General features: G+C 38.8%; 2 protein-coding genes across 2 annotated transcripts; both read right to left on the bottom strand.

Annotated features, from left to right (window-relative positions):
- Positions 1-10,956: 10,956 nt before the first annotated feature.
- On the bottom strand, positions 10,957-29,742 carry LOC139999109 (uncharacterized). The gene is made up of 15 exons (XM_072025890.1): positions 28,501-29,742; positions 26,811-26,892; positions 26,614-26,729; positions 26,029-26,098; positions 25,090-25,162; positions 22,503-23,999; positions 21,962-22,186; positions 20,808-21,239; positions 19,232-19,348; positions 18,382-18,552; positions 18,142-18,276; positions 16,916-17,298; positions 15,728-15,770; positions 12,577-15,180; positions 10,957-11,105 (listed from the first exon to the last, which is right to left on the bottom strand). The coding sequence occupies exons 1-15, from the start codon at positions 28,590-28,592 to the stop codon at positions 10,957-10,959; spliced, it is 6,189 nt and encodes a 2,062-aa protein (XP_071881991.1). The 5' UTR covers positions 28,593-29,742.
- Positions 29,743-42,187: 12,445 nt separating this feature from the next.
- Positions 42,188-60,971, bottom strand: LOC139999108 (uncharacterized). Its single transcript, XM_072025889.1, has 15 exons — positions 59,733-60,971; positions 58,043-58,124; positions 57,846-57,961; positions 57,261-57,330; positions 56,322-56,394; positions 53,735-55,231; positions 53,194-53,418; positions 52,040-52,471; positions 50,463-50,579; positions 49,613-49,783; positions 49,373-49,507; positions 48,147-48,529; positions 46,959-47,001; positions 43,808-46,411; positions 42,188-42,336 (listed from the first exon to the last, which is right to left on the bottom strand). The coding sequence occupies exons 1-15, from the start codon at positions 59,822-59,824 to the stop codon at positions 42,188-42,190; spliced, it is 6,189 nt and encodes a 2,062-aa protein (XP_071881990.1). The 5' UTR covers positions 59,825-60,971.
- Positions 60,972-65,314: the final 4,343 nt, after the last annotated feature.

Below are 65,314 nucleotides of genomic sequence, written 5' to 3'. Positions count from 1 at the left end.
ACAAATGAAAGCCAACCTGACCTTTACCTACTGCCAGAGTTAAACAGAGTTGAGGTATTTAAAATAAGCACGAAAGAAACAAAGTACGCCTAAAAGTTCTGAATAATTAGACAGAGAGAACAAGTTACTCTTACGGACAAAATCAAAAATACTTCAAAAACTTGGCATTGCTCGTCGGTCGAGGGAAATGATTGCCCTGTTCTGCTCTGCCCTGGAGTGGCCTCACCTCGAGCACTGTGCGCGGTTCTGGGCACCACAGCACAAAAAGGACATTAAACTGTTGGGAGAGTGTCCAGAGAATGTGTGACTCCAACCATGTCTTCTACCAGCTGATGTTTCAATTTCGGATTTTTCTGGATTAAATTAACTCTTGTCACATCTTTTACTACCTCCTTGTTTTCTACTGGAGTCTCCGGCAATTTCTGCAAGGCATTTTCATCTGTAGTAGGTTCCAATTTTTGCTGTGGGGCCCTTGTGAGCTGCTTGATGCCTGACAGGAAATCAGTAGGCTCTACAGGCTCTGGCTTCTGCTTGGCGGTCTTCATGAGCTGCTTGATGCCCGACAGGACCTCTACAGGTTCTGGCTTCTTCTTTGGGGTTTTTCATAGCTGTTTGATGCCTGATGCAACGTTGACTGACTCCAACTTCTGATCTGGAGTTTTGTGACTCCAGTGGAGTGACATGCTATCCACATCAAGATCTTCTTCCAGCATAGCTATTCGTCCTTCTGGAATTCTGGAGGACATTATTTCAAATATAGACTTTGGAGATTCCTTCTCTCTCATCAAATCTGAGATGTCTTGACAATCCAGTATCTCTCCTGAAGAATCTGGAGTATTTAATGGTGACACCATCATCTCTCCTGAAATAAACAGTAGGTTTATCTAATTTGGCAAACAAACTAAGCAGAAAATCCAAACATTCCAATCGCTGTATAACTAAGTAAAAAATGGATTCAATCAGCCAAAGCTTTCTACAAGCTAAATCCAAAACTGTGTTTCAGCAATTGGTTTGGTAATTAGCAAGAAGGCAATTAGCTCCTACAAGGCACAGCATACGTTAAAAAAATTAAGCCTAAAAAACCTTGATGATTTTTTATTTAATCTGATAAAAATCATTAGTATTACTACTCTGAATATTGGATAATTCATTCTTGATTTTTGTTGGTGATTCACTAGATGCTCACTTTTGCTAAATTCTTAGTAAAACAGAATTTAAAGAATTCTGAGTTATTCAGGAACACGACTGATATGCAAAGTCATATGCAAAAGACAGAAAAAAAAAGCTAAGGATCATCTTAACACAAATCTTCCTAATCTGACATTTTTCTTAAGTAGAATCTTTGCAAAATTCTACAGCATAACCACTCCCTGCCGTAAGATTTTGTCATTGAATCTAGATGTATCCCCTGACAATTGATTAAAGGATTGCCATGCTTCAACACAAGGTTTGCCTGAAACAATACTTCAGCATTTAGAAGTTCGATATAAAACTGAATGAATAAAAAAATAACACCTACCAAAAAAAATAACTGGAACTACTGGAAAATGTCCTCCAATACATGATAAAAAAAAAAAATCAATGGTTGCAAGATGCTTTATCTTTACACTAAGTCTGCCTAGCATTAGGCTATGCACTATCAGTGAGTTGCAGACACAGCTACCCCAAAGTATACTTTAATAATTTCTTTCCAATTAACAACCATACCAGATTCTTCAGGAGTACGCAGTTCAGAAGTGTCCATTGTCGTGCACGGTGGTGTAAGATCACTGTCACGAACAGTGCTTGAAGGTGATGTGTTTCCACTCGTATTTTCTGGAGTTTTAAACATCTCAGCCAGCCCTATAAATTATATTCAGAAAAATGAGCACTTGTTTCGGAAAAAAAAAAAAAAAGTGCACAGTTGGCAGAACCAGTAACAGGTTTTAAAAATCTCACAACGTACCTGTGAAGCTTTCATCCATATTCAAGTTTTGTTTTGAGATTGGATTTTTCACCACTTTAGGGACCTGTCCAGCTATTCTACCAGTGGTAGAGTGCGCTCTGCCTACAACTACTGTAGCAGGAGATTCTGCATGACCTGTGCTAAAATGACCTTTTATTTTTCTTTCTGGAGGAAAAAAAGGAAAAAAATAAATAAAAATTAGGACACAAAGATCCCTTTTATTTAAAACCTAGCCAGAATCACTCAAGAGATTCCACAAATTTATTGGTCGTGTTTAGCTATTGAATTTGAATGTTCAACAATTAAAATATTTGTGTCTCAATGGTTATCATCCATGATGTCTGCCATACACCCAACACTTACAGGCAGTCCAGTCTACAACTGACAGTGTGTGAACTGGCTAGGGAAAAAGGCATAAAGAAACTAAGCTGAATACAGGTAAAATGCATGTTTTCACCAACAAAAATTATTGAACTGAAATTGTATCAGTTATATACTACTCCAAATTGAGGGACTTGGAGGATCAATACCGCAATTAACCTAACAAACAGAACCTTACTTAATGACTTTAATTCACGTGAAAGGTTCACCCCACTGCCATTCCTCCCTCATTCTGTCCTCCTGGTGAGGCCAGGAGTGTCCCGAGAGCACATAGAAGTGTGCCCAAAGGGAATTGCTGATTTTGGAGGCACAAGGTGCCTATGGGGCCAGGTCGGGAGCTGGGCTGGGATGAGCTCCATCAGGCAGCCGGACCAGGCCCGTTTCCAGCGTGGCGGACGAGCAGCCTTTGCCCTGAAACTCAAAAGTCAAACTCTGTCGCTGACTTCCCTTATTAAAATGGGAGCGTGGTTGAGAGGGGCCATCTCTTGCCTGGGGATGCCAGTCTTTCCCTGTAGTTAATGGAAAGAAGGAGGCTTCTCTAGAGGGCGAAGGCGAGCTGAAACCTCAGCTGGAGTGCCCTGGAGGTACTGCTGTGTCTCCACTGCCTACACAGGGATCTTGGGAGGCAGGTCTCCGGGTGATCAAATTAGTCTTTGTGTCTGCCTCATTCCCTAATTGTCAGTAGATATCCCAACTAGTGAACAATGTACAGCATAACAAAGGAGGCACACATATAAAAAGGAGCAGAATTAGCCTGCGCTAATTGGTGGGCCTGACTTTGCTGACAGGAACCAGGCAGTTAAGAGGAGGGCTAGGAAGTAATTCACTAACTAAAATACACCTCAGAACACAGTAGTAAAATGATTTTATCTTGGTAATTTGACAGACTGGAACAGCAACAGATGAAAGTTTTTCATTTGTTTGTTTGTTTTAACCTGGCCCAGCTACCAGGTCAGACTGCTAGAAGTCTCGGCTGTTGATGTAAATGAGTTGAAGGCTTTGACTTGAAACTTGTTCTCGGTGGGTCCGATTAAAGTGAATTTGGCCCTCGTTTTACATGTGATTTCTGACAAAATGATCTGTCTGACCCTCCTACAGGGTGTTATCATTGTCCTTTATTTAAAAATAGATCATTTGGAGCTTTATGTACGTACGCAAAATATTAATTACAAAATTCACACAACTTCCACAGTTGGCTGGCTTGCAGAATATTTCTCTCAAACAAAACCAAGGATTTAACACTTTGCCTTACTTTGCCTTAGTAAATGTGCTTTTAGCTTGTTAAGAAAAGCCCAATCTTTAAATATAATTTAAAGCTCTAATTAGTTGATTTTAGGCAATTTTTTTTTTTGACATTTTAATGGCAAGGATACCTGGATTTTTTCTGGTATTCATGAAGATATTTGATAAAAAGGTAGATGCAACTCTCTCTGAAAATAGCAAAAAACCAAGTTCATGGGATCTTTTCTAAGCCATACAGTAGCCATTTAGATTTTCTTATATGCTTTCAAAGCTATCCAGGAGCCTGGTAAAGGCTCTTAATTGCAGAACTTCCCAATTTCTACTCCACTAGCACTTCTTTAACTAGGTCTTTTCCTCCAAAATACGATCCTGTCACTGAAGGAAATAATACTGAGGAAATGAAATATGGAAGTTAAATATTAACTTTTTTTTCCCTTTTTAGAGAAAAAATATATATATATATATATACTTTTCAGATGGCTGCAAGTCTGAGCAGTCCTTTCATCTCCCACTCTCAATGGCAAAAGATGCATTTCTAGAAATGGCACGCAAGTTTTATGGTTAATAAAATAGTTTATTGCGCCATTATTGTTAAGAAGTTTTTCTTGCAATGGAAAAGCATTCAGGTACACACTAAAACAACACCAATCCCACAGAATATTGTGTTTGTTCAAGCATTCAAACTTGATTAAACTTCTCTTTCAAAGTACTGCTGCATCACAGTTCAGTGAGCCCAAATCTCTCCTAATGCTTGGACACTTCTGATAAAGGATTTGTGTCAGGAACGTGTTTTAAAGTGCTGTTCTGAAGTCGGAATAGTTCTAGACAGAGATATTCAACTTCCTGCTAGGGAGAGGTGCTCAAATTAAGCATAAGAAGGTACTTGTATCTACCCTGAGTACCATAAAAAGCTATCAGATGACCCAATATAACTGACAGTTAAAATTCTACTTCTACATCACCTTCTTCCAGTGTATTGCCTCCCCAAATTTGAGCCTTTCAAGTGCACATACAAGCGCAAGTCACAAGCCTCAGAATATTCACTAACTGAGTTTTGGAGATGCAAGTAACCCCAAAGGCTTTTTTTTTTTTTTTTTTTTTTTTTTAAAGAAGGGTGCAAGTTCCACCTGTTTCAGTTTTATTTTGTTTGTTTGTTTTCTTTTGTTTTTTCTTCCTCCCCTGAGGACAAACCATAAATTCTATCCTAAAGAAGCAAGAAAGGAAGCTGAAATAAGAATCTATGGAGATGACATCCTCAAAGATCATCAATTACCTGATATCTTTTAATCTTTGAGAATTGGCTCCATCAGATCTCAGCCTTTGGGAAATTATCGAACCTGACAGTGTTTACAACTCAGCATCAAGGTTAACAACTACAATCACACTGTTCTCTCAAAATAGCATTGCACCTTAGTGTCAAGTCAGGAGAGGAATGCCATGGAAAGATACAAATTAAAAGATGGAAAATTCAAACCAATACAGGTTTTCTTGTAATTAAGCAGCTGATCTTGTTATCAAGAAACTTTTTTGAGCTATGAACTCACAGTAGTCAGAAAGGATATTGGATATGAAAGAGAAAGTCAAGAGTAAATGACATATCTCTATATAAACTATACCATTGATTACAGTACAGGTTTGAAATATTAAAATCTAATGTCAGGATTATTATTATTTTTTTTTTTTTTTGGAAGATTGCTTAGAAAATATGAATACCGAGTTAACTAAACGCTCAGCCTTACAGCGAATATTTTAGTTACCCATTTTAATAAAATGTGACAAGGCTCTTAAACAAAAATAGAATAATAAAAAATAATAATAAAATGGACTGCATATTTACTATCTTACTGTATCCATGTAAAATGTTATTTAAAATTTTATTTAAAAGCCTTTCTGGAGAGTATATATTATACCATTACTGAAAATTATATTATCTTTACATACTTGCAGGTATTTATGGAATGTTCTTGTTTCTTTTGGACAGATAAAATATATATATATGTTTTTGCCTTTCAAAATATAGTTTTCAAATATATTGAACCCAAAAAAAGTCTGATGCACTGTCAGGCACCTCAATTTCTTATACGTCTCCCTAGTTTGGTATAAAGGAAACAGTCTGCTGATGAAAAGAAAGGCAGCTGTGATATTCTTTCTTATGTTTATTTTACCTGGCCATGGATATTCACCACCACTCTTCACCAACATTATTTAGTACTCATTCTCTACTGTTCTACTGTCTAAATATCTCTCTCCTCCTTAAAATATATTTATAAATGTAAAAATATATAAACACATACAGAGAAAACTATGAATCCAAATAAAGCCATGAGTAACTGTAAACATATTTTTATGAATTCCTGGAAGCTACATTTATTATATAAAACAAACAAACAAACAAACAAAAACACAAACACAGAATTAAAGTCAACTTTATTTTATTTACTATTGTCAAACAAAAACTTTCGAGGGCAAGACATTAAAAGAAGTGAGGCATATATAGAAACTTAATTACATTCTTTCAAAATCCATAGTCAAAACATCCTAGTTCAATGGACACATAGCACATTATGTGGTGTACAAAAGTTTTACTGCAGATAAAGACATTATGGCGACATCTGCCTGGCACTTTAACACCTCCTTATATTAAAAATTACATACACCTTATATTAAAAATTACATACACTTCCAATGCTAAGGATCAGCTGTTTCTCCACCTTATGTTTTCAGTCTATGCCTCTTGAAAAATACAGAAATATTTCTTTAAGTGAAAGCCAAACAGTATTTGGAAATAAATAAATAAATACATAAGTAAATGAAGTCTTTGCTATGATCACTTACAGTTCATACCTGGGGACAGAAAAGGACACTGTAAAGTCACATCCCAAAGGTAAATAAATCAAGGTAGCGATAGAGTTATAAATACCTCCACATAGGATATTTTACAATTTGTATTGAAAATAAGCATTACAGAATTTCTGAGTTTCTCTTAAATTATTTTTGTGTCACTTTCTTTCAGAAGTTCTGCATAGGTACCCTTGTTTTTCCCTTGAATATTTACCTAGCATAAGACTCAGAATATTTTAGCTTGAGACTCAGACCATTTTAGAAGATATTTTCGTGTAATAAAAGAATTGCAATTTGCATTCTTTAAGGACACCACCACCTTCCAGAAACACATTAAATGAAGCAGAATGAAATCGAAGTAGGGCAGTTTGGGAATTATTTTCAGCTGTGTTGCAGCTCTGAAGGGCTCTTTCAAGTTAGGCATTCAATTTAGGCAAAAATACCTGGCTTCTTGTAGAGTTTATAACCTAAAGGGTATTGATTTGGCAGTATCAAAGTCGGTGAAGATTCCTGGAAGGAGCTGAGTGTCGGTGTACACTCAGGAGATGACCAATGACACAAGACATGGGATGACAACCGCACATTTATATTTGCCATCAAAATTTTTGAGAAAATAGTTAACTTGAGACTCCTAGCTATACTTGAGAGCAAATTGCAAGATATTTATGCGTACTATGTTACAGAAAATAATCCTATGACACATTTTTCCTTGTGGGGCTGTGAGTCTCACGAGATGAAGGTTGACCACCTTCTGTCCCCCTGAACTACTGTAATGGTACAGATCTGGTCGACACGTCACCATTTGCCTAGGGATGGATACCACTTTTTCTTTACTCATGTTTAGCTTGTACTAAATAGTAATATAAAAGTAGAAAATAAATTAGTTCACTGCCACAGAGATATCAAATGTATATCAAGTATTAATTATGCATTTAGTATGTTCAGAAATTGGTAACTCAGCTCTGAAAAATATATATAAGTGTATAACTTTGATAACTTTATATGCATACTTTACATATACATAGAAAGTCACAAACTAGGAGCAAACAAAAAATGAGATATCAGACAGAATCACTGGAGACAAAAATATATATATTAATTAGAATCAGAAAATATGCCTGTGTTCAGCTCTATTTCTCAATAAGGCTATAACGTTTGCATACGTGTGGTTCACTGGAGCTTGTTCTCACTGTAGGTGTGTTGGTAGGACTTTGCTTTCCTCTGAGATTCTACAACTAAAGTAGGTTATTTTTTCCCATTCTGTGTTAAACAGACACATAATTTACTTCAAACCACTGTTACCATTGCTCCCCGAAATGATGTGCATAGGCTGCTGATCTTTAAAACTTGTTAAAATACATGTATATACATATATATATACATGTATATCAGTTTACTAGTTTTGAAGAGACAGACTTCAAAACAAATCAGAGACACCAAATACTTGAGTTTAAAATCCTGTATAAAACCTTTAACGTGACCTGTAGAATTACCAATTCTGCTGCATGAAAGTCACAGATACTGTCTTAAAACAAGAGTGTGGACTCTTTCTGCTGGTGTCAGTTAGGACAAGGCTGGTTTTTAGAATAAAAGCAAGGACAAAACTAACAATCATCTTTAGAAGGGAATTTCTTGCACTGCCCCAAAAGGCCATTAGGACCTCTTTTGCTAAGCGAGGCCCCATTTCTGTAGTATCTCAGCAGACAGAGTCAGCTGCTCTTTATGGACTATTATTTACTTATTAATTAGATATTTCAAGTCAATTTACTTAGTCTGGGCATTAGCTGCTCAACAGAAAACAACCACAGAGCAGTTACTTTCCTGTGGATCGCAGCCCCAATTAATAAGCCCGAGTGGCTGAATGGGGAGCAAGCTCAGGCCCTGTGTGGCAGTGGGGTTAAGCAGTCACAGCCCAGCTTCTGGCACGCTTCGTTAGCCCCCGCTCATCAGCAGTCACGTGCTGACCACAGCTGAAGTGGTGGGATGTGTGATACCCTAACGCAGTGTGCCAGGTGCTATGAAAAATGATTTGCTCCTAGCGGCGCTATCTAGTTAAGGGTGTTCTCTCAGTTCTTCTGAAATAGTTTGTGAAAAGGAGCCGAGAATCCCCCCTCCTGCTTCTTTCAAGAACTTTGTTTGGAAAAAAAAAGAATATTGCCCTGTTAGGAAAGCCTTAATTAGGTTTTATCCAATGAGTCAAGAGTAACATTTATGCAGAACAGCTTTTGTGTGGTGAATGTCTTGTTTGCACAACCTGTGACACTCAACAAACCCAAACAAAATGCCCCTTTGCTCATCTCGCTGACGAGCTCTTCACTTTGCACAGCTTGGCACAGAGGCCAAGATGCCCTCTTATATCCTAGTTGCAGCTACTGAATGGAAAACAAGGCAGCTCCTTCAATGCAGTGATGGAAACTTGGCAAGTGTTCTTCCTCTACCCTCACAACTCCGTGCCTCTGCCCAAGGCTTTCATCTCCTCTGGTATGGAGGCCGCCTCACTATCGAACACGTACTAGCTAAATTAGGGAAGATGGAATGATCCCTTATCATTAAGGCTGTGTGTAATGCAATTAAAATGGAGCATTTTCTCACAGCACAAGAGTTCAGCCCTGTTCTCATTCTGAAAAAAAAAAATAAAATAAAAAATAAAAATTGGGGTGTGCCTTAGGACTTTGATTTGTTAGAAATTACTGCCTTGAATAATTATGGGATGATATTAAAGACTGAAATGACAGAGAAAGAGCAACTTAGAGGCACTTGCTTCTCTTACATAACTGCAAGAACAAAAAATACAGGTTGGAACACGGAAGACAGCAAGGCTGTGAAGCTGACCTAGAAGGGTACTTATATCATGAGCTTCCAGAGGTCAAAGCGCTGCTGTTATTTCCTCTTTCTACCCACATTGCATAGGGAAAGCTACTAAGCCAAATGACAAATTGATCCCAAGCACATCACCTTCAAGGGGTTACAAATGCCAAGCTGCTTTGTCCTGTTTCTCTTCTGAATCTGTTGGTGGCTATCACCAGGTTTCTTTGGAAAACAACCAAACCAACCAAAAGGGATACTTCTAAGCAGCAGCCAGTAGGGGCCGACACAGGATTAGGTTCGTGAAGATGGCTTTGTGAAGTCTCCCTGTTGCAGTTAAGGAGACTGAGTCACAAACAGAGCAGGAGAAAATGAGTGCAAGGAAACTGGAGTTGCTCAACATGCAAGGACTTCATATGGATCCAGTAAAATCGGTAAAATTCTGTAAAACTCCAAGGTCACTAGTCTAGACCTACTGCTTGAGTTGTTGCTGAGACAAGAAGCATGAAGCTACATGTCCTGGAATTTGGGATGATCATAAATCCTGCACCACAGAGCCAATTAAACATCTTGGGTGAAGATACTCCTCTCATTTCAGAGGCTGCAACCTAAGCTGGTGGAAGCAACCCCTCACTCCTCTTGTGGTAACACTTTGAAAACACGGATTTCACAAATCAGAACTTGCCCAAAGGGCCATTCATCTTCTCCAAAAGAAGCCCTAAGAAAAACATCAGAAAATAAACTCTATCTGTCCTTCCATAGAAATCTATTACTCCTCCTAGACTATATGAAAATGTAGGTTCTTAACTGGGGTTTTAAAAATGCATAGATACCTGAGCTGAATTTTTTTTTTTTTTTTTTTTTGCATTTCATAGAGGAACAGAAAGCTACCACCCTTTGAGATGTGTGCACGCCAACATTATCCACAGGCCGCAGACACTGACCTCTAGAAAATATTCTCCAAACCACATTCAGTACTCCACATCAGCTGCAGCTCTGAAAAGGGCAACATCGCAACCTCATACGCTCACTGCTCCTCTTCCCAGTGCTCACCTCCCTTTACAAGCACTGCACAGCGTGGCCATGTTTACAAGAGAATTGCCTGAATTTCAGAGGCACCCACATTACACTTCCAAAAATTATGGCATTTGGCTAAAAAAATTAAATATGGTTGTAAGAGGACAGTAGTAATTACATCTTTAATTATTCCTAAGAACACAAAACACTTAAGTCCTAAATTGTTTACAAATTTAACGGCTTACAAACCCGTACTTCTCAGTAAATTTTTTTTTTTTTTTTAAATAGCATTTTCATTCATAGTAGTTCTACTAATAAATCTATAGTTTTTAAAAGAATATTTACAGAACTTTAATGAAAAAATAAGACTTAAGCACATAAAATTTAAGCAGAAAATAGCTTACAATTACACTGGCAGTAAAGTAACATGGCTTCCTGGCTACTGTACTCATTACCATAAAAAAGGGGATAAATACGAGCATAAAAGATTTATTTTTCTACCTGCCATTCTGCACAAGCATCGCATGGTATAGGAACCACTATATGTATCTACTAAAACAGGCGGCATCATATCTGTAAACATATTAAGAAAAGTACTTAGATAATATCATCAGCGATAGCTTTACAAAATCTGAACTTAAAATCTGAGTGTAAGTCAAGTCACATTAAAAATTCCAATGTCATTTACAGAATCATTCTAAAAACTGGCTCTTTAACTGTTAAGACTATTTTCTTGTTCTTGCACTTGCTCTTGTGCTTGATCTTGTTGTCCTGTTCGTCCCTCCAGCAGTCTGAGTTGTCTTCACATTGCCTTCAAGTTTTTCTTCAGTTTTGTTTCTTTTCCCTTTTTTGGGTGATCCGTTTTCATCATTCTCTATTCGTAGACAGAAATATTAAATGGAAATTTATATCATAAATCAAGCATTTTATAGAAAGTCAATCTTCAGTTCCATTGTTTTTGAAGGGAGATGTCCCTAATGACTACGTTCCAAAGCTTACATCTATGAGTTCAACAAACCAGTTACAAAACCCACACTTCTGCACATCCAATATCCTTTAAAATAGGTCCCCAAGGACATACAGCTATTTCTGAAAGTAGGTTAACATTAATGAGAGCACCAAAACCAATTAGCTATTATTTTAGCTAAAAATTCTTCTACTGATATGTAAAACTAAAACATATCTAACACTGAAGAAAAAAACAGCAAAAATGAATGTACAGCAACTAATTTATTGTCCAGCTAGAACTGCAAAGTCAGGCTTGTAGTTGTAACAAACACACTGGACGCTTCTGGAAGAATCCACATGGCACAGACCAGTGAAGCTGCTCCAAGAGATGAGCATCGACCCAAGCACCACCACTAAAATCCATGTGGGGAAAAAGGACCTCCCCCCAAAAGAAACTATTCAGACCGGTAGAAAAGCACTGGGAGAGATCAGTCCTTTGGGAGGTGCATGTAGCAGTGTCAAGAAGTGAAAACTAGCAGAAGTGTGAAGTCAATAAACCAAGAGGGGAACCTGCCACAATAGATGTACGTGTTACGTTTGGATAAGCACATGTAACAGATAAAGAGATGAAGAGAAATGAAACGAGAGCATGGCCAAATCACAATAGGATTAATGCACATAACCTGCCAGAAAATTCTTTGTGCATCTGTAAAGATTCATTACTTCCATTTTATTATATTTATTTGACGATAATTTCTTATTACAACGTGGTATCTTTAAAATTTTATCACATCCAGCTGAAAGGTTTAGGGAATATTTCAAGTGTCTGAAGCTAGAGCTCTATTGGCTTGGGGAAAATAAAACTGAAAAACGGGAAAAGTGAGAGACATGTGGAACTTCTGCTGTCATTTGAGCTCAAATACAGCTCCAAGTCCTTCTAGCACCAACTTCATTACAGCACGGATAAGTTGTACAAGCTACCCAAAACCTGGACATACAAAAGCAGGAGCTTAGATGGTATTTAGGAGAAAACAAGCACAGACAATGGGTGCTACAAATGTAATTATCATGCTATGCTCATAACCACCTGTAAGTTAGTTAATTGCTGTTATTTAACCTGCAAGTTACGGATTGAGACAGCAGAAGAGCATGAGAGCATTTGAATAACTCAGCAGAAGAGGAATACAGCTGTCAGATGCCATACAATCAATCCATTCTGCTTTGGAGAAACATCTGGTTTGTACAGGATAACCTAGCCCCTTCTTTACTTACCACTCTTTGCTACATTAAAGACCCACTCTCTATTTACATTAGACTATGGCAGCCAACAGTAATAACCTGTACAAAATTCTAGACTTAGCTATATGTAGAAAATAGAAATATTTTTTTTTCCTCACCTGATTTTGATTTTTTAGGTGGTACATCATCTGCTGGCAACAGACATTTTCTTCTGCAAGAAGTGGAAGTTGTCTGTTGGGTAGGGTTAACCTCTTTTCCTTTTCCAGACTGATTACTTTCTTCAGAACCAGTGGGTATCAAACACTGCATTTCCGAAATGTTGCCGTTTTCAGGCAAGTTGCCATTGTCACGAAGAGAAGTAGCTGCCTCTGGTTTGAATTGTACATTTTTCCTCTTATTTCTCAGTTGCCTTTGTTTTTCCTGGGATGAGTTATTTTCCAGAGCTGTACCTTCACCTTCCTTAAGGATTCCGTTTTGACCTCTGTCTTCAGGCAAGACAAGCTTTTCCCTGAGAAAGGTTGAACTAGTTTCTTCAGATTTGGAAGGAACTATTTTCCTTCTGCCTGCCTTCGATGGATTTTCTTTTCCTGATTGGGTTACTTCCAAAAGTATACCCTGTTGCTCTTTGGGAGTTTCATTCTTACCATCTTCTGGCAAACCTTGAAGTGAACTAGAACTAACAGCCAGTGAAGTGATACTACACTTTTTCCCTGAGTACCCTTTTGAAAGGTCAATTTTTTCTTCGGAAGAGGGTTTTTCAGAAATCATTTGTTTAGCTTTCCTATGATTATTATTTCTGCTACTTTCTTTTGATAAGTTACGTTTTCCCCGAGCAGGAGTAGAACTTGTGGCTTCTAATAATATGGCAGCTTCATTCCTTCTGCCTCTTTTTGGTTGATCTTTTAGACTTGAAACAACTGCTCCTAACGGAACATTTTGATCTTTAAGAGCCTCTTCTTTACCATTATCTGCTGGCAAACCACGTTTTCTTCTAAGAGAAATGGAATTAGTTGTGTGTGACACTGGAGGAGTTTCTTTCCTTCTGCCCCTTCCTAATGGCTTTGCTTTTGCACAGGACACCGATTCCAAAAGCACGTTTTGTTCTTCATTAGTACTCTCCTCTTTGTCATCAGTTTCTGACAAGCCACGTTTTCTCCAGAGAGAAGCTGAACATTTTGCCTCTGCTGCTAGATCAATCTCTTTTCTTTTGTCCCTTGCTGATGCATTTGCTTTTGCCTGTGTTCGATTCTCTTGCAGGATTTCAGTTTGCTTTGGTTCATTTGCTTCCTGCTCATTTCTTGTCTGCTTTTGATGTCTATGAGCAATGCCATCACTGTTTAGAGCAGTTACCAATGTGTCAGCTGTGTTGTTCTGGTCTTTCATTACTTGGTGTGCCTGCTTGACACAACTAGAGGCTGAAGACTCTTTGGGAGAAGATTCCTCTGTTTCTGACTTACATTTAAGCATAAGATCTAGGCTGTTTACATCCTGGGCAAATTCATCAGCCTTCTTCTCTGAAGAGTCTTTTTTCCCTCTCCTGCTTCTAGTTCTGTTTGCTTCTTGTTTGAATTCCAAGTTGAGAACAGTTACTGGCATTTTATCTGTCTCTCCAGAAGGTGATTCTGACTTTAATCTTTGAGATGCCTTTGTAGTATTTTCCTGAGCATTTTCCGCTTCATCTCCCAGAGATACTTTCCTCTCATTTTTGGTGGGTGATTTTGTTTCCGTAATGGTTTCATTTGAAGTCTCCTTGGCTTTCTGAACATTCTGTGTATTTTCAAGTGCCATCCCGCACATGTCTGGTTTTACTTCTGTTGGTTGTTTTCTAGCATTTCTTGAAGACTTACCTCTTTTTTCTGTTACCTTTACTTCAAGTTCAGTTCTGTTTCCAGATGCTTCTGTGGGGGCAGTCTCAGAAGTCTGCTCATCACCTTGTAGTAATTTTGCTGATTGGTGTTTACGAAGTTTCCTTGTCGTCCCATGAAGTTCCTCTGAAGGAGCTTGTTCAACCTGTTCATTCCTAGCTCTTCTTTGTCTTTTGGGTGGAAGCAGTGCTTCTGTGTTTTCTATTTTTTTCATTCCTCTAGACCTCTTCTGATGCAATAGAAGAATTTCTTCTCTGTCTTCTACACTACCTTTGTCAGATGCGTTTTCAGATTTTTTTAAATCTGTTTGCAGTTGGTGATTTTCATCCTGAGTGCTACTAGATACGCCTTCTGTCTTTCTGCTTTGATCATCTTCAGTTACAGATGTGCTACTGATATCATACTCCTGCAAAGCCTGTTTCCTATTTGCAGGATCTTTTTGTAGCACTGAAGAATCTTTTTCAGAAGACTCAAGATCCTCACTAGGATGTTTTAACTCCTTAGGTTCCTTAGTTTTACCTCTTCTTGGTCTTCGAGTATCAACCTGCGTTTCCACAAGTGAAACGGTTTCAACTGTTTTCTCAACAGGATGCTTTGAAACAATTTCTTTTTCCATGCAAAGATTTGTTCTCCTTCCTCTTCCTGTATTTTTAGCTACTGAAGTTGAAGTACTGATCTCTCCCATCTCTTCTTGGATGCTCTTTTTCTCCAGACCTTGCAATTCTTTTGAATTTAAATCCTTTTCACACTGCTTTGTTGAAGGTGGATGTACAGTCTTCCTTGGTCTGCCCCTTGTTAGTCTCTGGGTAGAGTGGTCTTCGCTAGTTGACAACTTTTGTTGAGAATCTTTATCTTGTGAAGTATTTCCTTTGTCTTCTAAAACAGTTTTATTCCCCCCTACAAAGTTTGTCATATAGAAAAGAGCACAATCAAAAGTTATACATTACTATGCCCGATCAAAGTATCTCTTGAGTTTTCATTTTCCTAGTAAAGCGGTCTTGCTCAAATGAATCATATTTTATTTTAAAAAGTAACAGGGATTTAAACAGACTCCTAGAATAAAACCCAGTTTAGTACACAGAGTTATTTGTTTTATTTGACAGGTAGCACTCAAGCTTTAAGATATATTTTGAAAGTCTTTGCAAATAAAGGTGATTTTAAGTGGATACCTTAGCAACAGGTGATTTTTTGTTTGTTTGTTTTTTACACTGGTATGTTTGGAGATGCCACCGTTATTACATCAAACTACTACACCATTTTTTAAACACCAATAGAATGCCAACACTGGTTTGTGTTACAGATTACTGCTCAAATTCCCTGAGATATTTGCTCCTTCCATACTATATAATTTGGAATTTTTACAACACGTTGAAACTTCCTAACAACACACACAGTCCTGCATATTCATTATTACTCTAGTTAAAATAAAAGTGTTTGTACTTACCATACTCACGACTGCCATTAGTACAAGCAGTTACAGCATCTTCCTGCTTAGGATCCATAACATTTTCTGACCTGACCTAAGGAAATAAGCAATAATCAATACTTTTGTGTGTGTCTGACAGGACAAGAAATAGTTAACTAATAGAAAATTGGGAGTGAAACAGTTGAAAAAAGTCCTGCCAAATACTTTATGAGAAAATGAAGCCAACTTCGTTTGCTAACTGCATCATATATTTGGTACTACCACAAAATTGAACTTAATACTTGTTATCTGAGCTAGTGTAGCAGTTTTTACAGTGAAAGACAACACAGTAGAGTTTTAAAAAGCATTCAGTAAACGGGCTGAACATTGTCTAGTAAGATTAGAAAAAGAGGGTTATTGAATCTAAATCATTTGAATGTTTTGAAGTGTTTTATTGTAGTTCTACACAGACCAGCAATACTCATTTTAATCTATGGATCTGGGAGTCAACAAAAATCGAGGCTAATAAAATACACCAATGACAAGAGTGATGAAGGTGCGAATTGTAAGGTCAAAATGGTAACCCAGAGCAGCCTCAGCAGCCATTTAGGTAGGGTTCCTCTAAACAAAGTACATCCTAATACAAGCAAACAGAGTAGAATTGGTGTCCATTCAGCAAGCAGTGAATGAAAGCCTTATGGGCATGAAGAGCAATCAACTGACTACGTGGTAACACCAAATTTTGGCAAAAGCTCAGTGCTCTTGGATGTTTAAAGAAAAAAAGCGTTTTGAATTTAATCTACAAGCTATGAAGAAGCTGTACAAAAAAAACAAACATGCATATATCCCACTTATGAAAAGGAAGGCACAGAAAGAACTCCATTGTAGTCTGTAAGTAATTTAAGGGTGCTTTAAACATAACAGAAACAAATGACTAGAAAAAAAGTGCTCCTTCAAATTTGTACTCAGCTGCATCTTCTGGTTTTTACCCATTCACACCTGGACAAAGCTACCAAGGAAAACACAGGTTGTCAACTTCACTGTTTTCAAATAAACATCAGGTGCTCTTCCAGAAGGTATTTTGTCAGCCACAGGTCTTGTGCATGAGATATTTTAATGAAAATACAATGATATAAAACATGTCTTATTAGATGGCCTAAGAGTTCACTTCAACCACAGGCTCCAAGCTTAAATAAACTCTTTCCAAAAGCTAAAGAAAATATTTACCTTTGTTTCCTCTGACTTCTGCTTGGCAGTCTTCATAAGCTGCTTGATGCCCGACAGGACCTCTACAAGTCCTGGCTTCTTCTTTGGGGTTTTTAATGGCTGCTTGATGGCTGATCCAACGTTGACTGACTCCAGCTTCTCATCTGGTGTTTTCCTTTTACTTTCCAATTTCACCTGAGAGGCTTGTTTCTCTGCACTTAATGATACGCTGTCCACATCAAGATCTTCTTCCAGCATAGCTATTCCTTCTGGAATTCTGGAGTACATTATTTCAAATATAGACTTTGGAGATTCCTCCTCTCTCATCAAATCTGAGATGTCATGACAATCCAGTATCTCTCCTGAAGAATCTGGAGTATTTAATGGTGACACCATCATCTCTCCTGAAATAAACAGTAGGTTTATCTAATTTGGCAAACAAACTAAGCAGGAAATCCAAACATTCCAATCGCTGTATAACTAAGTAAAAAATGGATTCAATCAGCCAAAGCTTTCTACAAGCTAAATCCAAAACTGTGTTTCAGCAATTGGTTTGGTAATTAGCAAGAAGGCAATTAGCTCCTACAAGGCACAGCATACGTTAAAAAAATTAAGCCTAAAAAACCTTGATGATTTTTTATTTAATCTGATAAAAATCATTAGTATTACTACTCTGAATATTGGATAATTCATTCTTGATTTTTGTTGGTGATTCACTAGATGCTCACTTTTGCTAAATTCTTAGTAAAACAGAATTTAAAGAATTCTGAGTTATTCAGGAACACGACTGATATGCAAAGTCATATGCAAAAGACAGAAAAAAAAAGCTAAGGATCATCTTAACACAAATCTTCCTAATCTGACATTTTTCTTAAGTAGAATCTTTGCAAAATTCTACAGCATAACCACTCCCTGCCGTAAGATTTTGTCATTGAATCTAGATGTATCCCCTGACAATTGATTAAAGGATTGCCATGCTTCAACACAAGGTTTGCCTGAAACAATACTTCAGCATTTAGAAGTTCGATATAAAACCGAATGAATAAAAAAATAGCACCTACCAAAAAAAATAACTGGAACTACTGGAAAATGTCCTCCAATACATGATAAAAAAAAAATCAATGGTTGCAAGATGCTTTATCTCTACACTAAGTCTGCCTAGCATTAGGCTATGCACTATCAGTGAGTTGCAGACACAGCTACCCCAAAGTATACTTTAATAATTTCTTTCCAATTAACAACCATACCAGATTCTTCAGGAGTACGCAGTTCAGAAGTGTCCATTGTCGTGCACGGTGGTGTAAGATCACTGTCACGAACAGTGCTTGAAGGTGATGTTTTTCCACTTGTATTTTCTGGAGTTTTAAACATCTCAGCCAGCCCTATAAATTATATTCAGAAAAATGAGCACTTGTTTCGGAAAAAAAAAAAAAAAAAGTGCACAGTTGGCAGAACCAGTAACAGGTTTTAAAAATCTCACAACGTACCTGTGAAGCTTTCATCCATATTCAAGTTTTGTTTCGAGATTGGATTTTTCACCACTTTAAGGACCTGTCCAGCTATTCTACCAGTGGTAGAGTGCGCTCTGCCTACAACTACTGTAGCAGGAGATTCTGCATGACCTGTGCTAAAATGACCTTTTATTTTTCTTTCTGGAGGAAAAAAAGGAAAAAAATAAATAAATAAATAAATAAAAATTAGGACACAAAGATCCCTTTTATTTAAAACCTAGCCAGAATCACTCAAGAGATTCCACAAATTTATTGGTCGTGTTTAGCTAATACAGACTGCTGGGCATACAGAAGTGGTTAAATTGCAGCTACTTTAAAGGGCTGATTCGTTGTGAAATGCAGCTCATATATTCGTTTAAGATTTGAGTGACTACGCTCAATGAGCATCTGAGACAAGTTTTCTTAGCTTTCAGAAACGCTCAGGGATTATCCTGAGAGTCTTTCAGTCTTACTCCTTTCCACCTGCATAGAATCCTTTAGGTTGGGAAAGACCTTCACCATCATCCAACGACCAACCTCACCACCACGTAAAGTGGTTAAACCGGAACAGAACCTCTTTCAAACAGCACTACAGCTTCAACTACAGACAAGGGACAAATACTTACTCCATCCACCCAACACAATTAGTTATTTAGATACATTCTTAAGATGTTTTGAATTAATACATTTCAGTAAATTCAAGTAGATTTACACGCTGTGAGAAAGACACCAATACCCATTTAACATCTTGCCAAAATCTCAAACTTCCAGCTTCTGCAGTTAAATGCCAACAAGCTGTTTCAAGGTTAAGCAAACCCCCAAACCTTAAAAAGAAGTAAAACAAATACCTTTGGTGACTGTGTTGTCTTCTTCATTGGTCTTCGTTTTGGGGCACGTTTTTTAACGGCCTTTGCCTGTGGTCTTGCAACACCCAATTTTACCACTTCTGCCCAAGATTTCGCAACTACGAAGCAAAACAGACACGATAACCTTAACTGGCAGCTGTGTAAACAGGACTTCACAGCTATTTATGATTCCAAAGGATTTGCTGTAGTCAGAAATCACAATTTCAAGCTGAATCTTAACGAGTGTCCAAGCATCCAGTACGAGCGTCCAAGCATCCAGTACAAGTGTCCAAGCATCCAGTACGTTTCTACAACAAAAAGCGTCATACAGTTCCAGAATCTGTGCTAAGTGCTGACCTCACTCTGTCCTCACTCTCTGCTCGAGTTCAAAAAGCATTTGGACAGTGCTCTCAGACATGTGGTCTGATTTTCTGGGCGGTCATTTAAGGACCCAGGAGTTAAACTTGATGATCATTGTGGGTTCCTTCCAATTCAGGATATTCTGCGATTCTGTGAAATATTTTCCTCATTACAAATTTGCCATAAGCCTTTCAGTCTTGCACTTTATTGTACCTGAATTTTTCCTTAACAGAATGTAAGGTTTAACAGCAAAAAAATGTTTTTTTTGTTTTTTTTTTTGTTTTTTTTTTGCTTTTTTGTTTTTTTTGTTTGTTTGTTTGTTTTTTGTTTTTTTTTAAGTGAAACATATCCAGGATTAACCAGGAAGGCCTGTGATTTTATCTCACCATATAATAGGACTATCACTGAGACACTGCACACAGACACTGCACACAGCATGTTATTCACAACTTTAAAATGATTCTACAAAAAACGAAGATAGCAAAGAATAATAAATTGCCAGATGAATGTTGATATTGATGGGAAATTTTAAATTTGAAAGAGTCAAATTGATATAATTTGTTTTCATAAATTAAAGACATCTCATCTTTAAGTGTTTTCATAAAGATTAAATTTTCAAGAACCAGATTCCCTCTCAATTTTTCCAGTGGTATCAAAACTATTTTGACCAACATTTGAATTTGAATGTTCAACAATTAAAATATTTGTGTCTCAATGGTTATCATCCATGATGTCTGCCATACACCCAACACTTACAGGCAGTCCAGTCTACAACTGACAGTGTGTGAACTGGCTAGGGAAAAAGGCATAAAGAAACTAAGCTGAATACAGGTAAAATGCATGTTTTCACCAACAAAAATTATTGAACTGAAATTGTATCAGTTATATACTACTCCAAATTGAGGGACTTGGAGGATCAATACCGCAATTAACCTAACAAACAGAACCTTAATTCTACCATTTTTCAGTTTCTGAGTATTAGGATTTGCGTTCTAAATACCTTGTTATAAATCTAGTTGCTAAAGCGATGGATAAGTGTGAGAACATAAAATTTTGCAATTCTCAGATGATTCAAAAAAAAAAAAATCCCACAAACCATCAGAATATACACCGATCATTTGGTGGTCTCAGAATAAAACTAATAATAGGACTACTTCAGTTTTGTAGCTGTTTTTTAAAGCAGTAGAAATCATATTAAAATTAACTGCTGAAACAAACCTAGTAAGTTGGCAGTAGAGGCACCGCTTCTTCTTTTTGAACTGATAACTGCTACAGCACCACTCCTCCTCTTCATGGGAGTCTTCATACTACGTCGTGAACTTCTTGTTAAGTTGTTAGGTGTTGCCATTGAGGTTTTATCATCTTGGCTAACACCATTAGATTTAGGTGTTTTCTCTAGGGCACCATTTTTCTCCCCTGTATTCATATCTTTTGCAACACTGTTCTGCTCTTCTGCAATTGGTGATGGTGTTGTGATGTGCGAAACAGAGAAACGCCCTTTTGTGTAAGGTGCTGGAGAGCCTGTAGGAAGCTGCGGTGTTGCTTTTCCAGAGTCAGGGGAAGAGGCAGCTGGGGGCGTCTGGGCTGGCAATTTTTCTGGTGACATTTTTTCTTTTTGCAAACATACAGAAAGTTCTTGGTAGAAAAAAAAATAACAAAAAATTACTGTGCAAAGCTAAACTACAAGTGTTCTTTTCTATCTCTGAAAGTAAATGCAATAGTATAAAATAGCATCAGATCAGTTGAAAAAGTCTTAGATGTTACTCTCTAAGAAGAAAGCAAATTGGCAACAACTTTTAAATTTCAAAAGCCTCCAATGGCCTGTGCAAATCCAACTGAACAAATTAACTTTGTTACTCTAGTTTATTCAAAACAGTCTTATTCCCATAAAGTGCACTACAGGCTTTCACTAGCTTAAATCAGCAGCTGAATGTTTTCAGACTTCTGGCCAAGCCACACGGCCATAGCTTGCATAGTCTGGCAACAAACTACTCTTTCTAGATTGCGTCTCTTTTCTGCTATTTATGATTAACTGGTGCCAGTAGATTCTGCTGTTAAGCACAAGCACACAAACATACTCCAAAACATGCATGAGAACAAGCAAAAACGTGTGATGAAATAAAGCACACCCCCTGGATAAAGAGAGGTAGACGAACAATAAGCTGCACATCCTCCTTTGGAGGAAAAAGTTTAAAAACGCTGATTAAAAAATACCATTATAATTCCCAGTCAATATGTCCACTTCCTAACATACATCTTTATTATTCATTTTGAATTCATTTTTAGAAGTCTTTGAATTTACAAGTTCTGTTCGTATCACTTAGCTTAGCGACTCAATTAGCCTCAGCATTTATTTACCTGGACTGCAAAGTGCTTCAGCCCCTGAGCCTTTTTCAGCACTGCGCGTGGGGAGCCTCCAAACGGTAAGCTCAGCCTTGCAGGAATCGCACCTCGTTTAAGAGGTGAGTTGGGAGGCAAACTTTTGTCAAAGAGTTCCGGACTTAGATGACCACCAAAAGACAATCTTTTTCGCTTGCCTAAAGGCTGAGGTAACAGATCACCGCTCTTCCTCTTCTGAGACACTCTTTTTGTGTTACCTAAACAAAAAATAGCAATAATTGAATATATCTCCACAAATCAAAGAATCCAGGAAGTCACCATTTTAACCAGCACAGGAAACAAGGCTTACTTGGGCATTTTAAAGGCAGAAACATATTAGAAAGTAACTCATTTACATTCAATTGGAGAAAATTTTATAGAAATTACTGGTTATTTTTAGGGTCATATATATAAAAACATGATGTTACAGAACCAACGTATCAGCAATTAATTATATATTTAAATGGAAAAATTCTCACGAAAATTAAGAGATTTTCTCCAATTAAGTGCCAACAAGGCGCGAAATCTATTTACCTGATTCTTCTTCAGCCAACAGGTCAGAAACATTCATTTCTGCAACAGCCTCATTGTCTTCCAGTACACTAGCACTTCCCAAAGACCTTTTTGATGATGATCTCCGAGGTCTTAGAACACAAGTATCTTCCAAATCTGATTTCTGATTACACCCATTGGTGGCCAGATCTTGTTGAGTTCCACTGTCCTGTCTGTCTACAGTCTTATTGTCGTGTTCTTCAACTGCATTTGTCTCCAGTGCTTTCTCAGTTCGCAGTTCAGAGGTCCTCGGCCTACCCCTTTTTCTTCCAGAGCCAGATTTCTGACTAGCAGGAGATGCCAGTTCTGATGTTATCTCTCCTGAAGTTGGTGTCTCTGAATGGATGCTTTTGTTTACAAATTCTTTACTTTGTCTGACATTTCTTCTGGGACTCTTGGAATTAGAAGCAGGAGACTCAGAATCTCTCTTTTTTGAATCTACATTTGTCTGATCACAGATTTCTTTCAGCACTTCTACTTTCCCCGATTTTCTTGGTGTATGTTGTTTACTGTTTCGTCTCTGGTTTATGCATTTATTTTCTGCCAAAGGCTGTTGTTCGAGGCTATCATTTCTGCACACTGAATCTTCCCTTTGAATTTCAGCTGAAATTTCTGAAAAAGATTTGTGTTCCAACAACACATCTCCTCGAGCTGTCGGAGTACCAATATTTACAGAATCCACCCCAGTAGCTTCGTTGGTAGGTGACATGAAACAAGATCGAGGACTCTTCCTTCTGGGGGTTGGTGTAGACATAACATGTTTGTCTACTTCAGAAACGTTTGTCATGTTTGTTGTCTGTGCTATTTTCTCTGCTGTTATTGCAGAGTTGTAGATTTTCACCTCATCTGCATAACCCAAGCGTTCTATGGAGCATGGCTGCAGCAGACATGCTGCATTTCTGTCATTCTCCTTACTGGGTTTGGGTGTTTTGGCTGGAACTTCAGTGCCTTTAGATTTACCTGGTGTACTTTCTTCCTTATGATCTTGCAAGTTACTTCTCCTGAGAATACTTTTTGTCATCTCCTTTGAAACAGAAGTTCGCGGACTTCTGGTAAAACATTTCTTGGTAGCACTTCCTACCATTGAGATTTGATTAAGTTCTGAACTAATTACTTCTTGTTTCATTTTATATTCTTCATTATTTTCACTTATGCCAATTTCTTTTTCTTCAGTAGGGCTTACATGATCACAACTTGATGCGATTTGAGCACTTGGTTCCTGCAGGGCACCCTTACCACCTTCTTTTCCAGCTTTTTCAGGTACATTTCCTCCTTGCAGAGTTTTTTTCACTTTAATCTCATGTTTCAGCGTTTCATAGAGTTTACTAAAGGGAGACATTTCAGTTTGCTTTCTAGTAGATTGTTTTATCTTATATGAAGATTTAGGTGTTTGTAGCTTAACTGGTAAGGCTTTGGACATATTTTCCTCTGTACTTTGTTTATTTTCATCAGCATTTTGTTCTTTGCACTCAGAATGATCTACAGCGTAAGCAAAGCAAAAACAAAGTTATGTAAAAAAAGCAGAAACATAAGTAAAGTTCCTTAAATACAGATGAGAATTCCCTCCTTTCCTCTACCAAGGCTAGCAACCAGGCTCCAGGATATGGGACTGTACACAAAGCTCTGTTTACAATAACAATTCTCTCATAATAAAAGCATTAGTTGTGAAATGTTTAATAAATTTTAAGTTGCAATCTGGACCTTATCCCACATTCAGATAAGGCAATTTGTATTTCATGCTGCTGTTTTTCTTCGGTGGCTTATATACCTATCTTTCACGGCTGCCACAAGACAAATCTGTGAACACAGAACTAAACAATCACTGAGATCGGCTTACCACAATTCAGTCAGTTTCCTGTCTTGCATTTACCCAGGTGCTGTATTGTTCTAACTGTACCAATGCTTCTCTAGGGTAAAGCAAGACAATAAAACAGAGCTAGCACTTCCCAAATGAGACAGAGCAAGTGACCGCACGCATGCTGGAGGCCTGAAGTAACATGCTTCACTTCACATTTTCCACGCAGAGAGCAGTCAGCTAGCAGGGTTCATCCAAGAAGTTGCCTTTCGAAACCACAAGAAGCTGAGCCCTTGTGAACATTTACACATCCACAGTCTCAACACTGCCATATACCAGCATGAACATCTACTAAAACAAATGCTGACATGTCCACTTCTCTTAGATGCAACGGGAAATACATGTAAAGATGGAGAGACTAACAGACAAGGAAAAAGCACACTGATCAACTTTTGGAAAAGGAGATGGGGGTTAGGAAGGAGATCTTTAAACGTGATCTTTTGGGGTTTCAGCAAAACGTTCAATACTGTTTCTCAAAAAGTGTTACTGCCCGTTTGTCAGAATGCAACAATGTGTTTTCCCCTGGCATGGGTAAATCACAGCATTTAAGTACAATGCAGTAGTACACTGACACAGGAATGTGTACTGTGCTCAGTTTGAAAAATCTTTAAATATATTTATTTTGCTCTTTTCAACCTTGTTTTTCCTCCATATGCTAAGAATTAAAATTAAGGAGGAAGATGAACACAAACCCCCTATAATACAGGTACCAACCTGAAGATCTTTTAGATCCTGAAGTTTGCTTATGTAATAACTCCACTTCTGCCACCTGCTGAACATGAAGAACCTGTAAATTTGTACAACGTTACAGCAGAGCAACAAATATTTATTTAGCTTTCTACTGAACATTGGAAAAGGCTAGATTTATAAATGTGTAAGCATTGCATACTGAACAGGTTTAAAAGCACTCAAATTAAAACCGAGTATTTCACCACTTAAGAACACTAACTGATACTCTACACAGCAAGAGCTCAAGTCTTGTTTTATTATTATTAGCTCTAAAAGCAGCTGTAGCATATGAACATGTACAAGCACATTCTAAGCTCACTTTTGTACCAGACCTAGTGGAAGAATTTTATTTAAATAAGAGAAACAGAACGTACAAAAATCTTCAATAGCCACAGTACTCGCTAAGTAGCAATATCCCCTTGAAGGGTTAAAACATTGTTGGGAATTAAAAAAAGAAACAAGTGCAAATCAATTATTAAAAGATAAACTTAGTTTGATATTTATAAATTCCAACAATTTACTAGCCCATAAAACAACATACTTTTGGAGGAAAAAAATGCTCAGGTTCTAGGGCAAACATCCCCATTTAAAAGTACAAGTATATCCAATGTTAATACTTTGTTTCCTGCATCCTATCCTCTCCTCAAAAAAGATAAGGATTCGTTTCAATAGGTTGCCTATAATCTTAATAGATGAGTAATAGATCTATTAACAGAAACTGATAACTCTAAAAATAATATATTGAGTTTAAAAAAGATATGAGTTCATTTGCATTTTCAAACGGAAAGCTAGCCTACGATTGAAAAAATATTCCTCATTTAAAAAAAAGCAGACAAAACCCACAACAAAACAGGGAAATAGAATTCATCCTTATCAATACTGATACCAATGTATTTAGAAGTAAGCCTGTCACCACAAATTTACCTGCCGCGTTTCATCTTTTGGAGATCTGGAACGCCTTTTTCTTGGAGTTGATTGGAGAGGATATTCAAACCTGGATGAAATATTTTAAAAGTAAAAACAAGCATTTTTTTGGTTAAATAGCTGATAACTAAATTCGCATTATTAAGATAAATGACCTAGAAAGAGTTGTCCCACTCCCAGCAATACCAACATATTGCTTTAAAGTACTTTCACTACATCAAAATATTCTCTTCTCCTAGAAATGTGTTTGTCCTTGAAACAAAATCAAAATGATCTCTCCAGACAATTCTATCTTTATTGATTTAGCTTAATATAATACATAAAAGTAATAAAAAAAATCTTTAAGCCGTCTTGCCTTCTGGAGAAGCTCTATAAGACATTGTAAAGAGATACAAAATAAACTAAATTATCTTTCTGAAAATGGTAAAACGATGTTTTAGGTTTTCCCATTCATCTACTGCTATCTCCTGTATCTTCATCCGGCAGGTAGAGACCGTCCACAGAGTTCCCCACACTGTTTGGCTGCAGAACATGTTCTAGGATCAAGGCATTGTCTGTCAGAGACAGTTTGTCACTGGCACTTACCTGAAAGAACGATCAATAATAGTTAACACATCTCCGTGCTTCAGAGGTACAGGTTGCTGAAAACAGCTACCGTTCAGCTGCGTAGGATTTACTGTACTTAAATTTGTCAAGATTGCCTAGAAATAAAACAAAAATTTCAGTAGCCCGATGAGATGCAACAATGCAATACAAATGTCATTAAAATATGCATATCTTACCTCCTCGTTTTCATTTACTTCAATTTTACAATGTTCTTTTGAGACATGAGGCAACTGGATACGGATGTCACATTCTGTTCTCCTAGAGGTGAAAATATAATTGGAGTTTACAGACATGCAGAGAAGACAAAAAATCTCACTGCTGTAGAATTTGGTGCTTTGACATCCCAAATTTCAGCTAATAATTTGGATGACTGTACACAGAAGAACAAAGGGACAAGAAAATACATTGAATGAAATACTTAACGTGATGTCTATCGCACCAAAAGAGTTTGGAACACTAGGAAAAAGCCAGAAAGTTATTGCTACCACAGGGAAACCTTTTCTCCACCAAAGAAAAAAATGAATGTGATCAGCAGTTTAAATTCCACCACTTTTCTCTGGACATATACATTTAATACATGCCAACAGACCTAAGGCAAGAGAGCAGTCACTAAGTTCTCCAGGTAAGAAACAGGGGGAATGCTGTACTTGGTGCTAATTTCTGTGATGAAAAGTGGTGGAAAAAACAGCACTGCAGTAAAAAGGATCGAAAGAGAAACGCGGAGTCTAAAGCTTGGATTCTAAGTCACGTTATCAGCAAAATACACTCTGTCCAAAATCTGTCCTAGTGCTAACAACACAGAGATCAAAAAAACCAGTGTCTGAGTGGCTGAGAAGCAGCCTTTTCATCCGCCAGTAAAGCCAATTATTATAGGACTGGCTCCAGTGTGAAGCCGCAGATTACCATTAGTGGCCAAAATTGTTAGAATGCAGGCTTGCCCTGCCTAACCCACCAGGGAGCGTTGAACTCATTCACCTTAATTGGCTAAAAGAGTTGAGATCCTGAAGACAATTAAGTCTGAAAAAAAATGCAGGACATTAGGCAATGAACGGGAAGAAATGAACCACCTAAGGCTTTCAACTGTGACAAAAAAATATCAGGAGCTTATGTTTCTGTAATGCCAGAGAATCCATACTGGAAAAAAGGTAAAATAACCAAAAATCTGTTCATGACAAGCCTAAAAAGACATTAAAACTGATTATCATCTGCCTGGGCAGCTCTGCTGAAGCCAAAGAAGAGTATTATTGACACTGCAGTGCTTCCCACAGACTGGCACTACGGGATCTGATGCAGGACTGGATAATTAGTTAAGATATTAATCAATCAATCAGAGAAGTGCTGAGCAAACCCAGTTCAAGAGAAGTAAAAACATTTATCAATTCTTGATACTAGCTCGTGCATTTCATTACTGAGGCCTTGGAGAACCAAAAAAATAATTAAAAAAAAATTAAAAAAATAAAAATAAATGCAAAAGAGCACTGGTATGAGCACAGTTGAATGCAAGCCACTTTCCCTTCTGCACTGGTTGGTTCTCTAGGACCTGCCCGCAGATAAGAGTGCCACCACTTGCTAATTGGACACACGTCACATGTAGATTACTTGCAATCTCATAGCTCTAGCGGATCTCTTTGACAGAAACTTTGGGGAAAAAAAAAGAACTTTTTTTTAAACAAGGAAAGGTCAAAAAGCGATGACAAACAGTAAGTTCCGCTCAAGTAATGTGAGTCCAATACCACTTTTCCTACCTTGAACAGCATTCACAAATACAAACAGTTCTTTCTTGCAAGTAAATATTAAAAAGATTCTGTCTGCAGGAACTATCATTAATGTTATTTCAATGCATCCGAGTACTCGACACATTCTCACCTTCCAAATAAACAAGAACTTGCAGTGAGTGGAAAGTGAATTCCATCGGTCCCATTGCGTTTAATTACAATTATTTTCCCGAAGAGCGGCATCTTCCAACATAAGAAGTCTTACCTATGTGAGAATGTCAAAATTACTCATCCAAGTCATGATTTATTCTCATAAATATGTAAAGCAACGTAACCCTTTTTTAATGCCGTTCAAAACACTCCTAAAGTACAGCACAAGAGCCTTGTGCCTGTGCCACGTGAACGAAGTGCCATTTCCATGTGTTTCCCTGCACCTGGGAACTATCCACCACGAGCATTGGTTGAAATCGTGCACAGGAGCGCGGGCACTACACGTTTGGAGGAAACAACGCTTTTAACAGCGGTAAGAGCAGTCATCACGTGCTCACACAAACTTAGCAATACCGCTTTGACGTATGCCATAGCTGCTTGGTATCCATCAGAGCCTGCAAAGAGGCAGCACCACTCATACAATGGTTCATTCCATGAGCGATTTAAAGCTATTTTCAGGCAAGCAGTCACTCCTGCTCACCTACACCTGGTGCGTTACCTTCCTCTCATCTACTGGGACGTTCTCGGACTTGGCTTTCAAGCAAAGCTGCCTTTGAAGCAAACCTGGAGAAGCCGTGACTGCGGCTGGAGCTATTTATCTGCAGCTCCCTGTCAGTGCCAGCTCTCACACCCGCAGAGGTTTCACAGAAATCCCGCTGCAGGCTGGGTCTCAGAAGCGACTGCGTCCCCTGGGCTCTCAGGGAGCTCCCTCCTCCAGGAGGAGGCTGAAGCACCCGTCATTACCACAGGATCAGGGTCCCGAGCGTTGCGTTAAATACAAACCTGACCAAACCACGACATTTCTCACCCCTTGGCCCGTCAGCAAAGGAAGGACCGAAGGGGAAAGGCCTGGCAGGAGCCCCGCGGTGCCGGCTCCCTGAGGGGCTCCCACAGACACACACAGCGTGTGACAGCACTGACAGCGCCCCTCCGCCAGCAAACCCTTGGGTGTGCCTGTGCACGGTGCAGCGCCACATGTTGTTCATTTGAAAGCAGGCCCTACAACAACACCTATAACCCGCGCATGGGATTAAAGCCCAGCACCCCCACGCCACAAGCACCGTAAGGGCAGCACCACGGAGCGATCCCAGCCCGCTCTCAGCATCCTCCCCGGCACTCCGCTTCCCCCAGCAATAACCGCGTGTGGTTTTAAAGCTTATTCCCAACGCCAGCAGCCCCCCGCCCCCCCTCACCCCGTCCCGTCCCGGCGCTCACCCCCTCAGCGCGGTGCCGGCTCCCTCCTGCTGCCGCCGCCGCTCCCCGCGGCGCCCCCCTCCCGTCCCTCCCGTCCCTCCCGCCCCTCCCGCCCTTGCCGCGCGCGCCAGCGCCGCCTCCGCCCGCTCGTATCCCTCCGCCGCGCCGCTCCAGGCACCTGAGGCACCGGAGACACCGGGAGCTGCCGGAGCTGCCCCGGGGGGACACGGCCCCACACACCCAGCCCCGGTCGAGCCGCCTCGAGGCCCCTCGGCTCTATCCAGCGCCGCTCGGCGGACGGACTCTTTTAGCCCGGGAGGCCCCAGTTGGGCAGCAGCTCGCTAAAAGCTTCCTAAACTAACGCAGACAGCCGAGGCTGGCTTCTGAGCCGCTCCTCCCCTAATTCAAATTGGTTTTGGTTTTGTTTTCTTCATCATAAAAACAGGGCGCTTCGAAGGGGTAACAGTAGGGGGAGCGCGGAAGGAAGCAGCAGTAAAAGTGTTGAAAATAAAATCAGCGCTTTAAGTCTGTTGTCGTCATCTAAGTAGTTACCTGCTGTTACCTACAAAAATTTATTCCCTGACAGGAATTGAGTACTAAGGCTTAAAGTTGAGACTCTCAAGAACTCAAAACAAAGCCCATGCTGCTCTATATGTGAAGATTTTAAAAAAAAAAAAAAAAAAAAAAAAACACTGGTGAGGAGCCAGGGTGACTCAGGCCTTGACCAGAAGGCCTTGACTGCATAAAAGTAGAAAGCTGATACGAGAGAAAATTGTCATCACCACATCCAACATCACGGCCATCCACATTCTTGGCCAAGTCTACGCTTGATATCTATCATTTAAGCAAAAATTGACTTCCAGTCAATGAGATAATATGGTATGAAAAATGACAAGAAACCCTGATCTGAAAATAGGCAAGCAGAAGATGCCTTTGAACCCTTTAAATGTAGACTCGGGTCAGAAACATTTTTAGACTGGAAGGACTCCACCTCAGCCCTTCGTGACATAGAGAAGATTATTTTTAAAATGCTCTTTAAAACATTTAAGCACAGATGAAAATTAACTACATTAAGACACATAACTTCCATCATTATGCTCAATTTTTCTTCATTTTGCACATTTTTACCAGTGGCCTGCGGTTACAAAGCGCAGGCCCCAACTACCTCACGTTTCATTCTCCAGCCTCCTCCACGCAGTACATAAAGCCAATTTAAAAGCAAGTCATGTATTTGCTCTCTGCTGATTCTCTCTGAGGCTTAAGGGAGTCACAAAAGAGTTTGGACTTCTATAAAAGGGATTAGAGAGTACGGCTCTCTTCCCCTCCATGAAACAGAACAGGAAAGTTCTTAGAAATGAGGGAGTAGAGGTAGGCCAGGCAGCAGATGGAGATGCAGGTGACTTAATGCTCCTCCTGCTCTTTGGGCATTGGTTAGCCTGGCTGCTCGAAACCTCATTTTCAGGCTGTGGTTTCACAACAAATGAAAGCCAACCTGACCTTTACCTACTGCCAGAGTTAAACAGAGTTGAGGTATTTAAAATAAGCACGAAAGAAACAAAGTACGCCTAAAAGTTCTGAATAATTAGACAGAGAGAACAAGTTACTCTTACGGACAAAATCAAAAATACTTCAAAAACTTGGCATTGCTCGTCGGTCGAGGGAAATGATTGCCCTGTTCTGCTCTGCCCTGGAGTGGCCTCACCTCGAGCACTGTGCGCGGTTCTGGGCACCACAGCACAAAAAGGACATTAAACTGTTGGGAGAGTGTCCAGAGAATGTGTGACTCCAACCATGTCTTCTACCAGCTGATGTTTCAATTTCGGATTTTTCTGGATTAAATTAACTCTTGTCACATCTTTTACTACCTCCTTGTTTTCTACTGGAGTCTCCGGCAATTTCTGCAAGGCATTTTCATCTGTAGTAGGTTCCAATTTTTGCTGTGGGGCCCTTGTGAGCTGCTTGATGCCTGACAGGAAATCAGTAGGCTCTACAGGCTCTGGCTTCTGCTTGGCGGTCTTCATGAGCTGCTTGATGCCCGACAGGACCTCTACAGGTTCTGGCTTCTTCTTTGGGGTTTTTCATAGCTGTTTGATGCCTGATGCAACGTTGACTGACTCCAACTTCTGATCTGGAGTTTTGTGACTCCAGTGGAGTGACATGCTATCCACATCAAGATCTTCTTCCAGCATAGCTATTCGTCCTTCTGGAATTCTGGAGGACATTATTTCAAATATAGACTTTGGAGATTCCTTCTCTCTCATCAAATCTGAGATGTCTTGACAATCCAGTATCTCTCCTGAAGAATCTGGAGTATTTAATGGTGACACCATCATCTCTCCTGAAATAAACAGTAGGTTTATCTAATTTGGCAAACAAACTAAGCAGAAAATCCAAACATTCCAGTCGCTGTATAACTAAGTAAAAAATGGATTCAATCAGCCAAAGCTTTCTACAAGCTAAATCCAAAACTGTGTTTCAGCAATTGGTTTGGTAATTAGCAAGAAGGCAATTAGCTCCTACAAGGCACAGCATACGTTAAAAAAATTAAGCCTAAAAAACCTTGATGATTTTTTATTTAATCTGATAAAAATCATTAGTATTACTACTCTGAATATTGGATAATTCATTCTTGATTTTTGTTGGTGATTCACTAGATGCTCACTTTTGCTAAATTCTTAGTAAAACAGAATTTAAAGAATTCTGAGTTATTCAGGAACACGACTGATATGCAAAGTCATATGCAAAAGACAGAAAAAAAAAGCTAAGGATCATCTTAACACAAATCTTCCTAATCTGACATTTTTCTTAAGTAGAATCTTTGCAAAATTCTACAGCATAACCACTCCCTGCCGTAAGATTTTGTCATTGAATCTAGATGTATCCCCTGACAATTGATTAAAGGATTGCCATGCTTCAACACAAGGTTTGCCTGAAACAATACTTCAGCATTTAGAAGTTCGATATAAAACTGAATGAATAAAAAAATAACACCTACCAAAAAAAATAACTGGAACTACTGGAAAATGTCCTCCAATACATGATAAAAAAAAAAAATCAATGGTTGCAAGATGCTTTATCTTTACACTAAGTCTGCCTAGCATTAGGCTATGCACTATCAGTGAGTTGCAGACACAGCTACCCCAAAGTATACTTTAATAATTTCTTTCCAATTAACAACCATACCAGATTCTTCAGGAGTACGCAGTTCAGAAATGTCCATTGTGGTGCACGGTGGTGTAAGATCACTGTCACGAACAGTGCTTGAAGGTGATGTGTTTCCACTCGTATTTTCTGGAGTTTTAAACATCTCAGCCAGCCCTATAAATTATATTCAGAAAAATGAGCACTTGTTTCGGAAAAAAAAAAAAAAAAGTGCACAGTTGGCAGAACCAGTAACAGGTTTTAAAAATCTCACAACGTACCTGTGAAGCTTTCATCCATATTCAAGTTTTGTTTCGAGATTGGATTTTTCACCACTTTAGGGACCTGTCCAGCTATTCTACCAGTGGTAGAGTGCGCTCTGCCTACAACTACTGTAGCAGGAGATTCTGCATGACCTGTGCTAAAATGACCTTTTATTTTTCTTTCTGGAGGAAAAAAAGGAAAAAAATAAATAAAAATTAGGACACAAAGATCCCTTTTATTTAAAACCTAGCCAGAATCACTCAAGAGATTCCACAAATTTATTGGTCGTGTTTAGCTATTGAATTTGAATGTTCAACAATTAAAATATTTGTGTCTCAATGGTTATCATCCATGATGTCTGCCATACACCCAACACTTACAGGCAGTCCAGTCTACAACTGACAGTGTGTGAACTGGCTAGGGAAAAAGGCATAAAGAAACTAAGCTGAATACAGGTAAAATGCATGTTTTCACCAACAAAAATTATTGAACTGAAATTGTATCAGTTATATACTACTCCAAATTGAGGGACTTGGAGGATCAATACCGCAATTAACCTAACAAACAGAACCTTACTTAATGAGTTTAATTCACGTGAAAGGTTCACCCCACTGCCATTCCTCCCTCATTCTGTCCTCCTGGTGAGGCCAGGAGTGTCCCGAGAGCACATAGAAGTGTGCCCAAAGGGAATTGCTGATTTTGGAGGCACAAGGTGCCTATGGGGCCAGGTCGGGAGCTGGGCTGGGATGAGCTCCATCAGGCAGCCGGACCAGGCCCGTTTCCAGCGTGGCGGACGAGCAGCCTTTGCCCTGAAACTCAAAAGTCAAACTCTGTCGCTGACTTCCCTTATTAAAATGGGAGCGTGGTTGAGAGGGGCCATCTCTTGCCTGGGGATGCCAGTCTTTCCCTGTAGTTAATGGAAAGAAGGAGGCTTCTCTAGAGGGCGAAGGCGAGCTGAAACCTCAGCTGGAGTGCCCTGGAGGTACTGCTGTGTCTCCACTGCCTACACAGGGATCTTGGGAGGCAGGTCTCCGGGTGATCAAATTAGTCTTTGTGTCTGCCTCATTCCCTAATTGTCAGTAGATATCCCAACTAGTGAACAATGTACAGCATAACAAAGGAGGCACACATATAAAAAGGAGCAGAATTAGCCTGCGCTAATTGGTGGGCCTGACTTTGCTGACAGGAACCAGGCAGTTAAGAGGAGGGCTAGGAAGTAATTCACTAACTAAAATACACCTCAGAACACAGTAGTAAAATGATTTTATCTTGGTAATTTGACAGACTGGAACAGCAACAGATGAAAGTTTTTCATTTGTTTGTTTGTTTTAACCTGGCCCAGCTACCAGGTCAGACTGCTAGAAGTCTTGGCTGTTGATGTAAATGAGTTGAAGGCTTTGACTTGAAACTTGTTCTCGGTGGGTCCGATTAAAGTGAATTTGGCCCTCGTTTTACATGTGATTTCTGACAAAATGATCTGTCTGACCCTCCTACAGGGTGTTATCATTGTCCTTTATTTAAAAATAGATCATTTGGAGCTTTATGTACGTACGCAAAATATTAATTACAAAATTCACACAACTTCCACAGTTGGCTGGCTTGCAGAATATTTCTCTCAAACAAAACCAAGGATTTAACACTTTGCCTTACTTTGCCTTAGTAAATGTGCTTTTAGCTTGTTAAGAAAAGCCCAATCTTTAAATATAATTTAAAGCTCTAATTAGTTGATTTTAGGCAATTTTTTTTTTTGACATTTTAATGGCAAGGATACCTGGATTTTTTCTGGTATTCATGAAGATATTTGATAAAAAGGTAGATGCAACTCTCTCTGAAAATAGCAAAAAACCAAGTTCATGGGATCTTTTCTAAGCCATACAGTAGCCATTTAGATTTTCTTATATGCTTTCAAAGCTATCCAGGAGCCTGGTAAAGGCTCTTAATTGCAGAACTTCCCAATTTCTACTCCACTAGCACTTCTTTAACTAGGTCTTTTCCTCCAAAATACGATCCTGTCACTGAAGGAAATAATACTGAGGAAATGAAATATGGAAGTTAAATATTAACTTTTTTTTCCCTTTTTAGAGAAAAAATATATATATATATATATACTTTTCAGATGGCTGCAAGTCTGAGCAGTCCTTTCATCTCCCACTCTCAATGGCAAAAGATGCATTTCTAGAAATGGCATGCAAGTTTTATGGTTAATAAAATAGTTTATTGCGCCATTATTGTTAAGAAGTTTTTCTTGCAATGGAAAAGCATTCAGGTACACACTAAAACAACACCAATCCCACAGAATATTGTGTTTGTTCAAGCATTCAAACTTGATTAAACTTCTCTTTCAAAGTACTGCTGCATCACAGTTCAGTGAGCCCAAATCTCTCCTAATGCTTGGACACTTCTGATAAAGGATTTGTGTCAGGAACGTGTTTTAAAGTGCTGTTCTGAAGTCGGAATAGTTCTAGACAGAGATATTCAACTTCCTGCTAGGGAGAGGTGCTCAAATTAAGCATAAGAAGGTACTTGTATCTACCCTGAGTACCATAAAAAGCTATCAGATGACCCAATATAACTGACAGTTAAAATTCTACTTCTACATCACCTTCTTCCAGTGTATTGCCTCCCCAAATTTGAGCCTTTCAAGTGCACATACAAGCGCAAGTCACAAGCCTCAGAATATTCACTAACTGAGTTTTGGAGATGCAAGTAACCCCAAAGGCTTTTTTTTTTTTTTTTTTTTTTTTTTTAAAGAAGGGTGCAAGTTCCACCTGTTTCAGTTTTATTTTGTTTGTTTGTTTTCTTTTGTTTTTTCTTCCTCCCCTGAGGACAAACCATAAATTCTATCCTAAAGAAGCAAGAAAGGAAGCTGAAATAAGAATCTATGGAGATGACATCCTCAAAGATCATCAATTACCTGATATCTTTTAATCTTTGAGAATTGGCTCCATCAGATCTCAGCCTTTGGGAAATTATTGAACCTGACAGTGTTTACAACTCAGCATCAAGGTTAACAACTACAATCACACTGTTCTCTCAAAATAGCATTGCACCTTAGTGTCAAGTCAGGAGAGGAATGCCATGGAAAGATACAAATTAAAAGATGGAAAATTCAAACCAATACAGGTTTTCTTGTAATTAAGCAGCTGATCTTGTTATCAAGAAACTTTTTTGAGCTATGAACTCACAGTAGTCAGAAAGGATATTGGATATGAAAGAGAAAGTCAAGAGTAAATGACATATCTCTATATAAACTATACCATTGATTACAATACAGGTTTGAAATATTAAAATCTAATGTCAGGATTATTTTTTTATTTTTTTATTTTTGGAAGATTGCTTAGAAAATATGAATACCGAGTTAACTAAACGCTCAGCCTTACAGCGAATATTTTAGTTACCCATTTTAATAAAATGTGACAAGGCTCTTAAACAAAAATAGAATAATAAAAAATAATAATAAAATGGACTGCATATTTACTATCTTACTGTATCCATGTAAAATGTTATTTAAAATTTTATTTAAAAGCCTTTCTGGAGAGTATATATTATACCATTACTGAAAATTATATTATCTTTACATACTTGCAGGTATTTATGGAATGTTCTTGTTTCTTTTGGACAGATAAAATATATATATATGTTTTTGCCTTTCAAAATATAGTTTTCAAATATATTGAACCCAAAAAAAGTCTGATGCACTGTCAGGCACCTCAATTTCTTATACGTCTCCCTAGTTTGGTATAAAGGAAACAGTCTGCTGATGAAAAGAAAGGCAGCTGTGATATTCTTTCTTATGTTTATTTTACCTGGCCATGGATATTCACCACCACTCTTCACCAACATTATTTAGTACTCATTCTCTACTGTTCTACTGTCTAAATATCTCTCTCCTCCTTAAAATATATTTATAAATGTAAAAATATATAGACACATACAGAGAAAACTATGAATCCAAATAAAGCCATGAGTAACTGTAAACATATTTTTATGAATTCCTGGAAGCTACATTTATTATATAAAACAAACAAACAAACAAACAAAAACACAAACACAGAATTAAAGTCAACTTTATTTTATTTACTATTGTCAAACAAAAACTTTCGAGGGCAAGACATTAAAAGAAGTGAGGCATATATAGAAACTTAATTACATTCTTTCAAAATCCATAGTCAAAACATCCTAGTTCAATGGACACATAGCACATTATGTGGTGTACAAAAGTTTTACTGCAGATAAAGACATTATGGCGACATCTGCCTGGCACTTTAACACCTCCTTATATTAAAAATTACATACACCTTATATTAAAAATTACATACACTTCCAATGCTAAGGATCAGCTGTTTCTCCACCTTATGTTTTCAGTCTATGCCTCTTGAAAAATACAGAAATATTTCTTTAAGTGAAAGCCAAACAGTATTTGGAAATAAATAAGTAAATACATAAGTAAATGAAGTCTTTGCTATGATCACTTACAGTTCATACCTGGGGACAGAAAAGGACACTGTAAAGTCACATCCCAAAGGTAAATAAATCAAGGTAGCGATAGAGTTATAAATACCTCCACATAGGATATTTTACAATTTGTATTGAAAATAAGCATTACAGAATTTCTGAGTTTCTCTTAAATTATTTTTGTGTCACTTTCTTTCAGAAGTTCTGCATAGGTACCCTTGTTTTTCCCTTGAATATTTACCTAGCATAAGACTCAGAATATTTTAGCTTGAGACTCAGACCATTTTAGAAGATATTTTCGTGTAATAAAAGAATTGCAATTTGCATTCTTTAAGGACACCACCACCTTCCAGAAACACATTAAATGAAGCAGAATGAAATCGAAGTAGGGCAGTTTGGGAATTATTTTCAGCTGTGTTGCAGCTCTGAAGGGCTCTTTCAAGTTAGGCATTCAATTTAGGCAAAAATACCTGGCTTCTTGTAGAGTTTATAACCTAAAGGGTATTGATTTGGCAGTATCAAAGTCGGTGAAGATTCCTGGAAGGAGCTGAGTGTCGGTGTACACTCAGGAGATGACCAATGACACAAGACATGGGATGACAACCGCACATTTATATTTGCCATCAAAATTTTTGAGAAAATAGTTAACTTGAGACTCCTAGCTATACTTGAGAGCAAATTGCAAGATATTTATGCGTACTATGTTACAGAAAATAATCCTATGACACATTTTTCCTTGTGGGGCTGTGAGTCTCACGAGATGAAGGTTGACCACCTTCTGTCCCCCTGAACTACTGTAATGGTACAGATCTGGTCGACACGTCACCATTTGCCTAGGGATGGATACCACTTTTTCTTTACTCATGTTTAGCTTGTACTAAATAGTAATATAAAAGTAGAAAATAAATTAGTTCACTGCCACAGAGATATCAAATGTATATCAAGTATTAATTATGCATTTAGTATGTTCAGAAATTGGTAACTCAGCTCTGAAAAATATATATAAGTGTATAACTTTGATAACTTTATATGCATACTTTACATATACATAGAAAGTCACAAACTAGGAGCAAACAAAAAATGAGATATCAGACAGAATCACTGGAGACAAAAATATATATATTAATTAGAATCAGAAAATATGCCTGTGTTCAGCTCTATTTCTCAATAAGGCTATAACGTTTGCATACGTGTGGTTCACTGGAGCTTGTTCTCACTGTAGGTGTGTTGGTAGGACTTTGCTTTCCTCTGAGATTCTACAACTAAAGTAGGTTATTTTTTCCCATTCTGTGTTAAACAGACACATAATTTACTTCAAACCACTGTTACCATTGCTCCCCGAAATGATGTGCATAGGCTGCTGATCTTTAAAACTTGTTAAAATACATGTATATACATATATATATACATGTATATCAGTTTACTAGTTTTGAAGAGACAGACTTCAAAACAAATCAGAGACACCAAATACTTGAGTTTAAAATCCTGTATAAAACCTTTAACGTGACCTGTAGAATTACCAATTCTGCTGCATGAAAGTCACAGATACTGTCTTAAAACAAGAGTGTGGACTCTTTCTGCTGGTGTCAGTTAGGACAAGGCTGGTTTTTAGAATAAAAGCAAGGACAAAACTAACAATCATCTTTAGAAGGGAATTTCTTGCACTGCCCCAAAAGGCCATTAGGACCTCTTTTGCTAAGCGAGGCCCCATTTCTGTAGTATCTCAGCAGACAGAGTCAGCTGCTCTTTATGGACTATTATTTACTTATTAATTAGATATTTCAAGTCAATTTACTTAGTCTGGGCATTAGCTGCTCAACAGAAAACAACCACAGAGCAGTTACTTTCCTGTGGATCGCAGCCCCAATTAATAAGCCCGAGTGGCTGAATGGGGAGCAAGCTCAGGCCCTGTGTGGCAGTGGGGTTAAGCAGTCACAGCCCAGCTTCTGGCACGCTTCGTTAGCCCCCGCTCATCAGCAGTCACGTGCTGACCACAGCTGAAGTGGTGGGATGTGTGATACCCTAACGCAGTGTGCCAGGTGCTATGAAAAATGATTTGCTCCTAGCGGCGCTATCTAGTTAAGGGTGTTCTCTCAGTTCTTCTGAAATAGTTTGTGAAAAGGAGCCGAGAATCCCCCCTCCTGCTTCTTTCAAGAACTTTGTTTGGAAAAAAAAAGAATATTGCCCTGTTAGGAAAGCCTTAATTAGGTTTTATCCAATGAGTCAAGAGTAACATTTATGCAGAACAGCTTTTGTGTGGTGAATGTCTTGTTTGCACAACCTGTGACACTCAACAAACCCAAACAAAATGCCCCTTTGCTCATCTCGCTGACGAGCTCTTCACTTTGCACAGCTTGGCACAGAGGCCAAGATGCCCTCTTATATCCTAGTTGCAGCTACTGAATGGAAAACAAGGCAGCTCCTTCAATGCAGTGATGGAAACTTGGCAAGTGTTCTTCCTCTACCCTCACAACTCCGTGCCTCTGCCCAAGGCTTTCATCTCCTCTGGTATGGAGGCCGCCTCACTATCGAACACGTACTAGCTAAATTAGGGAAGATGGAATGATCCCTTATCATTAAGGCTGTGTGTAATGCAATTAAAATGGAGCATTTTCTCACAGCACAAGAGTTCAGCCCTGTTCTCATTCTGAAAAAAAAAAATAAAATAAAAAATAAAAATTGGGGTGTGCCTTAGGACTTTGATTTGTTAGAAATTACTGCCTTGAATAATTATGGGATGATATTAAAGACTGAAATGACAGAGAAAGAGCAACTTAGAGGCACTTGCTTCTCTTACATAACTGCAAGAACAAAAAATACAGGTTGGAACACGGAAGACAGCAAGGCTGTGAAGCTGACCTAGAAGGGTACTTATATCATGAGCTTCCAGAGGTCAAAGCGCTGCTGTTATTTCCTCTTTCTACCCACATTGCATAGGGAAAGCTACTAAGCCAAATGACAAATTGATCCCAAGCACATCACCTTCAAGGGGTTACAAATGCCAAGCTGCTTTGTCCTGTTTCTCTTCTGAATCTGTTGGTGGCTATCACCAGGTTTCTTTGGAAAACAACCAAACCAACCAAAAGGGATACTTCTAAGCAGCAGCCAGTAGGGGCCGACACAGGATTAGGTTCGTGAAGATGGCTTTGTGAAGTCTCCCTGTTGCAGTTAAGGAGACTGAGTCACAAACAGAGCAGGAGAAAATGAGTGCAAGGAAACTGGAGTTGCTCAACATGCAAGGACTTCATATGGATCCAGTAAAATCGGTAAAATTCTGTAAAACTCCAAGGTCACTAGTCTAGACCTACTGCTTGAGTTGTTGCTGAGACAAGAAGCATGAAGCTACATGTCCTGGAATTTGGGATGATCATAAATCCTGCACCACAGAGCCAATTAAACATCTTGGGTGAAGATACTCCTCTCATTTCAGAGGCTGCAACCTAAGCTGGTGGAAGCAACCCCTCACTCCTCTTGTGGTAACACTTTGAAAACACGGATTTCACAAATCAGAACTTGCCCAAAGGGCCATTCATCTTCTCCAAAAGAAGCCCTAAGAAAAACATCAGAAAATAAACTCTATCTGTCCTTCCATAGAAATCTATTACTCCTCCTAGACTATATGAAAATGTAGGTTCTTAACTGGGGTTTTAAAAATGCATAGATACCTGAGCTGAATTTTTTTTTTTTTTTTTTTTTGCATTTCATAGAGGAACAGAAAGCTACCACCCTTTGAGATGTGTGCACGCCAACATTATCCACAGGCCGCAGACACTGACCTCTAGAAAATATTCTCCAAACCACATTCAGTACTCCACATCAGCTGCAGCTCTGAAAAGGGCAACATCGCAACCTCATACGCTCACTGCTCCTCTTCCCAGTGCTCACCTCCCTTTACAAGCACTGCACAGCGTGGCCATGTTTACAAGAGAATTGCCTGAATTTCAGAGGCACCCACATTACACTTCCAAAAATTATGGCATTTGGCTAAAAAAATTAAATATGGTTGTAAGAGGACAGTAGTAATTACATCTTTAATTATTCCTAAGAACACAAAACACTTAAGTCCTAAATTGTTTACAAATTTAACGGCTTACAAACCCGTACTTCTCAGTAAATTTTTTTTTTTTTTTTAAATAGCATTTTCATTCATAGTAGTTCTACTAATAAATCTATAGTTTTTAAAAGAATATTTACAGAACTTTAATGAAAAAATAAGACTTAAGCACATAAAATTTAAGCAGAAAATAGCTTACAATTACACTGGCAGTAAAGTAACATGGCTTCCTGGCTACTGTACTCATTACCATAAAAAAGGGGATAAATACGAGCATAAAAGATTTATTTTTCTACCTGCCATTCTGCACAAGCATCGCATGGTATAGGAACCACTATATGTATCTACTAAAACAGGCGGCATCATATCTGTAAACATATTAAGAAAAGTACTTAGATAATATCATCAGCGATAGCTTTACAAAATCTGAACTTAAAATCTGAGTGTAAGTCAAGTCACATTAAAAATTCCAATGTCATTTACAGAATCATTCTAAAAACTGGCTCTTTAACTGTTAAGACTATTTTCTTGTTCTTGCACTTGCTCTTGTGCTTGATCTTGTTGTCCTGTTCGTCCCTCCAGCAGTCTGAGTTGTCTTCACATTGCCTTCAAGTTTTTCTTCAGTTTTGTTTCTTTTCCCTTTTTTGGGTGATCCGTTTTCATCATTCTCTATTCGTAGACAGAAATATTAAATGGAAATTTATATCATAAATCAAGCATTTTATAGAAAGTCAATCTTCAGTTCCATTGTTTTTGAAGGGAGATGTCCCTAATGACTACGTTCCAAAGCTTACATCTATGAGTTCAACAAACCAGTTACAAAACCCACACTTCTGCACATCCAATATCCTTTAAAATAGGTCCCCAAGGACATACAGCTATTTCTGAAAGTAGGTTAACATTAATGAGAGCACCAAAACCAATTAGCTATTATTTTAGCTAAAAATTCTTCTACTGATATGTAAAACTAAAACATATCTAACACTGAAGAAAAAAACAGCAAAAATGAATGTACAGCAACTAATTTATTGTCCAGCTAGAACTGCAAAGTCAGGCTTGTAGTTGTAACAAACACACTGGACGCTTCTGGAAGAATCCACATGGCACAGACCAGTGAAGCTGCTCCAAGAGATGAGCATCGACCCAAGCACCACCACTAAAATCCATGTGGGGAAAAAGGACCTCCCCCCAAAAGAAACTATTCAGACCGGTAGAAAAGCACTGGGAGAGATCAGTCCTTTGGGAGGTGCATGTAGCAGTGTCAAGAAGTGAAAACTAGCAGAAGTGTGAAGTCAATAAACCAAGAGGGGAACCTGCCACAATAGATGTACGTGTTACGTTTGGATAAGCACATGTAACAGATAAAGAGATGAAGAGAAATGAAACGAGAGCATGGCCAAATCACAATAGGATTAATGCACATAACCTGCCAGAAAATTCTTTGTGCATCTGTAAAGATTCATTACTTCCATTTTATTATATTTATTTGACGATAATTTCTTATTACAACGTGGTATCTTTAAAATTTTATCACATCCAGCTGAAAGGTTTAGGGAATATTTCAAGTGTCTGAAGCTAGAGCTCTATTGGCTTGGGGAAAATAAAACTGAAAAACGGGAAAAGTGAGAGACATGTGGAACTTCTGCTGTCATTTGAGCTCAAATACAGCTCCAAGTCCTTCTAGCACCAACTTCATTACAGCACGGATAAGTTGTACAAGCTACCCAAAACCTGGACATACAAAAGCAGGAGCTTAGATGGTATTTAGGAGAAAACAAGCACAGACAATGGGTGCTACAAATGTAATTATCATGCTATGCTCATAACCACCTGTAAGTTAGTTAATTGCTGTTATTTAACCTGCAAGTTACGGATTGAGACAGCAGAAGAGCATGAGAGCATTTGAATAACTCAGCAGAAGAGGAATACAGCTGTCAGATGCCATACAATCAATCCATTCTGCTTTGGAGAAACATCTGGTTTGTACAGGATAACCTAGCCCCTTCTTTACTTACCACTCTTTGCTACATTAAAGACCCACTCTCTATTTACATTAGACTATGGCAGCCAACAGTAATAACCTGTACAAAATTCTAGACTTAGCTATATGTAGAAAATAGAAATATTTTTTTTTCCTCACCTGATTTTGATTTTTTAGGTGGTACATCATCTGCTGGCAACAGACATTTTCTTCTGCAAGAAGTGGAAGTTGTCTGTTGGGTAGGGTTAACCTCTTTTCCTTTTCCAGACTGATTACTTTCTTCAGAACCAGTGGGTATCAAACACTGCATTTCCGAAATGTTGCCGTTTTCAGGCAAGTTGCCATTGTCACGAAGAGAAGTAGCTGCCTCTGGTTTGAATTGTACATTTTTCCTCTTATTTCTCAGTTGCCTTTGTTTTTCCTGGGATGAGTTATTTTCCAGAGCTGTACCTTCACCTTCCTTAAGGATTCCGTTTTGACCTCTGTCTTCAGGCAAGACAAGCTTTTCCCTGAGAAAGGTTGAACTAGTTTCTTCAGATTTGGAAGGAACTATTTTCCTTCTGCCTGCCTTCGATGGATTTTCTTTTCCTGATTGGGTTACTTCCAAAAGTATACCCTGTTGCTCTTTGGGAGTTTCATTCTTACCATCTTCTGGCAAACCTTGAAGTGAACTAGAACTAACAGCCAGTGAAGTGATACTACACTTTTTCCCTGAGTACCCTTTTGAAAGGTCAATTTTTTCTTCGGAAGAGGGTTTTTCAGAAATCATTTGTTTAGCTTTCCTATGATTATTATTTCTGCTACTTTCTTTTGATAAGTTACGTTTTCCCCGAGCAGGAGTAGAACTTGTGGCTTCTAATAATATGGCAGCTTCATTCCTTCTGCCTCTTTTTGGTTGATCTTTTAGACTTGAAACAACTGCTCCTAACGGAACATTTTGATCTTTAAGAGCCTCTTCTTTACCATTATCTGCTGGCAAACCACGTTTTCTTCTAAGAGAAATGGAATTAGTTGTGTGTGACACTGGAGGAGTTTCTTTCCTTCTGCCCCTTCCTAATGGCTTTGCTTTTGCACAGGACACCGATTCCAAAAGCACGTTTTGTTCTTCATTAGTACTCTCCTCTTTGTCATCAGTTTCTGACAAGCCACGTTTTCTCCAGAGAGAAGCTGAACATTTTGCCTCTGCTGCTAGATCAATCTCTTTTCTTTTGTCCCTTGCTGATGCATTTGCTTTTGCCTGTGTTCGATTCTCTTGCAGGATTTCAGTTTGCTTTGGTTCATTTGCTTCCTGCTCATTTCTTGTCTGCTTTTGATGTCTATGAGCAATGCCATCACTGTTTAGAGCAGTTACCAATGTGTCAGCTGTGTTGTTCTGGTCTTTCATTACTTGGTGTGCCTGCTTGACACAACTAGAGGCTGAAGACTCTTTGGGAGAAGATTCCTCTGTTTCTGACTTACATTTAAGCATAAGATCTAGGCTGTTTACATCCTGGGCAAATTCATCAGCCTTCTTCTCTGAAGAGTCTTTTTTCCCTCTCCTGCTTCTAGTTCTGTTTGCTTCTTGTTTGAATTCCAAGTTGAGAACAGTTACTGGCATTTTATCTGTCTCTCCAGAAGGTGATTCTGACTTTAATCTTTGAGATGCCTTTGTAGTATTTTCCTGAGCATTTTCCGCTTCATCTCCCAGAGATACTTTCCTCTCATTTTTGGTGGGTGATTTTGTTTCCGTAATGGTTTCATTTGAAGTCTCCTTGGCTTTCTGAACATTCTGTGTATTTTCAAGTGCCATCCCGCACATGTCTGGTTTTACTTCTGTTGGTTGTTTTCTAGCATTTCTTGAAGACTTACCTCTTTTTTCTGTTACCTTTACTTCAAGTTCAGTTCTGTTTCCAGATGCTTCTGTGGGGGCAGTCTCAGAAGTCTGCTCATCACCTTGTAGTAATTTTGCTGATTGGTGTTTACGAAGTTTCCTTGTCGTCCCATGAAGTTCCTCTGAAGGAGCTTGTTCAACCTGTTCATTCCTAGCTCTTCTTTGTCTTTTGGGTGGAAGCAGTGCTTCTGTGTTTTCTATTTTTTTCATTCCTCTAGACCTCTTCTGATGCAATAGAAGAATTTCTTCTCTGTCTTCTACACTACCTTTGTCAGATGCGTTTTCAGATTTTTTTAAATCTGTTTGCAGTTGGTGATTTTCATCCTGAGTGCTACTAGATACGCCTTCTGTCTTTCTGCTTTGATCATCTTCAGTTACAGATGTGCTACTGATATCATACTCCTGCAAAGCCTGTTTCCTATTTGCAGGATCTTTTTGTAGCACTGAAGAATCTTTTTCAGAAGACTCAAGATCCTCACTAGGATGTTTTAACTCCTTAGGTTCCTTAGTTTTACCTCTTCTTGGTCTTCGAGTATCAACCTGCGTTTCCACAAGTGAAACGGTTTCAACTGTTTTCTCAACAGGATGCTTTGAAACAATTTCTTTTTCCATGCAAAGATTTGTTCTCCTTCCTCTTCCTGTATTTTTAGCTACTGAAGTTGAAGTACTGATCTCTCCCATCTCTTCTTGGATGCTCTTTTTCTCCAGACCTTGCAATTCTTTTGAATTTAAATCCTTTTCACACTGCTTTGTTGAAGGTGGATGTACAGTCTTCCTTGGTCTGCCCCTTGTTAGTCTCTGGGTAGAGTGGTCTTCGCTAGTTGACAACTTTTGTTGAGAATCTTTATCTTGTGAAGTATTTCCTTTGTCTTCTAAAACAGTTTTATTCCCCCCTACAAAGTTTGTCATATAGAAAAGAGCACAATCAAAAGTTATACATTACTATGCCCGATCAAAGTATCTCTTGAGTTTTCATTTTCCTAGTAAAGCGGTCTTGCTCAAATGAATCATATTTTATTTTAAAAAGTAACAGGGATTTAAACAGACTCCTAGAATAAAACCCAGTTTAGTACACAGAGTTATTTGTTTTATTTGACAGGTAGCACTCAAGCTTTAAGATATATTTTGAAAGTCTTTGCAAATAAAGGTGATTTTAAGTGGATACCTTAGCAACAGGTGATTTTTTGTTTGTTTGTTTTTTACACTGGTATGTTTGGAGATGCCACCGTTATTACATCAAACTACTACACCATTTTTTAAACACCAATAGAATGCCAACACTGGTTTGTGTTACAGATTACTGCTCAAATTCCCTGAGATATTTGCTCCTTCCATACTATATAATTTGGAATTTTTACAACACGTTGAAACTTCCTAACAACACACACAGTCCTGCATATTCATTATTACTCTAGTTAAAATAAAAGTGTTTGTACTTACCATACTCACGACTGCCATTAGTACAAGCAGTTACAGCATCTTCCTGCTTAGGATCCATAACATTTTCTGACCTGACCTAAGGAAATAAGCAATAATCAATACTTTTGTGTGTGTCTGACAGGACAAGAAATAGTTAACTAATAGAAAATTGGGAGTGAAACAGTTGAAAAAAGTCCTGCCAAATACTTTATGAGAAAATGAAGCCAACTTCGTTTGCTAACTGCATCATATATTTGGTACTACCACAAAATTGAACTTAATACTTGTTATCTGAGCTAGTGTAGCAGTTTTTACAGTGAAAGACAACACAGTAGAGTTTTAAAAAGCATTCAGTAAACGGGCTGAACATTGTCTAGTAAGATTAGAAAAAGAGGGTTATTGAATCTAAATCATTTGAATGTTTTGAAGTGTTTTATTGTAGTTCTACACAGACCAGCAATACTCATTTTAATCTATGGATCTGGGAGTCAACAAAAATCGAGGCTAATAAAATACACCAATGACAAGAGTGATGAAGGTGCGAATTGTAAGGTCAAAATGGTAACCCAGAGCAGCCTCAGCAGCCATTTAGGTAGGGTTCCTCTAAACAAAGTACATCCTAATACAAGCAAACAGAGTAGAATTGGTGTCCATTCAGCAAGCAGTGAATGAAAGCCTTATGGGCATGAAGAGCAATCAACTGACTACGTGGTAACACCAAATTTTGGCAAAAGCTCAGTGCTCTTGGATGTTTAAAGAAAAAAAGCGTTTTGAATTTAATCTACAAGCTATGAAGAAGCTGTACAAAAAAAACAAACATGCATATATCCCACTTATGAAAAGGAAGGCACAGAAAGAACTCCATTGTAGTCTGTAAGTAATTTAAGGGTGCTTTAAACATAACAGAAACAAATGACTAGAAAAAAAGTGCTCCTTCAAATTTGTACTCAGCTGCATCTTCTGGTTTTTACCCATTCACACCTGGACAAAGCTACCAAGGAAAACACAGGTTGTCAACTTCACTGTTTTCAAATAAACATCAGGTGCTCTTCCAGAAGGTATTTTGTCAGCCACAGGTCTTGTGCATGAGATATTTTAATGAAAATACAATGATATAAAACATGTCTTATTAGATGGCCTAAGAGTTCACTTCAACCACAGGCTCCAAGCTTAAATAAACTCTTTCCAAAAGCTAAAGAAAATATTTACCTTTGTTTCCTCTGACTTCTGCTTGGCAGTCTTCATAAGCTGCTTGATGCCCGACAGGACCTCTACAAGTCCTGGCTTCTTCTTTGGGGTTTTTAATGGCTGCTTGATGGCTGATCCAACGTTGACTGACTCCAGCTTCTCATCTGGTGTTTTCCTTTTACTTTCCAATTTCACCTGAGAGGCTTGTTTCTCTGCACTTAATGATACGCTGTCCACATCAAGATCTTCTTCCAGCATAGCTATTCCTTCTGGAATTCTGGAGTACATTATTTCAAATATAGACTTTGGAGATTCCTCCTCTCTCATCAAATCTGAGATGTCATGACAATCCAGTATCTCTCCTGAAGAATCTGGAGTATTTAATGGTGACACCATCATCTCTCCTGAAATAAACAGTAGGTTTATCTAATTTGGCAAACAAACTAAGCAGGAAATCCAAACATTCCAATCGCTGTATAACTAAGTAAAAAATGGATTCAATCAGCCAAAGCTTTCTACAAGCTAAATCCAAAACTGTGTTTCAGCAATTGGTTTGGTAATTAGCAAGAAGGCAATTAGCTCCTACAAGGCACAGCATACGTTAAAAAAATTAAGCCTAAAAAACCTTGATGATTTTTTATTTAATCTGATAAAAATCATTAGTATTACTACTCTGAATATTGGATAATTCATTCTTGATTTTTGTTGGTGATTCACTAGATGCTCACTTTTGCTAAATTCTTAGTAAAACAGAATTTAAAGAATTCTGAGTTATTCAGGAACACGACTGATATGCAAAGTCATATGCAAAAGACAGAAAAAAAAAGCTAAGGATCATCTTAACACAAATCTTCCTAATCTGACATTTTTCTTAAGTAGAATCTTTGCAAAATTCTACAGCATAACCACTCCCTGCCGTAAGATTTTGTCATTGAATCTAGATGTATCCCCTGACAATTGATTAAAGGATTGCCATGCTTCAACACAAGGTTTGCCTGAAACAATACTTCAGCATTTAGAAGTTCGATATAAAACCGAATGAATAAAAAAATAGCACCTACCAAAAAAAATAACTGGAACTACTGGAAAATGTCCTCCAATACATGATAAAAAAAAAATCAATGGTTGCAAGATGCTTTATCTCTACACTAAGTCTGCCTAGCATTAGGCTATGCACTATCAGTGAGTTGCAGACACAGCTACCCCAAAGTATACTTTAATAATTTCTTTCCAATTAACAACCATACCAGATTCTTCAGGAGTACGCAGTTCAGAAGTGTCCATTGTCGTGCACGGTGGTGTAAGATCACTGTCACGAACAGTGCTTGAAGGTGATGTTTTTCCACTTGTATTTTCTGGAGTTTTAAACATCTCAGCCAGCCCTATAAATTATATTCAGAAAAATGAGCACTTGTTTCGGAAAAAAAAAAAAAAAAAGTGCACAGTTGGCAGAACCAGTAACAGGTTTTAAAAATCTCACAACGTACCTGTGAAGCTTTCATCCATATTCAAGTTTTGTTTCGAGATTGGATTTTTCACCACTTTAAGGACCTGTCCAGCTATTCTACCAGTGGTAGAGTGCGCTCTGCCTACAACTACTGTAGCAGGAGATTCTGCATGACCTGTGCTAAAATGACCTTTTATTTTTCTTTCTGGAGGAAAAAAAGGAAAAAAATAAATAAATAAATAAATAAAAATTAGGACACAAAGATCCCTTTTATTTAAAACCTAGCCAGAATCACTCAAGAGATTCCACAAATTTATTGGTCGTGTTTAGCTAATACAGACTGCTGGGCATACAGAAGTGGTTAAATTGCAGCTACTTTAAAGGGCTGATTCGTTGTGAAATGCAGCTCATATATTCGTTTAAGATTTGAGTGACTACGCTCAATGAGCATCTGAGACAAGTTTTCTTAGCTTTCAGAAACGCTCAGGGATTATCCTGAGAGTCTTTCAGTCTTACTCCTTTCCACCTGCATAGAATCCTTTAGGTTGGGAAAGACCTTCACCATCATCCAACGACCAACCTCACCACCACGTAAAGTGGTTAAACCGGAACAGAACCTCTTTCAAACAGCACTACAGCTTCAACTACAGACAAGGGACAAATACTTACTCCATCCACCCAACACAATTAGTTATTTAGATACATTCTTAAGATGTTTTGAATTAATACATTTCAGTAAATTCAAGTAGATTTACACGCTGTGAGAAAGACACCAATACCCATTTAACATCTTGCCAAAATCTCAAACTTCCAGCTTCTGCAGTTAAATGCCAACAAGCTGTTTCAAGGTTAAGCAAACCCCCAAACCTTAAAAAGAAGTAAAACAAATACCTTTGGTGACTGTGTTGTCTTCTTCATTGGTCTTCGTTTTGGGGCACGTTTTTTAACGGCCTTTGCCTGTGATCTTGCAACACCCAATTTTACCACTTCTGCCCAAGATTTCGCAACTACGAAGCAAAACAGACACAATAACCTTAACTGGCAGCTGTGTAAACAGGACTTCACAGCTATTTATGATTCCAAAGGATTTGCTGTAGTCAGAAATCACAATTTCAAGCTGAATCTTAACGAGTGTCCAAGCATCCAGTACGAGCGTCCAAGCATCCAGTACAAGTGTCCAAGCATCCAGTACGTTTCTACAACAAAAAGCGTCATACAGTTCCAGAATCTGTGCTAAGTGCTGACCTCACTCTGTCCTCACTCTCTGCTCGAGTTCAAAAAGCATTTGGACAGTGCTCTCAGACATGTGGTCTGATTTTCTGGGCGGTCATTTAAGGACCCAGGAGTTAAACTTGATGATCATTGTGGGTTCCTTCCAATTCAGGATATTCTGCGATTCTGTGAAATATTTTCCTCATTACAAATTTGCCATAAGCCTTTCAGTCTTGCACTTTATTGTACCTGAATTTTTCCTTAACAGAATGTAAGGTTTAACAGCAAAAAAATGTTTTTTTTGTTTTTTTTTTTGTTTTTTTTTTGCTTTTTTGTTTTTTTTTGTTTGTTTGTTTGTTTTTTGTTTTTTTTTAAGTGAAACATATCCAGGATTAACCAGGAAGGCCTGTGATTTTATCTCACCATATAATAGGACTATCACTGAGACACTGCACACAGACACTGCACACAGCATGTTATTCACAACTTTAAAATGATTCTACAAAAAACGAAGATAGCAAAGAATAATAAATTGCCAGATGAATGTTGATATTGATGGGAAATTTTAAATTTGAAAGAGTCAAATTGATATAATTTGTTTTCATAAATTAAAGACATCTCATCTTTAAGTGTTTTCATAAAGATTAAATTTTCAAGAACCAGATTCCCTCTCAATTTTTCCAGTGGTATCAAAACTATTTTGACCAACATTTGAATTTGAATGTTCAACAATTAAAATATTTGTGTCTCAATGGTTATCATCCATGATGTCTGCCATACACCCAACACTTACAGGCAGTCCAGTCTACAACTGACAGTGTGTGAACTGGCTAGGGAAAAAGGCATAAAGAAACTAAGCTGAATACAGGTAAAATGCATGTTTTCACCAACAAAAATTATTGAACTGAAATTGTATCAGTTATATACTACTCCAAATTGAGGGACTTGGAGGATCAATACCGCAATTAACCTAACAAACAGAACCTTAATTCTACCATTTTTCAGTTTCTGAGTATTAGGATTTGCGTTCTAAATACCTTGTTATAAATCTAGTTGCTAAAGCGATGGATAAGTGTGAGAACATAAAATTTTGCAATTCTCAGATGATTCAAAAAAAAAAAAATCCCACAAACCATCAGAATATACACCGATCATTTGGTGGTCTCAGAATAAAACTAATAATAGGACTACTTCAGTTTTGTAGCTGTTTTTTAAAGCAGTAGAAATCATATTAAAATTAACTGCTGAAACAAACCTAGTAAGTTGGCAGTAGAGGCACCGCTTCTTCTTTTTGAACTGATAACTGCTACAGCACCACTCCTCCTCTTCATGGGAGTCTTCATACTACGTCGTGAACTTCTTGTTAAGTTGTTAGGTGTTGCCATTGAGGTTTTATCATCTTGGCTAACACCATTAGATTTAGGTGTTTTCTCTAGGGCACCATTTTTCTCCCCTGTATTCATATCTTTTGCAACACTGTTCTGCTCTTCTGCAATTGGTGATGGTGTTGTGATGTGCGAAACAGAGAAACGCCCTTTTGTGTAAGGTGCTGGAGAGCCTGTAGGAAGCTGCGGTGTTGCTTTTCCAGAGTCAGGGGAAGAGGCAGCTGGGGGCGTCTGGGCTGGCAATTTTTCTGGTGACATTTTTTCTTTTTGCAAACATACAGAAAGTTCTTGGTAGAAAAAAAAATAACAAAAAATTACTGTGCAAAGCTAAACTACAAGTGTTCTTTTCTATCTCTGAAAGTAAATGCAATAGTATAAAATAGCATCAGATCAGTTGAAAAAGTCTTAGATGTTACTCTCTAAGAAGAAAGCAAATTGGCAACAACTTTTAAATTTCAAAAGCCTCCAATGGCCTGTGCAAATCCAACTGAACAAATTAACTTTGTTACTCTAGTTTATTCAAAACAGTCTTATTCCCATAAAGTGCACTACAGGCTTTCACTAGCTTAAATCAGCAGCTGAATGTTTTCAGACTTCTGGCCAAGCCACACGGCCATAGCTTGCATAGTCTGGCAACAAACTACTCTTTCTAGATTGCGTCTCTTTTCTGCTATTTATGATTAACTGGTGCCAGTAGATTCTGCTGTTAAGCACAAGCACACAAACATACTCCAAAACATGCATGAGAACAAGCAAAAACGTGTGATGAAATAAAGCACACCCCCTGGATAAAGAGAGGTAGACGAACAATAAGCTGCACATCCTCCTTTGGAGGAAAAAGTTTAAAAACGCTGATTAAAAAATACCATTATAATTCCCAGTCAATATGTCCACTTCCTAACATACATCTTTATTATTCATTTTGAATTCATTTTTAGAAGTCTTTGAATTTACAAGTTCTGTTCGTATCACTTAGCTTAGCGACTCAATTAGCCTCAGCATTTATTTACCTGGACTGCAAAGTGCTTCAGCCCCTGAGCCTTTTTCAGCACTGCGCGTGGGGAGCCTCCAAACGGTAAGCTCAGCCTTGCAGGAATCGCACCTCGTTTAAGAGGTGAGTTGGGAGGCAAACTTTTGTCAAAGAGTTCCGGACTTAGATGACCACCAAAAGACAATCTTTTTCGCTTGCCTAAAGGCTGAGGTAACAGATCACCGCTCTTCCTCTTCTGAGACACTCTTTTTGTGTTACCTAAACAAAAAATAGCAATAATTGAATATATCTCCACAAATCAAAGAATCCAGGAAGTCACCATTTTAACCAGCACAGGAAACAAGGCTTACTTGGGCATTTTAAAGGCAGAAACATATTAGAAAGTAACTCATTTACATTCAATTGGAGAAAATTTTATAGAAATTACTGGTTATTTTTAGGGTCATATATATAAAAACATGATGTTACAGAACCAACGTATCAGCAATTAATTATATATTTAAATGGAAAAATTCTCACGAAAATTAAGAGATTTTCTCCAATTAAGTGCCAACAAGGCGCGAAATCTATTTACCTGATTCTTCTTCAGCCAACAGGTCAGAAACATTCATTTCTGCAACAGCCTCATTGTCTTCCAGTACACTAGCACTTCCCAAAGACCTTTTTGATGATGATCTCCGAGGTCTTAGAACACAAGTATCTTCCAAATCTGATTTCTGATTACACCCATTGGTGGCCAGATCTTGTTGAGTTCCACTGTCCTGTCTGTCTACAGTCTTATTGTCGTGTTCTTCAACTGCATTTGTCTCCAGTGCTTTCTCAGTTCGCAGTTCAGAGGTCCTCGGCCTACCCCTTTTTCTTCCAGAGCCAGATTTCTGACTAGCAGGAGATGCCAGTTCTGATGTTATCTCTCCTGAAGTTGGTGTCTCTGAATGGATGCTTTTGTTTACAAATTCTTTACTTTGTCTGACATTTCTTCTGGGACTCTTGGAATTAGAAGCAGGAGACTCAGAATCTCTCTTTTTTGAATCTACATTTGTCTGATCACAGATTTCTTTCAGCACTTCTACTTTCCCCGATTTTCTTGGTGTATGTTGTTTACTGTTTCGTCTCTGGTTTATGCATTTATTTTCTGCCAAAGGCTGTTGTTCGAGGCTATCATTTCTGCACACTGAATCTTCCCTTTGAATTTCAGCTGAAATTTCTGAAAAAGATTTGTGTTCCAACAACACATCTCCTCGAGCTGTCGGAGTACCAATATTTACAGAATCCACCCCAGTAGCTTCGTTGGTAGGTGACATGAAACAAGATCGAGGACTCTTCCTTCTGGGGGTTGGTGTAGACATAACATGTTTGTCTACTTCAGAAACGTTTGTCATGTTTGTTGTCTGTGCTATTTTCTCTGCTGTTATTGCAGAGTTGTAGATTTTCACCTCATCTGCATAACCCAAGCGTTCTATGGAGCATGGCTGCAGCAGACATGCTGCATTTCTGTCATTCTCCTTACTGGGTTTGGGTGTTTTGGCTGGAACTTCAGTGCCTTTAGATTTACCTGGTGTACTTTCTTCCTTATGATCTTGCAAGTTACTTCTCCTGAGAATACTTTTTGTCATCTCCTTTGAAACAGAAGTTCGCGGACTTCTGGTAAAACATTTCTTGGTAGCACTTCCTACCATTGAGATTTGATTAAGTTCTGAACTAATTACTTCTTGTTTCATTTTATATTCTTCATTATTTTCACTTATGCCAATTTCTTTTTCTTCAGTAGGGCTTACATGATCACAACTTGATGCGATTTGAGCACTTGGTTCCTGCAGGGCACCCTTACCACCTTCTTTTCCAGCTTTTTCAGGTACATTTCCTCCTTGCAGAGTTTTTTTCACTTTAATCTCATGTTTCAGCGTTTCATAGAGTTTACTAAAGGGAGACATTTCAGTTTGCTTTCTAGTAGATTGTTTTATCTTATATGAAGATTTAGGTGTTTGTAGCTTAACTGGTAAGGCTTTGGACATATTTTCCTCTGTACTTTGTTTATTTTCATCAGCATTTTGTTCTTTGCACTCAGAATGATCTACAGCGTAAGCAAAGCAAAAACAAAGTTATGTAAAAAAAGCAGAAACATAAGTAAAGTTCCTTAAATACAGATGAGAATTCCCTCCTTTCCTCTACCAAGGCTAGCAACCAGGCTCCAGGATATGGGACTGTACACAAAGCTCTGTTTACAATAACAATTCTCTCATAATAAAAGCATTAGTTGTGAAATGTTTAATAAATTTTAAGTTGCAATCTGGACCTTATCCCACATTCAGATAAGGCAATTTGTATTTCATGCTGCTGTTTTTCTTCGGTGGCTTATATACCTATCTTTCACGGCTGCCACAAGACAAATCTGTGAACACAGAACTAAACAATCACTGAGATCGGCTTACCACAATTCAGTCAGTTTCCTGTCTTGCATTTACCCAGGTGCTGTATTGTTCTAACTGTACCAATGCTTCTCTAGGGTAAAGCAAGACAATAAAACAGAGCTAGCACTTCCCAAATGAGACAGAGCAAGTGACCGCACGCATGCTGGAGGCCTGAAGTAACATGCTTCACTTCACATTTTCCACGCAGAGAGCAGTCAGCTAGCAGGGTTCATCCAAGAAGTTGCCTTTCGAAACCACAAGAAGCTGAGCCCTTGTGAACATTTACACATCCACAGTCTCAACACTGCCATATACCAGCATGAACATCTACTAAAACAAATGCTGACATGTCCACTTCTCTTAGATGCAACGGGAAATACATGTAAAGATGGAGAGACTAACAGACAAGGAAAAAGCACACTGATCAACTTTTGGAAAAGGAGATGGGGGTTAGGAAGGAGATCTTTAAACGTGATCTTTTGGGGTTTCAGCAAAACGTTCAATACTGTTTCTCAAAAAGTGTTACTGCCCGTTTGTCAGAATGCAACAATGTGTTTTCCCCTGGCATGGGTAAATCACAGCATTTAAGTACAATGCAGTAGTACACTGACACAGGAATGTGTACTGTGCTCAGTTTGAAAAATCTTTAAATATATTTATTTTGCTCTTTTCAACCTTGTTTTTCCTCCATATGCTAAGAATTAAAATTAAGGAGGAAGATGAACACAAACCCCCTATAATACAGGTACCAACCTGAAGATCTTTTAGATCCTGAAGTTTGCTTATGTAATAACTCCACTTCTGCCACCTGCTGAACATGAAGAACCTGTAAATTTGTACAACGTTACAGCAGAGCAACAAATATTTATTTAGCTTTCTACTGAACATTGGAAAAGGCTAGATTTATAAATGTGTAAGCATTGCATACTGAACAGGTTTAAAAGCACTCAAATTAAAACCGAGTATTTCACCACTTAAGAACACTAACTGATACTCTACACAGCAAGAGCTCAAGTCTTGTTTTATTATTATTAGCTCTAAAAGCAGCTGTAGCATATGAACATGTACAAGCACATTCTAAGCTCACTTTTGTACCAGACCTAGTGGAAGAATTTTATTTAAATAAGAGAAACAGAACGTACAAAAATCTTCAATAGCCACAGTACTCGCTAAGTAGCAATATCCCCTTGAAGGGTTAAAACATTGTTGGGAATTAAAAAAAGAAACAAGTGCAAATCAATTATTAAAAGATAAACTTAGTTTGATATTTATAAATTCCAACAATTTACTAGCCCATAAAACAACATACTTTTGGAGGAAAAAAATGCTCAGGTTCTAGGGCAAACATCCCCATTTAAAAGTACAAGTATATCCAATGTTAATACTTTGTTTCCTGCATCCTATCCTCTCCTCAAAAAAGATAAGGATTCGTTTCAATAGGTTGCCTATAATCTTAATAGATGAGTAATAGATCTATTAACAGAAACTGATAACTCTAAAAATAATATATTGAGTTTAAAAAAGATATGAGTTCATTTGCATTTTCAAACGGAAAGCTAGCCTACGATTGAAAAAATATTCCTCATTTAAAAAAAAGCAGACAAAACCCACAACAAAACAGGGAAATAGAATTCATCCTTATCAATACTGATACCAATGTATTTAGAAGTAAGCCTGTCACCACAAATTTACCTGCCGCGTTTCATCTTTTGGAGATCTGGAACGCCTTTTTCTTGGAGTTGATTGGAGAGGATATTCAAACCTGGATGAAATATTTTAAAAGTAAAAACAAGCATTTTTTTGGTTAAATAGCTGATAACTAAATTCGCATTATTAAGATAAATGACCTAGAAAGAGTTGTCCCACTCCCAGCAATACCAACATATTGCTTTAAAGTACTTTCACTACATCAAAATATTCTCTTCTCCTAGAAATGTGTTTGTCCTTGAAACAAAATCAAAATGATCTCTCCAGACAATTCTATCTTTATTGATTTAGCTTAATATAATACATAAAAGTAATAAAAAAAATCTTTAAGCCGTCTTGCCTTCTGGAGAAGCTCTATAAGACATTGTAAAGAGATACAAAATAAACTAAATTATCTTTCTGAAAATGGTAAAACGATGTTTTAGGTTTTCCCATTCATCTACTGCTATCTCCTGTATCTTCATCCGGCAGGTAGAGACCGTCCACAGAGTTCCCCACACTGTTTGGCTGCAGAACATGTTCTAGGATCAAGGCATTGTCTGTCAGAGACAGTTTGTCACTGGCACTTACCTGAAAGAACGATCAATAATAGTTAACACATCTCCGTGCTTCAGAGGTACAGGTTGCTGAAAACAGCTACCGTTCAGCTGCGTAGGATTTACTGTACTTAAATTTGTCAAGATTGCCTAGAAATAAAACAAAAATTTCAGTAGCCCGATGAGATGCAACAATGCAATACAAATGTCATTAAAATATGCATATCTTACCTCCTCGTTTTCATTTACTTCAATTTTACAATGTTCTTTTGAGACATGAGGCAACTGGATACGGATGTCACATTCTGTTCTCCTAGAGGTGAAAATATAATTGGAGTTTACAGACATGCAGAGAAGACAAAAAATCTCACTGCTGTAGAATTTGGTGCTTTGACATCCCAAATTTCAGCTAATAATTTGGATGACTGTACACAGAAGAACAAAGGGACAAGAAAATACATTGAATGAAATACTTAACGTGATGTCTATCGCACCAAAAGAGTTTGGAACACTAGGAAAAAGCCAGAAAGTTATTGCTACCACAGGGAAACCTTTTCTCCACCAAAGAAAAAAATGAATGTGATCAGCAGTTTAAATTCCACCACTTTTCTCTGGACATATACATTTAATACATGCCAACAGACCTAAGGCAAGAGAGCAGTCACTAAGTTCTCCAGGTAAGAAACAGGGGGAATGCTGTACTTGGTGCTAATTTCTGTGATGAAAAGTGGTGGAAAAAACAGCACTGCAGTAAAAAGGATCGAAAGAGAAACGCGGAGTCTAAAGCTTGGATTCTAAGTCACGTTATCAGCAAAATACACTCTGTCCAAAATCTGTCCTAGTGCTAACAACACAGAGATCAAAAAAACCAGTGTCTGAGTGGCTGAGAAGCAGCCTTTTCATCCGCCAGTAAAGCCAATTATTATAGGACTGGCTCCAGCGTGAAGCCGCAGATTACCATTAGTGGCCAAAATTGTTAGAATGCAGGCTTGCCCTGCCTAACCCACCAGGGAGCGTTGAACTCATTCACCTTAATTGGCTAAAAGAGTTGAGATCCTGAAGACAATTAAGTCTGAAAAAAAATGCAGGACATTAGGCAATGAACGGGAAGAAATGAACCACCTAAGGCTTTCAACTGTGACAAAAAAATATCAGGAGCTTATGTTTCTGTAATGCCAGAGAATCCATACTGGAAAAAAGGTAAAATAACCAAAAATCTGTTCATGACAAGCCTAAAAAGACATTAAAACTGATTATCATCTGCCTGGGCAGCTCTGCTGAAGCCAAAGAAGAGTATTATTGACACTGCAGTGCTTCCCACAGACTGGCACTACGGGATCTGATGCAGGACTGGATAATTAGTTAAGATATTAATCAATCAATCAGAGAAGTGCTGAGCAAACCCAGTTCAAGAGAAGTAAAAACATTTATCAATTCTTGATACTAGCTCGTGCATTTCATTACTGAGGCCTTGGAGAACCAAAAAAATAATTAAAAAAAAATTAAAAAAATAAAAATAAATGCAAAAGAGCACTGGTATGAGCACAGTTGAATGCAAGCCACTTTCCCTTCTGCACTGGTTGGTTCTCTAGGACCTGCCCGCAGATAAGAGTGCCACCACTTGCTAATTGGACACACGTCACATGTAGATTACTTGCAATCTCATAGCTCTAGCGGATCTCTTTGACAGAAACTTTGGGGAAAAAAAAAGAACTTTTTTTTAAACAAGGAAAGGTCAAAAAGCGATGACAAACAGTAAGTTCCGCTCAAGTAATGTGAGTCCAATACCACTTTTCCTACCTTGAACAGCATTCACAAATACAAACAGTTCTTTCTTGCAAGTAAATATTAAAAAGATTCTGTCTGCAGGAACTATCATTAATGTTATTTCAATGCATCCGAGTACTCGACACATTCTCACCTTCCAAATAAACAAGAACTTGCAGTGAGTGGAAAGTGAATTCCATCGGTCCCATTGCGTTTAATTACAATTATTTTCCCGAAGAGCGGCATCTTCCAACATAAGAAGTCTTACCTATGTGAGAATGTCAAAATTACTCATCCAAGTCATGATTTATTCTCATAAATATGTAAAGCAACGTAACCCTTTTTTAATGCCGTTCAAAACACTCCTAAAGTACAGCACAAGAGCCTTGTGCCTGTGCCACGTGAACGAAGTGCCATTTCCATGTGTTTCCCTGCACCTGGGAACTATCCACCACGAGCATTGGTTGAAATCGTGCACAGGAGCGCGGGCACTACACGTTTGGAGGAAACAACGCTTTTAACAGCGGTAAGAGCAGTCATCACGTGCTCACACAAACTTAGCAATACCGCTTTGACGTATGCCATAGCTGCTTGGTATCCATCAGAGCCTGCAAAGAGGCAGCACCACTCATACAATGGTTCATTCCATGAGCGATTTAAAGCTATTTTCAGGCAAGCAGTCACTCCTGCTCACCTACACCTGGTGCGTTACCTTCCTCTCATCTACTGGGACGTTCTCGGACTTGGCTTTCAAGCAAAGCTGCCTTTGAAGCAAACCTGGAGAAGCCGTGACTGCGGCTGGAGCTATTTATCTGCAGCTCCCTGTCAGTGCCAGCTCTCACACCCGCAGAGGTTTCACAGAAATCCCGCTGCAGGCTGGGTCTCAGAAGCGACTGCGTCCCCTGGGCTCTCAGGGAGCTCCCTCCTCCAGGAGGAGGCTGAAGCACCCGTCATTACCACAGGATCAGGGTCCCGAGCGTTGCGTTAAATACAAACCTGACCAAACCACGACATTTCTCACCCCTTGGCCCGTCAGCAAAGGAAGGACCGAAGGGGAAAGGCCTGGCAGGAGCCCCGCGGTGCCGGCTCCCTGAGGGGCTCCCACAGACACACACAGCGTGTGACAGCACTGACAGCGCCCCTCCGCCAGCAAACCCTTGGGTGTGCCTGTGCACGGTGCAGCGCCACATGTTGTTCATTTGAAAGCAGGCCCTACAACAACACCTATAACCCGCGCATGGGATTAAAGCCCAGCACCCCCACGCCACAAGCACCGTAAGGGCAGCACCACGGAGCGATCCCAGCCCGCTCTCAGCATCCTCCCCGGCACTCCGCTTCCCCCAGCAATAACCGCGTGTGGTTTTAAAGCTTATTCCCAACGCCAGCAGCCCCCCGCCCCCCCTCACCCCGTCCCGTCCCGGCGCTCACCCCCTCAGCGCGGTGCCGGCTCCCTCCTGCTGCCGCCGCCGCTCCCCGCGGCGCCCCCCTCCCGTCCCTCCCGCCCCTCCCGCCCTTGCCGCGCGCGCCAGCGCCGCCTCCGCCCGCTCGTATCCCTCCGCCGCGCCGCTCCAGGCACCTGAGGCACCGGAGACACCGGGAGCTGCCGGAGCTGCCCCGGGGGGACACGGCCCCACACACCCAGCCCCGGTCGAGCCGCCTCGAGGCCCCTCGGCTCTATCCAGCGCCGCTCGGCGGACGGACTCTTTTAGCCCGGGAGGCCCCAGTTGGGCAGCAGCTCGCTAAAAGCTTCCTAAACTAACGCAGACAGCCGAGGCTGGCTTCTGAGCCGCTCCTCCCCTAATTCAAATTGGTTTTGGTTTTGTTTTCTTCATCATAAAAACAGGGCGCTTCGAAGGGGTAACAGTAGGGGGAGCGCGGAAGGAAGCAGCAGTAAAAGTGTTGAAAATAAAATCAGCGCTTTAAGTCTGTTGTCGTCATCTAAGTAGTTACCTGCTGTTACCTACAAAAATTTATTCCCTGACAGGAATTGAGTACTAAGGCTTAAAGTTGAGACTCTCAAGAACTCAAAACAAAGCCCATGCTGCTCTATATGTGAAGATTTTAAAAAAAAAAAAAAAAAAAAAAAAACACTGGTGAGGAGCCAGGGTGACTCAGGCCTTGACCAGAAGGCCTTGACTGCATAAAAGTAGAAAGCTGATACGAGAGAAAATTGTCATCACCACATCCAACATCACGGCCATCCACATTCTTGGCCAAGTCTACGCTTGATATCTATCATTTAAGCAAAAATTGACTTCCAGTCAATGAGATAATATGGTATGAAAAATGACAAGAAACCCTGATCTGAAAATAGGCAAGCAGAAGATGCCTTTGAACCCTTTAAATGTAGACTCGGGTCAGAAACATTTTTAGACTGGAAGGACTCCACCTCAGCCCTTCGTGACATAGAGAAGATTATTTTTAAAATGCTCTTTAAAACATTTAAGCACAGATGAAAATTAACTACATTAAGACACATAACTTCCATCATTATGCTCAATTTTTCTTCATTTTGCACATTTTTACCAGTGGCCTGCGGTTACAAAGCGCAGGCCCCAACTACCTCACGTTTCATTCTCCAGCCTCCTCCACGCAGTACATAAAGCCAATTTAAAAGCAAGTCATGTATTTGCTCTCTGCTGATTCTCTCTGAGGCTTAAGGGAGTCACAAAAGAGTTTGGACTTCTATAAAAGGGATTAGAGAGTACGGCTCTCTTCCCCTCCATGAAACAGAACAGGAAAGTTCTTAGAAATGAGGGAGTAGAGGTAGGCCAGGCAGCAGATGGAGATGCAGGTGACTTAATGCTCCTCCTGCTCTTTGGGCATTGGTTAGCCTGGCTGCTCGAAACCTCATTTTCAGGCTGTGGTTTCACAACAAATGAAAGCCAACCTGACCTTTACCTACTGCCAGAGTTAAACAGAGTTGAGGTATTTAAAATAAGCACGAAAGAAACAAAGTACGCCTAAAAGTTCTGAATAATTAGACAGAGAGAACAAGTTACTCTTACGGACAAAATCAAAAATACTTCAAAAACTTGGCATTGCTCGTCGGTCGAGGGAAATGATTGCCCTGTTCTGCTCTGCCCTGGAGTGGCCTCACCTCGAGCACTGTGCGCGGTTCTGGGCACCACAGCACAAAAAGGACATTAAACTGTTGGGAGAGTGTCCAGAGAATGTGTGACTCCAACCATGTCTTCTACCAGCTGATGTTTCAATTTCGGATTTTTCTGGATTAAATTAACTCTTGTCACATCTTTTACTACCTCCTTGTTTTCTACTGGAGTCTCCGGCAATTTCTGCAAGGCATTTTCATCTGTAGTAGGTTCCAATTTTTGCTGTGGGGCCCTTGTGAGCTGCTTGATGCCTGACAGGAAATCAGTAGGCTCTACAGGCTCTGGCTTCTGCTTGGCGGTCTTCATGAGCTGCTTGATGCCCGACAGGACCTCTACAGGTTCTGGCTTCTTCTTTGGGGTTTTTCATAGCTGTTTGATGCCTGATGCAACGTTGACTGACTCCAACTTCTGATCTGGAGTTTTGTGACTCCAGTGGAGTGACATGCTATCCACATCAAGATCTTCTTCCAGCATAGCTATTCGTCCTTCTGGAATTCTGGAGGACATTATTTCAAATATAGACTTTGGAGATTCCTTCTCTCTCATCAAATCTGAGATGTCTTGACAATCCAGTATCTCTCCTGAAGAATCTGGAGTATTTAATGGTGACACCATCATCTCTCCTGAAATAAACAGTAGGTTTATCTAATTTGGCAAACAAACTAAGCAGAAAATCCAAACATTCCAATCGCTGTATAACTAAGTAAAAAATGGATTCAATCAGCCAAAGCTTTCTACAAGCTAAATCCAAAACTGTGTTTCAGCAATTGGTTTGGTAATTAGCAAGAAGGCAATTAGCTCCTACAAGGCACAGCATACGTTAAAAAAATTAAGCCTAAAAAACCTTGATGATTTTTTATTTAATCTGATAAAAATCATTAGTATTACTACTCTGAATATTGGATAATTCATTCTTGATTTTTGTTGGTGATTCACTAGATGCTCACTTTTGCTAAATTCTTAGTAAAACAGAATTTAAAGAATTCTGAGTTATTCAGGAACACGACTGATATGCAAAGTCATATGCAAAAGACAGAAAAAAAAAGCTAAGGATCATCTTAACACAAATCTTCCTAATCTGACATTTTTCTTAAGTAGAATCTTTGCAAAATTCTACAGCATAACCACTCCCTGCCGTAAGATTTTGTCATTGAATCTAGATGTATCCCCTGACAATTGATTAAAGGATTGCCATGCTTCAACACAAGGTTTGCCTGAAACAATACTTCAGCATTTAGAAGTTCGATATAAAACTGAATGAATAAAAAAATAACACCTACCAAAAAAAATAACTGGAACTACTGGAAAATGTCCTCCAATACATGATAAAAAAAAAAAATCAATGGTTGCAAGATGCTTTATCTTTACACTAAGTCTGCCTAGCATTAGGCTATGCACTATCAGTGAGTTGCAGACACAGCTACCCCAAAGTATACTTTAATAATTTCTTTCCAATTAACAACCATACCAGATTCTTCAGGAGTACGCAGTTCAGAAATGTCCATTGTGGTGCACGGTGGTGTAAGATCACTGTCACGAACAGTGCTTGAAGGTGATGTGTTTCCACTCGTATTTTCTGGAGTTTTAAACATCTCAGCCAGCCCTATAAATTATATTCAGAAAAATGAGCACTTGTTTCGGAAAAAAAAAAAAAAAAGTGCACAGTTGGCAGAACCAGTAACAGGTTTTAAAAATCTCACAACGTACCTGTGAAGCTTTCATCCATATTCAAGTTTTGTTTCGAGATTGGATTTTTCACCACTTTAGGGACCTGTCCAGCTATTCTACCAGTGGTAGAGTGCGCTCTGCCTACAACTACTGTAGCAGGAGATTCTGCATGACCTGTGCTAAAATGACCTTTTATTTTTCTTTCTGGAGGAAAAAAAGGAAAAAAATAAATAAAAATTAGGACACAAAGATCCCTTTTATTTAAAACCTAGCCAGAATCACTCAAGAGATTCCACAAATTTATTGGTCGTGTTTAGCTATTGAATTTGAATGTTCAACAATTAAAATATTTGTGTCTCAATGGTTATCATCCATGATGTCTGCCATACACCCAACACTTACAGGCAGTCCAGTCTACAACTGACAGTGTGTGAACTGGCTAGGGAAAAAGGCATAAAGAAACTAAGCTGAATACAGGTAAAATGCATGTTTTCACCAACAAAAATTATTGAACTGAAATTGTATCAGTTATATACTACTCCAAATTGAGGGACTTGGAGGATCAATACCGCAATTAACCTAACAAACAGAACCTTACTTAATGAGTTTAATTCACGTGAAAGGTTCACCCCACTGCCATTCCTCCCTCATTCTGTCCTCCTGGTGAGGCCAGGAGTGTCCCGAGAGCACATAGAAGTGTGCCCAAAGGGAATTGCTGATTTTGGAGGCACAAGGTGCCTATGGGGCCAGGTCGGGAGCTGGGCTGGGATGAGCTCCATCAGGCAGCCGGACCAGGCCCGTTTCCAGCGTGGCGGACGAGCAGCCTTTGCCCTGAAACTCAAAAGTCAAACTCTGTCGCTGACTTCCCTTATTAAAATGGGAGCGTGGTTGAGAGGGGCCATCTCTTGCCTGGGGATGCCAGTCTTTCCCTGTAGTTAATGGAAAGAAGGAGGCT

Source organism: Anas platyrhynchos, chromosome 19, assembly GCF_047663525.1.
Source record: "Anas platyrhynchos isolate ZD024472 breed Pekin duck chromosome 19, IASCAAS_PekinDuck_T2T, whole genome shotgun sequence".
In the NCBI taxonomy this organism is placed as follows: domain Eukaryota; kingdom Metazoa; phylum Chordata; class Aves; order Anseriformes; family Anatidae; genus Anas; species Anas platyrhynchos.
This window is presented reverse-complemented; position numbering and strand designations above follow the sequence as displayed.

Coding starts and splice junctions, on each gene's coding strand:
- LOC139999109 (XM_072025890.1), bottom strand. CDS start 28,592: ATGCCGCTCTTCGGGAAAATAATTGTAATTAAACGCAATGGGACCGAT. Junction 26,893..28,500: donor AGTTCTTGTTTATTTGGAAG/GTGAGAATGTGT, acceptor TTTCACCTCTAG/GAGAACAGAATGTGACATCC. Junction 18,277..18,381: donor TATGGATGAAAGCTTCACAG/GTACGTTGTGAG, acceptor TATAATTTATAG/GGCTGGCTGAGATGTTTAAA.
- LOC139999108 (XM_072025889.1), bottom strand. CDS start 59,824: ATGCCGCTCTTCGGGAAAATAATTGTAATTAAACGCAATGGGACCGAT. Junction 57,962..58,042: donor AAGTAAATGAAAACGAGGAG/GTAAGATATGCA, acceptor TTTTATTTCTAG/GCAATCTTGACAAATTTAAG. Junction 42,337..43,807: donor ACCTAAAAAATCAAAATCAG/GTGAGGAAAAAA, acceptor GTCTACGAATAG/AGAATGATGAAAACGGATCA.